Genomic DNA, 72089 nt, shown 5'->3' on the forward strand with positions numbered 1-72089 from the left:
TTTGGTAACTGTTAGTCCATTCATGGGTTCTGTGATTCTGCTGCTGTTTTGTTCCTTCAGTTTTTCCTTTGTTCTTATATTCCACATATGAGTGAAATCATTTGGTACTTGTCTTTCTCCACCTGGCTTATTTCACTGAGCATAATACCCTCTAGCTCCATCCATGTTGTTGCAAATGGTAGGATTTGTTTTCTTCTTATGGCTGAATAATATTCAGCCAAAGGTATATATGTACCACATCTTCTTTATCCATTCATCTACTGATGGACACTTGGGTTGCTTCCATTTCTTGGCTATTGTAAATAGTGCTGCAATAAACATAGGGGTGCATCTGTCTTTTTCAAACTGGAGTGCTGCATTCTTAGGGTAAATTCCTAGAAGTGGAATTCCTGAGTCAAATGGTAAGTCTATTTTGAGCATTTTGAGGAACCTCCATACTGCTTTCTACAATGGTTGAACTACTTTACATTCCCACCAGCAGTGTAGGAGGGTTCCCCTTTCTCCACAACCTCGCCAACATTTGTTGTTGCTTGTCTTTTGGATGGTGGTGATCCTTACTGCTGAGAGGTGATATCTCATTGTGGTTTTAATTTGCATTTCTCTGATGACTAGCAATGTGGAGCATCTTTTCATGTGTCTGTTGGCCATCTGAATTTCTTCTTTGGAGAACTGTCTGTTCAGCTGATCTGCCCATTTTTTAAATGGATTTTTCACTTTTTGTTTGTTCAGGTGCATGAGCTCTTTATATATTTTGGCTTAGTTATAATTTAACCAAGCATTTTGTTTTATAAATGGGAAGAAATGGTACAAATCCTGAAGATTTTTCTCTACTTACTTAATCCTCCAATGTAGAATATCGAGCAGAGGTTTGTTCTTTTTTTCAGAATACCAAATTTAGGAAGAATAAATAAGTAAAGAAAGAGTAACTATTGATATTGGAAAAAAATATTTTTATTGCCAAGAAGCTATTTTAATACTGTGTTTGACCTAAAATGTGACTTTTTAAAACTCATTTTTAGCAATATTATTAGCAATGCATCATTTTTGGTTAAAAAAATTATAAGTATTCTGAATTCATAGTGGGCATTCAATAAAACTCATACTTACAATTTCATCTAACAGTTATATTTACAATTTTAATTATGCCACACTTACTTGGATTAGTTAGGAATCTTAAATCTATTTGCTACTATTTCAAAATTATTTCTATGTTTAAGATTGTGTTACCTTGGATAAAAAGTCATCTTTCTGATTGGCCATGAAAGTCCCTTAAACTCTGAAATTCCATACTTCTCTGGAAACACAAAAATAATACATTTTAATATGTTCCCTTAGCCAAATGTCAAATTTATAAAATTGTAAAACACCATAAAATAATAATATTTAGCATAATTTGCATTTTAACTATTTTTAAATTACAGAGTATATGTCAAACATTGCTTACATCAATAAAACATCCCCATATTTATATACCAAATAGATTAGCTGAAGTGTATCGAGCTATGATATCTGCCTATTGCTGAAGAAGCATATATTTTTTTCCCCCGAATAAGCAAAGATCAAGGGATAGGCTGAGTCAGCATACTACAAATGGAAATGGGAATCATGGTTAAAAATGTCTGCTCTGTAGCCAGATTGCTTGGGCTCCAATACTGGCTCTTCTACTTCCTAGCCTTGTGATCTTTGGCAAATGTCATAACAACTCTGGTCTCCGTTATCTCCTCTTTAAATGAGGATGATAATGATGATTATGCCTGCCACCTAAGGCTGTTGTAAGGATTAAAAATTAGTATGCACATATTGTTTGAGAGCAGTACCTAGTAAGAACACAAGAAATGATGGCTACAGGATAGTTTTCATTCTGAAACACATTTAGCAATCTACTGATTGTCCGTAACGCTCATGTAAATTTGCAAAAGGCAGCAAAGATCCATGTGGTACTAGGAAATTCTTTAAATGGCGATGGGAGAATTCTAATTTCTAATCTACATCGACAAGTATTTATTGAATGCTTAGTCTCAGGTTCTGTGTGAGCCTTTAGAAATACAGTGGGTGAGATGCAGCTTCCTTCCTAAGGGAACATAGAGCCTGGTTGGTAGAGGAGACAGATCTAAACCAACCTTTCGTAATTCAGTGTTATGTGCAGAAATAACACTATGCATTAAATGTGCTAGGACACTGATAAGGGAGCAATTAACTCTAACTGGGGCAAGAAAAGTGAGAGAAGGGGTGTCCCACGAAGTATCAAGTTTGCTTGGTACACAGGTGGACCAAGAGGCCAGGCAACGGAACAGCATGAATAAAGGCAAGACTTTTAAAGTGTTTGGTGCATTTTGCAAAGAGCAATAGTCCAGCCAAACCAGAATATAAAATGTATGCTACTTTAAGAGTTCTCTAACAGGTTAGAAGCACACAGAATGGGACAAGAAGGCAGCCAGGGCACTAAGAAGTTGCCAAGTTGTCTGAGAAGGAATGAGAGGCTGAGGTCTTAATAGGAGGGAACGTTCAGTCATGTCGAATGCAGAAGATCTAGCAAGGGGGTCAAGAGACCACTGGATTAGGCACTACAGAGAGCATCGGTGCCCGTGGAGCCAGGTTGCCAGCGGCCCAATGAAGAGCGGGAGTCAGGGCAAAGGGAGGAAGGCCTAGGCCAAAAGTGGAGATGATCCTTTCAGAAAGTCCCCAGTAAAGAAACGGAAAAATAAGAAGATAAAAAGGAAGGGTTTTTTGTTTGTTTTAAATGGTGAACACAGGAGGCTCTTTGTACATAAAAGGGAGGGAAATCAGGGAGAGGAAAAAGACACAGCAAGGAAAAATAACTGATAACTGAGGAAAGATAGTCCCTGAGAAGGTAGGAAGCCTCCTGGAATCAAAATCACAGGTGGGAGAGTCCGAACTGGCGATAAATTAGGACTTCCGTTCTTCTGGGACAGGAAAGGAGGGGGGAGATTAGAAGCGTGGCCCTAGCAACCTTTGGGAGCGGAGGTCAGAAAGCCTGTACTGCTCCTTAGTTTGTACTGCAGACTCGGAAGAAGAAAACTCCCAAAGCTATCCAGCTGGCCAAGTTCACACAGAGGCCGCAGCGTCTGATGTGACCAGGAAATTCATATAAATGTATTGTGTATAATAAGTTCACAGTGACAGTAGGTAATTTGCTTATGTTACAAATCTTAATGAGAAATGAAAGTTTTGAATTCCATTCCCACTCACAGCATTTATTTACAGTAAATTTCACATGCATGTTTTTGCCCAAGAGCTTGATCTTTTTTCTTCGCATTTGTTAGGTTGTAATAAGCTCCCCCTAACTAATGTCAGTCTGTAGTATTAAATTAGGGGTATAGAGGGGTGCTGATAAAGGAATCATATTAATGATCAGTACTAGGGAAATTCAGGCTCATCTGAGTAATTTATTAAAATTCTTCATTAAATTTTTATTATATCAAATCACTGCAATGTCATTACATTACCCTATGATTTACTACAGAAAATATAGATAATTAAAAGAGCTTAAATATTGTTCCCTGGACTAAAATGCAAAATAGCTTCTATAGCAAACTATGAACTTAATTTGACCTCAAAGTATTAGGTCACTGTACCATTAATTTTTCAAACTCTTTCTTACTGAGAAGGATAAAATATTCAAGTATTTTCTACTTTTCCATATTCAGTATGAGAATACTGTAAATTCAAATGAGAAAATTGTATGAGTAATTGATAGACTGCTTTTCTGAACACAAACTTAATCTATACACTTATGCATGAAGATTATTTAGAATAGGTAGTATGATATTTAAATAATGTTTAAAAGAAAGTAAGATATTCTTCAAACAAATGACAATAAGAGTAGCCCAGCTTGGATCTGGGTATCAGAGAAAGTCTAAAAGTGAATATGTTATAAAACAAACCACAGTTTACCAAGGTTTTAAAGTATATGCTTTACAGAAAAAAAAAAAGGATATCTTCATCATATGCCCACAGGATGTATCTACCAGACTTCTTGTTTGTCTTATATCTATGTCTTTAGTGTTTACAATTCTACATTTGGTAAAAATCACCGACTTTCTTCTTCCCTCCATCTGACCACATTAACACTGATATTCAGTCCACCAAGCTGATGTTCACTCGAAGCATATTTCCTATACAGCTGTACTAAGGGATAGTAAGTTTCCCAAAGCCAAAGCTCTTTTATCCACCTACTAGTGACTTCAAATCAGGAACATCTTTTATCTGGACACCCACTACCATTTGTCCAAGTCCTTTGCCCTGTTGGACAAAACAAACAGAAAATTGGTGAATGTTAAGAGAATTCTATTACAGTTATTAATATTCATGCCACAAATTTTTAAAAAGTGACTTCTATTTAAATGATTTGGGTAAGTATTTTATTTAATATAATGACAATAAATTTCAAAAATAGATATATGATTTGGTAGATTAATTCTATGTGAAGAAAATTCTAAAAGTTTCATGGGTGTGAAAGTTGTTGAATTAGAAAATCTTTAGTGTTTACATAGGGATGTACTAGTTGCAAGGAAATGATAAAGAAGAAAAATTTTAAGAGGGAAATAAAAACACACAGAGTATAATAAGCAGATAAAGATCTAAGTATATTGAACATAGAATGGAATTGTAATAAGATTTTCTTTCTGCTAGTCATTCACCATATATCTAAAAGTGTTTTAATTTCATCACTGATGCCTAATTCTTTCCTTTATCCAATGACTGTAGCTTCAAATGATTTCCATGAGCTTCAGCTGATTGAAATGATGGATTGAAAGACAACAGACCTATAGAGAAGATTGAGGATAATTTACATAGTTCTGGTCTTGTAAGATTTGGATTGCATAAATTTATATCATGGTTTTCTATGTGTTTCATTTGAGATACTGATTAAACATGTGATGTGGGAAGAAATACAAAAGAGATATAAATAAAGGACATTTACTTTGAAAAATTTCACTTTAGACAAGGTTTCCTGAGACCATTTTTCTTAGAGCAGATGCTGAAGAATCACTTTAGGGAGCCTATTTATAAATATCCCTTTTAATGTGTCCCACATTAAAGTCTGTGGACAAAATTGAAATATTTTCAGAATCTCTCACTGTGCCTTAGGTTATCTCCATATCAATAGGTGTTTCCAAGGGGTGGAGAGAAGTAGTCCAGCTCCATATCAATGGGTAATTATAAGGGCAAGTGAGGGCATATCTGGACTGGAGAAGTTGGTGGAGCCTCTTCTTCTGCAGTGGGTAGCAAGAGACACAGGAGAGCAGCAGTGGATGACTACTTATAAGCAATAAACAGTTTCTCTCACTTTATTTCTCCCTTTGACTGATTTTGGTTTCAAAGGTTTTTTGCCCTGAATATTCCCCCAGAGTTACATCTGATGGTAGTGGGCAGGATATCTGAACCAGAAATCTGTCTACATGGGTGCAACCCTTGGGTGGGCTACCCCAGGAAATGGTGGGTAAATACCCAGAACCCTCCCTGTGGATGGTGGGGAGGCCCCAGTGGCTGCAGCAGTAGAGGGTTCAGCTTCACTCGGGAGCCCCCATCAGTGGGACTCCTAACTGGGGAGGCCCTAGTGGGGAATTAGTCTAGGGTAAAGCACCTCCTAGAGGGGTGAAGCCTTTCCCAGAATTGGGGATGGGTAGAGACACCAGAAGCTGTAGAATCAGCCTTCTGTGAGATAGAAGACTGCTTAGAGGCCCTGAGTGGCCGTGTAGCAGCTGGGATTGTGGCATGTCTTTTCCTCAAGATAGTAGAAGTGTTATCAAGGAGAGAGAGAGAGACTTCAGCAGGAGAGAGACACACTTCAGCATTGCTTGGAGGAGCTGGGCGATAACAAATGGGATGTCCTTAAGAAACAGACAGTTATTGAGAAGTCAGGTGGCGCTCCTGAAAGGTACTGTTAGCAACAGCAAGGGAGGAGATATCAGGAGAATCTTTGTTGCTGGAGGCTGTGAGAGGTGGGGAGGAAAGAGCAGTGCCTTCAGGTAGAGCTGTGCATGGTAGAGGAGATGTCAGGAGAGGATGAGAGGGTGGGGCCAAGGGCTGATCTGTTGCCAAGGCCACTGCCCAAGGGACCAGCCTCTCCTGTATTAAAAGCCTGCCCGCTTATAATTAAGGAAGTAAAAGTGCAACAACTGTGGGCTCCTCAGGGGCAGGAGCCGCTCCCTCCCTGGTTGTGGAGCACTCTCTGCTCTGCCCCTATACCCAGGAGGAGCTGGTGGACATAAGCATCCCATTTTGGCAGAAGCTGTCACGAACCTCTGCCTACATGGCCTCTGTGTCTGTGGGATATGGGGCTGGAAACACCATAATGCTGGGTTCTGAACTGGGTACACTGGCTTCCTGATGACTCACCCTTCCCTCCACGTGTGGATGCAAAGTGCCTGTCACACCTCAGGAAATCAGGCTCTTCTGAATTGGCTGACAGTGTCCATTAGGGCAGCTTGGCCTAATCAGGTTGATTTACCATACTTACCCACTATCTGGAAAACATATGCAGAGCTCCAGCAGGGCTTATGGGAGCTGGGCATGAAAAATGTTATCTATAATATGGACCCCCAGGGCCCCGATGAGAAGTTGTTCACCGTAGGAATGAGATATCTGGTGCTCCATACAGCTCCCCCATCTCTTTCTGTCCCTAATGACTATTCTTGCCCCCCACATAGGACAACCTATAAGTCAGGTTACTCATAGTTTTGCAGATCTGTGGGAGGTTGAAACAATAAGAACACAAAAGGAAGTATGGGCTATGACTGAAAGGAGAGGTGCAAAGGGCCCCGTGAAGGTCTCAAGGACCCAGATGTGGGTTGATTTGATAAACGTCAGAGTAGTGAAAGAAAAACTTGATGGGCAGCCCAATAAGATCTTGTTAGAACTGTGGCACCAATTAGAGCCAGAGCAGCAGTTCCAGCCACTGAGGCCCAGGACACAGAAGCCCCATGTCTAACCTGTGTACCTGCAAGACTACCTGGGGATCAGTACTCAGGCTCCACCTGGGCTTTCATTCACATAGGAAGACTACTGAGACTATTGAGCATCACAGTTTGAGGAGGCGGAGTCAAGGCCCCCAACTTGGGGGACGTGGTGAGGACTGGATGCCACATGTAGAATTAGCAATTCATTGTTCCCCCGCAACTCCCCAAGAATGTACAATGTATCCTGGTACTGGTGGGTACAGGAGATGCATGTTCTCTGATAATGGCAACCCTGAGTGTTTTCCTGGGCCCCCTGCTGTGATAGATGGCTATGGGGATAATGTGATTAGAGTGAAGAAAGCCCATATCCCATTATGGACAGGGCGTTTATCTCCAAAGGAGTGTACTGTGTATATTTCTCCCATTCCTCAATATATTTGGGGGTGGATATCCTGCAGGGCCTGTGGTTACAGACCACTGCAGGTGAGTTCAGACTGAGGGTACATGTGGTAAAGGTAGTTCTGTGGAGCATGCTACCTCTCCTTGTACCTCAGTGGATAATAAAATACTAAGCAGTATAATTGCATGGAGACACAAGGAAATTGGAGAAGCTCTACAGGAGTTGGAGAAGGTGGGCATCATAAAGACCACTCATAGACCTTTTAATTCTCTGGTGTGGCCAGTGAAAAAGCCAGATGGTTCCTGGCGTATGACCATGGACTACAGGGAATTGAATAAAGTCACATACCCTTTGCATGCTGCTCTACCCTCTATAGCAGCCGTTCTGGACACCCTCAGTCATGAACGAGGGATGTATCATTATGTTATGGACCTTGCTAATGTTTTCTTTTCTATTGACATAGCACAGGAAAGCCAGGAACAGTTTGCCTTCATGTGGGAAGGCCAGCAGTGGACACTGATTGTCCTTCCACAGGGATACCTCCACAGTCCCACCGTCTGTCACAGACTTGTAGCCCAGGACTTGGCCACATGGAAGAAACTGCAAATGGTATGGCTGTATTACTACATTGATGATATTATGCTCACATCTGCTTCTCTTTCAGAATTAGAAGGGGCAATTCCTAGACTGCTGCAACATCTATAGGAGAAAGGATGGGCTGTGAATAGCACCAAGGTTCAGGGACCTGGTTTGTCAGTAAAGTTCTTGGGGGTTGTATCAGGTAAAACTAAAGTTGTTCCTGAAGCAGTCATAGACAAGGTCCAGGCTTTCCCTACCCCTACCACTGTGGCACTATTACAAGAGTTTCTGAGTCTTTTGGGCTACTGGAGTGTTTATCCCACACTTGGCACAAATTCTGAAGCTCTTATACTGGTTCATATGAAAGGGCATCAGGTGGGACTGGGATGAGACATGTGCAGCTGCTTTTACTGCTTCTAAGCAAGCAGTCAAGGCCATACAGGTCTTGAGTGTAGTGGCCTCACCAAGGCCCTGTGAGCTAGACATTCATGTAACTGAAGATGGTTATGGATGGGGCCTTTGGCAGCAGCTTGAACGGACATATCAACCTATTAGATTCTGGTCATAACTATGGAAAGGAGCAGAGGTCCAGTACACCTTGATAGAGAAGCAACTGGCTGCTGTGTACCAAGCCTTGCTAGCTATGGAGCCCATCACTGGAACAGCTTTGTCCATGATAATAACCACCTATCCCATCCCAAGGTAGGTGTGAGACTGGACCCAAAGGTCATGGAGTGGCATGGCACAGATGCCTACACTGGTCAAATGGGGCGCATACTTACACTATAGTGCCCTCTCCAATAGCCCCTTAAGTGGAGAACTCCAACTCTTATTAGGGCCAGGGACTGTAACAGTGGAAAGCAGGAAGAACTTGCTTTTGAGCCATTGGTAACCGAGAATCCTTATCAGGAGGGAAAAGCCCCTATCCCTGAAGATGTTTGGAGTACAGATCGCTCTAGTCATGGGCAGGTACCGAAGTGGAGGGCTGTGGCTTTCCATCCTAAAACTGAGACAATATGGATGGAAGATGGAGAGGGGAAGAGCACCCAATGGACTGAGTTGCAGGCCGTATAACTCTTGATCACCAGGAGCCTTCCCCTATAGCTGTCTGTACTTACAGCTAGGTCATCTATAGGGGCTTGACCCTGTGACTACTGACATGGCACCATGTCAACTGGATGGTTGGTCATCAGCCCCTTTGGGGGCAAGAGTTATGGCAAGACCTATGGGCCTCTGGTCAGACTAAGACAGTTTCTGTATATCATGTGACTGGCCATTTGCCTTTGGCATCCCCAGGGAATGATGAAGCAGACACACTGGCCCAGGTGAACCGGGTAGAAGCAAACCTGCTTCTGATGCAACCCAATGGTTACATCAGCATTTGTTGTACATGGGGCAAAAGACAATGTGGGCATAGCCTGTTGGTAGGGCTTGCCATTGACCTTTGAAGAAGTCAGCAGAGCCCAAAGGTGTACCTGTGTGCTCTAACAGGGACTTACACCTAGTCCCACAGCAACATGGGACAATAGTAAAGGGGCCAATACCCCTTGTCAGGTGGCAGATTGACTATATTGGGCCTCTGCCCATATCAGAAGGATATTGGTATGCCATGACTTGTGTGGACACAGCTACTGAACTGTTGGTTGCTTTGTCTGCACAAATCACCAAAAGGGGCCTAGAGCATCTCTTTGCAGCCTATGGCCAGCCACAGGTGATTGAGAGCAATCAAAGCACCCACTGTACTGGACATGCATTACAAGAATGGATGCAGCAATTAGGAATAAAGTAGAAGTTTCATGTACCATATAACTCTAGTGGGGCAGGCATGATAGAGAGGTACAATGGTTTGTTGAAATCTGCCCTGACATAGGACACCAGTAGTGTATGGGGCTGGTCGGTTCATTTTTGGACAGTTCTCAGCATTTGAATGAGAAGCCCCAAAAAGGAGCCTTGAGCCTTGCAGACATGCTAACACACTGTGTGTGCAAACCAAAGAGGAGTTATTGAAGCCAGGATATAGTCAGCAGAGCAATATCCTGCTGCCAGCCCCTACTGCATTAATCCCTAGAGACACTGTTGAGTGGATGTGTCTCTGGACATTTCAAAACATGGACCAGTGATGGCTGGCCCTTCTGGCACCCTGGGAAAGGCCTGGAAGCTGGCTCCTGTGTATTCCTGGAGTAACAGCAGAGTGGCCACCAATGATCATGGTAGTGTACCCAAAACATCTGGAAGGTAAGAGTATCTTATGGGGAAGTTTTGTTTTATCTTTATGGCCAGTGCATGTACCTCCCGTAGCCCTATAGATTGACCCATCTGTAACTCCCACAGGGAGGGGGGTGAAAGTCTGATATTCTAGACCAGGATGAGATCCCATTTCTGCCATTGTCCTATCACAGGACAACTCTCTTAAATGCATCCTATGTGATGGACAAGACTTACCTATGCTGGTGTCTTTAAAACATGTATATTATCACCCTTAAGGTTATTTTCTTCTATAGTCTCTGTGACCTGGACCCACCCCCCTGGCTGCAGCTGCCACTAGATGATTGCTCTGAACCCTACCTGTTCAGCTACTGACTGCCTGTGGAATGGTGAGCTATGGACTTACTCTGCATAGGACTTTGAACCTTGCTGAATCCTCCAGCTTGAGGTTATCATGATTTTATTGCTGTTGCTATTGTGTGTGATTAGTCTGTTTACAATGCTCCAGTTTTCTTGCACAGGGGCCATTGCAGAAGATGGGAAACGAGTAGATTGTAAGGCGAGATTTCTGGAGGGGTAGGCTGTTGGTAAAATTGCAGTATTTCCGGAATCTCTTGCCCGGTCTTAGTGTATCTCCATATCAATAGGTGTTTCCAAGGAATGGAGAGTACTCCATCTCCATATCTATAGGTAATTACAAGGGCGATTGAGAGCATATCTGGACTGGAGAGGTTGGGTGGGGCCCCTTTTGCAGCCAGGTCATGAGAGACACAGGAGAGCAGAAGTGGATGACTGCTTGTAAGAAATAAATGAGTTTTAAACTTTATTTCTCCCTTTGATTGATTTTGGTTTCAAAGGTATTTTGCCCTGGGATTTTCCTCCAAGGTTACAAAGCCTCCAATGGAGTAGGCCTGAGGTGGAGGCAGGAATCTTCATTCTAATAAGCACCCCATGTATTCTGAGGCAGAATGCCCTCACACCTTGAGAACCACTGTTACTGAAGTGTGTTCTTTTTCCTTACAATTCTGCCAAACCTCAGGTCATTGCCCTAAGGGGATGGGGCACAGTAAGGCTGACAGTGAAGTCCTCATGATAAGGCACCCACAAATGTAGACATGAGAAATCAAGAGAAACTCCCACTAAACAAGATTTTGTAACAACACTTTCATTTAAAAACTATATACCCACCACCAGTTGTATCATTAAGAAGATCCAACCCTAGCAAAGTTCAGAATAATAGGCAAATTTGAAAGTTAAGTGATACATTGAACTGAGTTTCAGTTACTGATTTTAGTTTCTTCCTAGGATGATCTAGTCATATCTCAACCTAATCCTACCGTTATCTGGCTTCAACAAGTTCTGGACAATGATAATTAAGGTATTGTGAGTAAAACTGTAACATTTCCAGAGCATCTCACCAGGCTTTAGTACATCTGCATATCAATAGGCGTTCAGAGGTAGAAAGAAGTATGGCTTTAGTGCATTTGCATCATTTCTCAGGGGTGGAGAGAAGTTTATCTCCATATCAGTGGGTAATTACCTGGGCAAGGAGGGCTTATCTGTACCCCAGAGATGAGGGGAGGGCCGGTTTTGCTTCTGCTGGAGCAAGAAAGAGAGAAGGGACTGCACTGCAGTTTGTAAGCAATAAACGGGTTTTAAACTTTATTTCTCCCTTTGACTGATTTTGATTTTTAGAGGTATTTTGTCCCAGGATTTCCTCTCCCTGGACTAACAGGTATTAACCTTCTTTACCTCAAATAATGACTCTCCTATAAAATACCAAATACTCTTTAGCTTCAAAATTAAATCATGCATGAACTATTTTCTTAAATATTGAGGTACTAAGTTTTCTCTCTTGCTATATGATCTTCAGACCCTCTAGAGCAACACTCATTGAAATGAAGATAACTATGTTTCACTAAGAAGTTATCCAAAAAGACCTCACTCCTATTTTCTTCCTCATTCTGAACTGAAAGCTCTGTAGTATTAATGTAAACATTATGTTTTATAGGATGTCAACAACATATGGAAAAAAGACACAAAAGAGGAAACACTCAGTGTTGAGATGCTTACCTGAGGATCACCTCTCAGTGAAGCAGTGCCTCCATCACCAATGCATTTTTTTAAAGTTTAATGTATATGTTCCTGTCAAATCCTACCTATAGAGTTAAGGAAAGAAAAAATGAAGTATAACAAATTTCACCAAATATAAGGACTGCTAAAGCAAGTATCTACCTCCAAGGAAACCCCATAAATCAGCCTTATGATAGCCATAAAAAATTAAGGGAGGAGATTTAGATGTAAATATGAACATAGATACTTCACTCAACAGTGCATTGAGTGGAACACCACAGTTAAATTCACACAGGATATCTTACTCAAAAAAGGAAAGCAGTTGATAAATGGTAAGAGGAGGGCAGTTCTTAATTTTAATTTTGACGTAAATTGTAAATTTCTATAACAGTTGGAAAAATTGTACAAACAGTTCCCATATATTCTTCCTTTAGATTTTTCAAATCTTGCTTTATCCTCTTTCTCTTTCTGTGTACACACACATATACATACCACACACTCATACATATATACACATTTTTTTCCTAAACTGAGAACAAGTTGCAGATATGATACCCATTTATCCCTATATTCTTCAATGTGTTTCCTAAAAGTAAAGACATCCTCTTACATATCACAGTATAATTAAATTCAGAAATTTAACATTGCTATAATTATCTAATCTACACATTTATTTAGACTTTGCCAATTGTCCCACTAATGTCTGTTTTAGCAAAAGAAAATTCCAAATAATGCATTGCAATCAGTTGTTATGTTTAATCTATAACAATTCCTCTGTCTCTTTCTTTCATTACACTGACATTTTTGAGGCAGGCAAACCTATTATTTTGTAGCATATCCATCCATTTGTGATGGATGTTTCCTCATTATTAGATTCAAGTTATGCATTTTGGGCAGGAATACCACAAGAGTGATGTTTTCTCTTTCATATCAGTAGGCATGTGATGTTGATTTGTCCCATTACTAGTGAAAAAGAAAAAAGCAGTCTCTGACATCTGGGATCTGAGAATGCCACCAGCCAGGCCTTGGCGTTGCTAGGAGATGTGCTGGCACTCAGCGCCAGGCCTTGGTTCTTCTACTGAACATAAATTATTTCCCAGAACATCAATATTAGTCAAGACCACTCTGACCTTGTAACAAGGCGCCTCCATTATCATGTCTGAACACATACAGAACAATAAATGTTGGCATTGCACACATGGCCAAACATCGTTCTATCCTGACTAATATGTATGCCTATTTCTTCTTTACCAATTATAGCTCTAGCCTCAGCCTAGTCTTCATTTTATAGAAGATTATTTAATAAGATAACTGATAATAGAAATGCCCTTGCTTCCTGACAGCTTCTAATCCAGATCCACTTCCTTAACTCCTCCCCAAAATTACCTAACACAAACCCAAATCCCCTAAATCTTTTCTAATACCTCCTGCTGAGACACCCCACGGTTTCCTATGCTGTGTGTTCTCCTTCACTGCAACCATTAAGAAACCCAGCTTGTTCAACTACAGGTGTGCTTTTGGTGTCTTAACCTGCAGGGCACTGACACTAGTGATGGTAATTGTGATCAGTTGGTTAATGTGCGTCTTTCAGGTGTATCCTTTGTAGAGTTACTATTTTCTCTTTGTAATTGATACATATCTTACGGAGCAATGCTTGAAGGCTATGTATATATCCTGGTAATATCCAACTTTCTACCGTAGTTTTAGCCTCCACTGGTGGTTCTTGCTGGACTGGTTATTACTAAGATGGTTACTGTGATTTGTGATTTATGGTAAGAAACATATATTCGATCTTCATTCCTGTTTCTGGCACAAAAGCTAAATCTTTTGGAATTTCTTCAAGTCAGGAGAGTGATCAAGGTGTTCTGTGCTATGTTATTGAGGTGCTTTGGAATGCCCCCAGATCAGGTCCCCAGAGGAACCTACCATGTGACTGGAGGGTTGGAAGTTTCAGTCCCATCTTCTTGACCTCCAGGGCAGAGGGGCTAGAGGTCGAATCAATTGCCAGTGGTTAGTGACATAATCAATCCTACCTATGTAATAATGAAGTCTCCATAAAAATCTGGAAGGACAGGGTTCAGAGAGCCTTCTGCTTGGTGAACACGTGATGATGTGAGAGAATGGTGTGCCTGGAGAGGGCATGGAGGCTCTGCACCCCTTCCCACATACCTTGCCCTATGCATTTCTTCCATTTGGCTATTCCTAAATTGTATCATCATATAATAAATCTGTAATCTAGTGAATAAATAGATTTCCTGAGTTCTGTGAGCCTCTCTCATAAATTAAGAACTCAAAGGTGGGGTTATGGGAACTCTGATTTATAGCTAATAGGTCAGAATTGCAACTGGACTTGCAACTGGAGTCTGAACTACAAGGAAGTCATGGGAACCTGTAATCTCTAGCCAGTCTGTCAGAAGCACAGGTGATGGCCTGGGCTTGTGACTGGCATCTGAAATGGGGGTGGGGAGGCAAAGTTATGGGATTGATCCCACACCCTGTAGGACATGCTTTCTCCAGGTAAACAGTATCAGAATTGAGTTGAATTATAGTTGGCGTCCTGAAAATTGGTGGTGGTGTGAGAAACCAGCCCCAGCACACACACACACACACACACACACACACTGAAATTGAGTCCGGAAATCCAAAATATTGCCAAATGGTGATTTTTCTATTTTTACCATTCTTTCTAAAGTAAGGGGTTAGAATATTGTCATTAAAACAAAGCTTTCCATTCTCTACAACTTATTAATATTGTTTGGGACTTCATTGTATTCTTATTTTCTTCAGTGGGCTATAATCCATTAGTATATATTTTGATGGTCAATAATTATTCCCAGTTTGTCTTGAGGAAGCTCCATCAGACTGGCCCGTGTATTGTTCCACTTGTCTGTCTCTATGATTCTTTGACCACTTCTCTACTCCCTGCCACACAAGATGTTCCCAGCCCATCTTCTTTCCCATTCCAATCTAATAGTCAATCATTTCTCCATGCAGCACTTGTTTGCTCTAGAGTAGAATGGCATTTAGAAAAATAGTATTCTGGATACTGGTATGTTCATTGCTACTAGGTGTCACTGCTTCTGGGCTGTCGCAGCTGACAGAAGGAAATACCTGTATACACACACAGGCATACACACACACATTATATCTATTTCCACATCTGTCTTTATGTATTAAAAACCATGAGTTTATTCTGATACCTCTAATCTAACCCTATAGGGATCCTTCTAAAGTAGGAAAGTGTTTTAAGTACACACACACATAATGAATGGGAGGTAAAAAACCTGTCTTCAACAAGGCAGCTTTAACTGAAGGCACTGTACAGGATAGGTACGGTATGGTCCTTCTGGACGTGCATGTCTAGTGTTTTATATTAGGAATCCCTTTTCCTGAAGCTCTGACTAGAGTCTGGACATAGTTTTTTCCAGTCACCAGCCTTACAGGTACTGGTCAGTACTCTCAAGTTCCAGCAGTGCCAAGGATGCCCTTCACATCAGCAATGGGCTTCCATCAATCCAAAGTCCATTTTTGCCCGCTGTTCACTGATAATTTGTCTGCAAAAACCTATGCTGTGGTGAACGTGCACTGTAACATACAGAAACGCCCTTCCAGTTTCTCTGCTACAGTTTCAGGCTAGTGCTAGCATATTGCTCTCAATCTTAGAACTCAAAACTGTTTGCCAGGACACAAACTTGGTGGTAAAAAGCAAGAAGTCTATACTAAACATATATTGTGTTAATTGTGAGACTGGCATAGGACATTTTTTTCCTTTAAAATTTTATGCCTTTAAGCAGTATTAGTCTTTGAGCATGGGTTAAATGACACATCACAAAGTATACGCTGATCTCAGTAGGCAGTTCATGAGAGTGTTCACAGGGAAGATTTACTAATGAGTACAAAACAACATTATCGTATTCTGTCCGGTTTTCATTGCACTTAGAGCATGAGAGAAATATATATATGTACAAACACATACACATATATTAACAGTGTATGCTAATGGATTATTTTACATATATGTATGTGTACGTGCATGTGCATGTCCAGGACAGTGTGAAACAGGACTGTGACCAAGATGTTTATCTGTGAACGGAGTAGAGGCAGATATGTGGAAGTAAAATGAAAAGGGAAAGTTAGGTGAATTGCTTGTAGTGTAGATATGCTGTCAACTAATGTCTATATGTGGCATATATAGTGTTAATCATAAGACTGGTATCAGGAAGGATTTTTTTTTCCTCAAACTTTTTACCATCAATGAACCAAACTAGCCTTTGTTTTTTTCTTCCACTGTGCAATTTCAGCTAGCAATTTTACACAGTATTAAATACATTTATTAATACCTGAATGAATAAAAACTATGCTCAAGAGCAATTTCTAAATGTGTTATTTCAAGCAAAGATTAATTTTAAATAAGAGAACCTGACCTTGGTTACTATTTGCTTTGTAAGTTGACGACTGTTAATATAAATATGACCCATTTTTTCCCTTGTACATATAACCAGGTGGAATGTGGGCTTAATGAGGACATTGAAAATTATATGAGAGCTGTTATTAATCATGCTTTTTGAATTACTGAAGTTATATTCATAAAGCAAGTCTGCTCAGGAATTTCAGGTGATATGGAATTCTCCCCAGGCTTCTTTCACTCATTTCTTGACTTACTGAGCAAATATTTCTGACCTGCTTTGCAAGATATATACCAGTTTTCAATAACAATTCAGGGCAGTGTGTGACAAGAGAATACTATAAGGTCTTTTAGGAGCTCACAGAAGGATGGAATATTCGTGAAGATTGACTCATATTATTAAAGTTGAATTTCTTTAAATGCATTAGTGCAAGATAAGGGCTAAGTCCCAAAGCCACACATACTGCACCTCCCATTATACCTTAGAAACATCGATACCCAACCCTGTAAAAAGAAAGAATGCCAGAGAGAGACCCTTAGTTGCAGAAAGGGACATTGTGAGTGGGACCAACAGTTTATTCACAAAAAACAGACCACCAACTTCAGATAATAAAGAACCAAAATAATAATCTTAATATTTAAAAACCATAGAAATATTTTACCAGAGACTTGAAAAGCACAAGTTTCAGTATCCTGTTCAAAATACTATCAAACTAAGCTCAAGCTATTCACATTATTCAAATTTGGATCACTTTAAACATATCAGCGCTAGTACAAGGCAAAGCCTGAAACCCACATGTACCACACATTCCATTATGCTTTGGAGGCATCAGTGTCCTACTCTGCAAAAATAAATAATGCAAGGGAGAGTGTCACTTCGTGTGTTAGACAGAAAGACAGATGTGAGCTAGATGAAAAGAGTGTGGGGCCCACCAGGAACTCAGGGAGTTAATCAGATAAAGCCAGAGAGCCAGAAAGGACTCACAGAGTTAACACCCTTGCCAATCTGAGTTCATTTCACAGGCTCTGAATCTGGGCTGACCTTGAGACTTGCTCTAGCTAATGCAAGTGAGATAGGGGGAGAGACATGGGACAAGCATCATGATTAATTTTCCTAAAAACGTTGAGATATGAATAGCATAGTGAAAACAGGTGGGACTTATCTTAAGGCTAAGATTCCATTTTAAAAGCAGAGAGTTGGGAAGTTAAAGCCCTACGTGATCTGAGTTCAGACCGGCCTAACATATTGTTTGGTAATCAGCCGACACCTATCTTAAGGCAAGGCAAGCAGTCTAAACTGATGTGTTCCCAGTGCTTGGGGGTAGCCACTGTCTTGGAGAAGTACGGGAAGTTTATTCCACAGAATTATCTGGAGGCCTCACTGTGGATACTAATATATTGTCTCTCACCAGAGAGAGACATCATGAGACCATATGACAAGCTTACAACCCATGATGCTTTACCTTTATCCCATTCTTGAAAAATCCTTAAAAGACAGAATCCCAGCTTTTAAGCATGCCGCCTCTCTGAGGCTGCCTGCACTCCCCTTTCCTGGAGTGTGTATTTTTAAAAGACTTCTTACTGCTCAACTTACTACATTTGGTCTCTGTGCTCTTCCAGTGGTGTCTCTGTCACTTTGCCATTTCATTTTATTTCCCAGACTTAAAGCACAAGTCTTCACTCCTCCTGTCCTACTTCAGATGAGTAGGAAGGGCCTGCTGAGAGCTCTGCTCTGACTTTGCAGTTTCCCCTCACTGAGCATCCCCTTCCTCTCTGCTTTATTCAAGTAAACTTACCTTTGTCTACCTTGACTCTGGCCTGTTCCTCTGTCGGGGTGTATTAAAATAAAACTTTTGCTGTGCTTCACTGCTGTGTCTCTGCCCTTCAGTTCTTTGTTGAGGCAGGGACAAGAACTGAAGAGAACAAACTCAACCCCCGACAGCTGCAGAGGAGCCTGTGATGGGCATTCCTTTGGTGAGACAAGGTGATGTAGTGCAGGGACCAAGAGTACAGGCTGGGGAACTAGACAGCCAGTCTGGATCCTGGCTCACCTCCTGTGACTGTAAGCAAATTATTTCATTGTTGTGGGCTGTACTTTCTGTTCAGTATATCATAAGAAGATTGTGAGGAGGAATAAGTGAGTTGATAAGGGCTGAAAAACCCTGACTAGGTCAGACAGACTTCCAAAAAATAATTAATACCTGATGAATGAACTGAAATACCTCAATATATGCTGATGAGGTCCTTCTACATGTAGGACTTGTGCTTGAGTGTAAATGCTACTTCCTACAAGGATCTTTAATATGGTTGATGTGAAATTACCTGGTAAGTTTTAAAAACTGTGATTCAGTCACCATTTTATTTGCCAACCAGCTTTGTTCCTGTATGCTCACTTTTACTTATTTAATCAATTGTAAATTGGGAATATATACTTATGCTTTATTAAGTGCTGGCTTAATATGAAGAGGTATGAGATATCATCTCTGCATTAGAAGGAGCCCTAAATAATGTTAGAGGAGATAAGATACACACAAAAAATGATTTAAAAAATGTGGCATATACCAAGTGATAACTATATGGCATAGATAGAAAATATATTTGTATAGGTACTGATATACAAATGAATGATTATTATCAGGGTCATTCTTTGTTCAGTTAAGCATGATTGACTCAATTATTTTCCTTTGAATTGCCATTTCAATTTTGTATTGCTACAAGAAATGTTGGTCAACTGAAGTTCCAAAAATTCTATTTCTCTGTGTTTGTCTTGTTATCATATTATTGTTTTGTTTTTTTATTCCTAAAGAGTTTCAAATGAAGTAGAATTCTGGGTCCACATGTTAACAGTTTTTGTACCCCTCATTCCCCTTGCTTGGCACATTACATGTTGGTGTTTATATTAAACATAACATATGGGAACCAAAAGTTAATCTGCATTAGACAAATCTCTTTTCAATTTAAACACTATGTAAATTTTTCAGTTCAGTTTTCATACCTACAACTGAAGGATGATGTAGATAACTGGTAAAAGAAATAGAAGAGAGCAATAAGAGTGATGAAAGATTTATAGAATAGACTTTTTTAAAAGCTAGAGAAATTCGTGTTCTTCAGCCATAAGAAAATAATCCAACGAATGAATGTCATTCAATAGGGATTGCCAGTAGATCATTTCCACAGAAAGGATACAAGTGACTGGCCTTGAAGTGCATCCAGTATTATTTATTTAGAGATTAGAAAAAACAGAACTACAAAGTGTGCTGCTCAGACCATGGCTGGTGGATAAACAGTGTCTGGGTAGTCTGGGAGCTAGTTAGAATTGCAAATTTCCACTCTCCATCCAAGACCTATAGCATCAGAATGAGAGCAGGGGTGATGGTTCAGTATCTATTCTAACAAGCCTTCTCTTTAGGTGACTCTGATGGAAGTCAAATTTCTTAAGCATGGCTCTAAAAGATCTTTACTGTGAAAGGTGTGCTTAAAATATTCACAGAGAAGGTGGGTCTTTATTTCTCTTGAGATCGCTACTCTGAAGAGCAATCTGACGGACTGCTGACTATCTCCGGACCTGACCTAGCACTGTGCACCATTCATTGCTTGCCAAGCCCATCTGACGTCCCAGGCACCTCAGCTTGCCTGTCCACCTCACCTACTCCTGTGATATTGTCACAGTAGGTAGATAGTCAGACATGAGTAGGGAGGGGTTTGGGGACTTTGGCTGTGTTTACCTTCAGTTAGATGCTTGTTTATATTCGAAACATTCCAATTGAACTGTCCTCATGGCATGTGGGGAGTGAGGGTATTGGTAACAGACCTGCCAAAAATGACTGGTTCCAACATGGAGAAGTTGATCCTGACCTCTCTTCAAAATACATTATATGTTCATTAGCATACTAAAAACCACACCTCTTGGTGCCATGACAGTTCCGAGGCAGACAACCTAAGACCAAAAAGAGGGCATCACCCGTTTCTCAGAAATCCCTTCCCTGTTCCCAAGAAACACCACCTATCCTGATGAATATTCCGCCCCTTGCTTAAACCCCAGCTATGAGACCACCCGGTCTGAGCCCTTCCACACTGCTCACCTCTCGAGCATGCCCACGCTGCTTCCTTGAGCGTGTGCTTTTGCTTTATCAAACTACTCTCTGCCTGTGCCTGCTTGACCTGTTTGTGAACTCCTTCTTGATTAGAGTCCCGGACCCCCTCTGGTTGAGGTCTCCCCTAGCGAGCAGGGACACCTCCCCATACTGGACTGCTGGGCGACAATGTGGGGACGAGTAAGTGTTCAGCCTTGGGCGTGCTGAGTGCCCATCCTGCATGCGGCGAGAGCTCAGGGACGCACAGCTAAGTATTTCAGGAAAGGTGCAAGTACTGAAAAAATATGATAGAAGGAGAAGGAAAATAAATGGCAAGATGACAGATAGGTCAGGATAGAAAATAAGACCAAGAGGAAATTACAAACTTGAGAATATACAAAGAAAGAGAGGAGATTCTTTTTCAAGTTAGAGTTTAGTTCAATGAGAAGTAAGGGGAAAAGAAAGAAAAGGAATTTGGAGGTAATAGTCAGGGGGTCACTGAAAGGGTTACACGAGTCAGTGTGTGAAAAGTACAACAGTGCTTGGCAAATGGTGAATGATGTATAAGGGCTAGTTATGACCGTGACTGCAACCAAGGAAAAAAAGCAAAGCAAGAGGTATGAAACCACATTAGATTATCACGTTCCAGGGATAATCTATACAGACAACCCTTTCTGAAGTAAAGGGGTGAGCCAGATGCCCTCTATAGTCTTCACAATTAATAGTTATTATGTGGCTGGTATGTTATATAGCATGTACACACACACACACACACATGTACACACACACACACCACATGCTTAACCAGAAAATAACTGTGGTATTTATTGCTTTTTGGCATATCTAGGTGACTGGTTTCAAAGTCATCTTTAAGTTACATGAAGAATAATTTTAAAAATACATATAGGGTAGCCTTGCTACTAACAAATTCTTTTAAAATTTTTGTTTTAAAATGTGTAATTTGATAAAACCTTTTAAAAATAGAAAAATCCTCTGATTTGGCTGACCTAGCATACCTAAACACAATGGGGTGTCTTCTTAATTACTTCCTTTAATGTGCTGAGCTTGGTTTCAGTACTCATTAGACATCAGACTTCCAAGAGAATTTCCTGTTAGTTTTGGCTAAATTATTAATTATATGGAAAAATAGAACATAGCAATTGATAATAGATAGTCTCTGCAAAGTATTAAATGAAAGTGCAAGAAAGAAAATGTTTCTCCATAGAATCTAGCAGTAGAAGCAACAGATGATCAGACTAAACTCACAATACACTGGTGAAATTTAACTTTCTCACTGGCCGCTGTTGGTGATGATTGGCACCATATGGGTTTTCTCAAAGCAACTAGAAACATATTTACTCCTTCCTTCTTAGTGAAGTTACCAGATGGCCCCAAGGGAAGAATATGATGTTTCTCCAATTTTACTTATTCAGAAAATAAGAATCTTAAATTTAATGTATTACAGCTTTCATGAATTCATTGTGATTGAGCACACGTAGGAAATGATGTTTCACAAAGAAAACCCCAGACCCTTAGAAATCAGTTTAAGCCTTAAGTCATTCAAAGATATTCAAAGAAATTTGTGGTGTTCCCTGGTACTGATAGGAAATGTGAAGACTAAATTACACTACTATGGTAAGTTTATTAGGGAGAATGACAAACCATGCTCTTTGTTCTCAGGAACATTTCAGCACTCTGTGTGTGTGTGTGTGTGTGTGTGTGTGTGTGTGTGTGTGTGTGTGTGTGGTGAAGGAGGTTAGTGGTGGCAGCATTACTGACCAGAAGGTAAGCCATGTGGTGGCCACATGCTTCTCTGGTTAACAAAATCAGAAATTGTTTTTCTAGGTCTATAAATTTCCTAGGATCTGGTTCTTTAAGTATAGATTTCAAGGCTTTCCAAATACTGATAATATCAATATTATTTTTAAAATACTGTGTTCTGAAGTAACATTTAAATCCAACACCCCATGCTGTTCATGTTTGTTAGTCCAACTGATGGGGGACAGTTCTTAATCCGTACAACATTGGAATTGCACAGGGTAATTAATTCTTCAGTCCCTAGTGCAAATAGCTGTAATCTCACAGCATCTTACAAATAACAAGGGGGTCAAGGTAACAGGGTGGGGCTGACACAGTGGAAATCTATTAGCATGCTTAAAGATCAATAAATACATCATATCTGCTTAAACACAGTGGATGAGTTTAGGTGATGAAGACTTCAGAACACTGCATGCTTTAGTCAGTAGTATAACCACCTCCTGGGGAAACCCCTCTGTGGGCATCCATCTAAACCTGGCCTTACTTATGCACACAAGACTGAATGGCATTCAACGCTGACTGGGTAAGGAACTGTAACATTCTTAGGGAATGTACTTTATGATATTTCATTCCAATACTGAATAGTCACTGAAACAGGAACTGGAAAGCAATAGAATACAAAAGTCTTGCTCTTTCTGACAAAATATGTCCATTACGATGCAAATTAATTTCCTTAGGGACAAAGGTTTTTCTTTAAAGGCAGAAAGCTAAAACAATTTAGAAATATGAAACCTGTAGGTTGTCCTAAAATATTTTTATTTACGTAATGATTCATAAATGACATTACAGGTATATAAAAAAAGTATTTGGTTCTGAAATGATGGATGGGTGGAAGGATGTTGACTTCAAGAGTTATTTCTTTATTCAGCATACCCTCATGAACTGCTGCTGGTAGACTGTTGGACAGCAAGCTGAAAAATACTAGTCTAAGTGAATGCACATATTAGCAGAGTGACAGTGGTGACATGGAAATTAGACACAGGCCTACCTTGGAGGTATTATACATTAAGTTCCTGACCATGGAAGTAAAGCAAATATTGTAATAAAGTGAGTTAAGGGAATATTTTTGGTTTTTCACAGTGCATGTTTACATTGTACTGTAATGTACTGAGTATGCAACAGCACTATGTCTTAAATAATATACATACATACCTAAATTAAAAAAAGCTTTATTGCTAAAAAATGCTGGCCATCATCTGAGCTTTTGGCAAGTTGTAATCTTTTTGCTTTTGCTGGTGGAGGGTTCTTGTCTCCATGTTGATGGCTGCTGACTGATCAGGGCAGTAGTTGCTGAAGTTTGGGGTGGCTGTGGCAATTTCTTAAAATAAGACAATGAAGTTTACTGCATCAATTGACTCTTCCTTACAGGAATGACATCTCTGTAACATTTGATAGCATTTTACCTACAGGAGAACTCCTTTCAAAATAGGAGGCAGTCCTCTCAAACCCTGCAGTTGCTTTATCAAGTAAATTTATGCAGTGTTCTGAATCCTTTTTTCTCATTTCAAAAATTTTCACAGCATCTTCACCAGGAGAAGAGTCCATCTTAAGGAACCCCTTGCTTTGCTCTTTCACAAGAAGCAGCTCCTCATCTGTTTTGTCATGAGATGGCAACAATTCAGTCACATCCTCAGGCTTCACTCTTAGCTCTAGTCTTTGCTATTTCCACCACATCTGCAGTGACTTTCTCCACTGAGGTCCTGAGCCCCTCAAGGTCATCCATGAGGGCTGGAATCAACCTCTTCCAAACGCCTGTTCATGTTGATATTTTGGTCTCTTCTCATGAATCATGAATGTTTTGAATGGCATCTAGAAAGGTGAATCTTTTCTGCAAGGTTTTCAGTTGATTTTGTCCAGATACATCAGAGGAACCCTATCTATGACAGCTACAGACTTATGAATTGTATTTCTGAAGTAATAAAACTTGAAAGTTAAAATTATCCCTTTATCCAGGTGCTGCAGAACAGTTGCTGTGTTAGGAAGCATGAAAACATTATTCATCTTGTCCATCTCCATCAGAGCTCTTGGTGACCAGGTGCACTGTCAATGAATGGTCATATTTTAAAAGAATCTTTTTTTCTGAACAGTAGGTCTCAACAGTGGTCTTAAAATATTCAGTACCTTATGTTGTAAACAGATGCGCTGCAATCCAGGCTTTGTTGTCCCATTTATAGAGCACAGGCAGAGTAGATACAGCATAATTCTGAATGGCCTTATGGTTCTTCGAATGGTAAACAAGCACTGGCTTCAACTTAAAAGTCACCAGCTGCCTTAGACCCTAACAAGAAAGTCAGCCGGTCCTTTGAGGCTTTGAAGCCAGGCATGTCTTCTCCTCTCTGACTATGAAAGCCCTAGATGGCATCTTCTTCCAATAGAAGGCTGGATCATCTACACTGAAATCTACTGTTCTGTGTAGTCACCTTCATTATCTTTGCTAGATTTACTGGGTTACTTGATGCAGTTTTCTCCATCACTTGTGCTTCACCTTGTACTTTTATTTTACAGAGATGGCTTTTTTCCTTAAACCTCATGAACCAACCTCTGTTAGTTTCCAACTTTTCTTCTGCAGCTTCTTCACATCCCTCAGTCTTCATAGAATTGAAGAGAGTTAGGATCTTCCTCTGGATTAGGCTTGGATTTAAGGGAATGTTGTGGCTGGTTTGGTCTTCTATCCAGACCCTTCAAACTATTTCCAGATCAGCAATAAGGCTGTTTTGCTTTCTTACCATTCATGTGCTCACTGGAGCAGCACTTCTCATTTTCTTCAAGAATTTTTTCTTTGCCTTCACAACTTGGCTCTTTGGGCACGAGAGGCCCAGTTTTGGGCTTATCCTGGCTTTAGACGTGCCTCCTCACTGCGCTTCCAGCTTTCGGTTTGAAATGAAAGATGTGCACCTCATCCTTTCATTTGAACACCTGGAGGCCATTGTAGGGTTGTTAATTGGCTTAATGTCAATATTGTTGTGCCTCAGAAAACAGAGAAAGCCAAAGAGAGGGAGAGAGAAGGGGGATCAGCTGGTCAGCGGAGCCGTTGGAACCCACACAACATTTATCAATTAAGTTTGCCATCTTACGTGGGTAGTTTGTGGTGCTCCAAAACAATTAAAACAGTGACACCAAAGATCACTGATCACAGATCATCATAACAAATACAGCATAATAATACTAAAAAAGTTTGCAGTATTGTGAGAGGTACCAAACTCTGACACAGAGTCATGATGTGAATATGTATTACTGGAAAGTTTGCACCAATATAATTGTTTGTTGCAGGGTTGCCATAAACCTTCAATTTGTAAAAGACTCAATATCTGTAAGTGCAATAAAGGGAAGAAGTACAAAATGAGGTATGCCTGTAAAAGACAAGATTTAAAACCTTTGAGGGAGAAATTATCAGACATGATGATTCATTGGATTTAGTGACAATGGAAAGATCAGAGAAGACTGAGGTTTGCAACATGGGTAACTAGAAAAATGATAGTATCACTGACAGTGAGTGGAAAGAAAATAGAAGATGCTTGCTTTGAAAGGAGAGAAAATGGATTCACTCAAAAGATATTAGTGTCATACCTATAATAAGCCAAGCACTGTGCTAGGCAGTGGAGGACAGACATGAGAGACACAATCTATATTTTCCTAAAGGAACTTCAAGTCTTCACTCACTTATCAGTTTATTTATTATCCAATTAACATTTTTAAAACTCTAGACACTAAGGCGAATATTAAATAAGAAACCATCCTCGTCTTTGAGGAGTTCTCAGGCTGGCAGTAGAGATACTCACCTATAAAAATGATCATCAAATTTAAAGTACTGTAAAGGACATATGCCAAAATCTTTTAGATGTTATATTGTTAAATTTAGGGAGTGGCAGTGGACCATGCAAGTGTAATTCTCTGTCAGGTAGCTGGCTTGAAGTTCAGGAGAGGGATTGTGACTAGCTATATTTGTAGACTTCAGGGTCAGTCACTTAGTTGAGAACAGGGAGTGAAGGGTGGCTGACACCTGCATTCAGTGTAAGGGAAAAGGGTAAGGATAAGGAGCCCCATAGATGGAACAGCCAGGATCCTAGACATATTCAGATAGGGAAATAATAAGACGCAGTGCAAGACAATGAAGAAGCTCGCATGTGGCTGGCCCCCACCTTCTTGGGAACACCAAGAGGCAAATTGAAGGGAAGAAGATTAAGGGTTTATCAAAGATCCAATTTTGCAGAGAAATCCAAGGAATCTGAGGAGTAAGTAGCCTGGCAACTGGTCCCTGAGGTAACCTTCAGGAGAGCAGAATAAGTGTGTGTGTGGGGGTGGACTGGGTTACGAGGGTTCCAGGATCTGGAAGATGGTGAAGGAACAGAGCCTCTGACTGCATAAAATGGTCCACAGATGCCAGGCTCTACACTGAAGAAATGAAATATAATATTAATTTCAGGGGGGTAAGTAGTGGGTTTAAAAGTTTTTATTTTGGCTTTTATTTGACAGTTGGGATAGGAAAACTCAAGCACTTTTCTAATGGGAAAAGGGAGCATTAAAGATGCAAGGGGCAGAGTTGCGGAAAGGACGGGATGGGAACGAGGCCTCTGGTGGAGCTGTTGTTATCCTTGCAAAGAAGATGAAAGGTTTCTTTCTCAGAAAGGACAGGAAGGACAACAGGGAACATAGAGAACGGTAAGGGAAACAGGGAGGGAATTGGACTAAATTTTTTTTAATGATATGAAGAGTCTGAGGAAATCAGAATATGAAATTATGGCAGCAACTAAGTGATTTTGAGAAGAACGTTAAGAAATTGGGATAGTTACTAGTGGGAATGCACCTGGGAGTCAACTGGAGCTCACTATAAGCACTGTTCAATCATGGATGTGCTGTAGGAATTTTGTGCAGGGTAATTCTTGGCTTTCCAGAACTCTCCTGTGCCTTGTAGGAAATTTGGCATCACTGGCTCCTGTCCACTCAATGCCAGTATTGCACTGTGATAACCAAAACCACCCCAGTTAATTTCCAAATGCCCTGGGTTGAGAATCACTTAGCTGACATTGGATGGCCTGATGTTACAGCAGAAACAAATTATTATTTTTTTGTACTAGTATATGGCCTTCCCCAGTAACACTTAGGAACCTGAAATCAGAGTTTAGTAGTTTTAAAAGATTGGACAGGAGTAAAAGAAATGTTCCTAGATTTTTTCCAGCTTTGACTGAGAATCTATATTCTCATATATATATCATACCCAACCGACCTCCATAGATCTTGTTCCAGTATAAGCAATTGCTAAGCACACAAAGCATTTTAGAGCTGAATACAGTTCCACAGAGATTAATTATTGCTGATTCAGAGATATTTATATAGGCAATGTGTGTCTAAACCCTGATCCAAAGCCTAGTTTTATGAGCCTGGCCCTTGGCCCGGGAAGTGGGGGTGGAGAGGGACCAGAGTTACAGGAGGCAAAAAGGAAATCAGAGAACCTAGCCTCTAAGGGAGGCCTTGTGGTCTCTGGGTATAGCACGGCTATCCCACACAAATATGGCTCAGGTCTTAGGAGTCTGAAAATACAACTGCTGATCTGCTCCAACAAACACAGTCCTAGAAATACTGACAGTGGCACAGCTATCTGTGGAAGCCTTGTATCTGCCCAGATAGAAAAAAGGCAAGTTAAATATAGCTTACCAAAATAATTTATGGGACCTGATACTTAGGACATGTTATCTCAGAGCTAGACCCCAGCTTCCATTTATCTGGCTGCCCTATGTTCCTTCATTCTCTGTATGCTTTGCTAACTTATGTGACCAGGACCTCAGCCTTCCCCGAGCCTTTCCTGCGTGGCTAAACCAAAGGCCTTCCACCTGCCAATTGCTTTGCCCTACTTTGACCCCAGTCTACTGGGCCATGGCCCTCAGTTAAGCCTTGCTCCAGTGATTCTTCAGGTGCAACTTCAGCCCATTTCAAACACTCCTCCCACTCAAAACACTGATGGTGATCTGCCTGGTTTGGGTCCCTGCCTGTTTTCCCAAAACTTTCATAAACCTTCTAATTGCAATGCCCTGCCTTCTAATTTTGTGTATCAAAGTGTAGCAGCACTTTTCAGCCCCAACAGCCATTAGTATGACATTTCCAAACATCTAAAATAGGCCAAGGCATTTCAGAAGACCCATCCAGAGTGTGAAGACCCTCCCTGCTTTTAGTCAGGCATACAACACAAATGAACCAAAATAAAGAACACTTAAAATGTGTTTAAGTAGGGCCATGTTCCAAAATCAAAGACTACAGAAAAGATTATTTATATATTAGTAGCATTTATTATACCACCCTTAGCTTTGAAGGTTCTGATTGTTGATTTTGGATGTACATAAATTCATCTAATTATGTATTTCAATCTTAAGCCTTCAACTGTTTAAGATATATGAATTCCTAAAACACAGCTCTCAGAAAATGAGTAGAACTTTAATAATAATGAAATAGTAAACTGATTGACAGAAAAATTGTGTAGCTTATTTTTCACTGAAAATGTCAATCATCTTAAATTATAATATTATCATGTCAAACAATACATACATAACTTAGAGTTATACACTACCTCATATTTTGAGTGTATTTCTTATACTCTTTAAAACTCTTTAATTTTAGGAAAATTAGTCTGTTTACATTTCACTGACAGTGAGCAACGAAAAAGACACATTTCATTATTCAATTGTCTGACATATGATTTAATTATAATAAGATTCTGATACTGAGGCAACATTGAAAGGGCCAATATACTATTTCCATCAAAGTTTTCCCTAACCCATGCCACATAGCAATCTCCCATCTCCTTGGTTTAGTGTTTGGACCATCCAATTTAGCATATATCCAAAGGTCTCATAAAGACCTCTAGAGGTTCCAAATCTTGTCAATTTAACAAGTGCATAGAGTGTCAATTTTGTAAGACCACCAATTCATTCTCAAGGACAACAGTCATGTCTTCTGCTTTTTTGTATTTTCCATAATATGGGCAAAAGACAAAAGTTCTAGAATCAGTATAAAAGCTATTGATCTCCTAATTCAAAATCCATACCCTCAACTATTTATAAGCCACAAACATAAATGTGGTAATTCACTTGCGTTGAACTACACCTTATTCCTGAATTCTCTTCTGATTGTCCTTTTGCAGAATATGTTGGAAGTAATCTTTTATGACTTGAGCATTCAGAAATTTTTTGTAGTATGAGTAGTAGAGAGGGTGCTGTGCTAGATGACTATTGCTATAAAAAAATCACATTAATAGGCACATATGCTAAAGATCAATCAAGAAGACTAGCTAATTTGAAAGTGTCTTAATCTGATTCTGTGAGGATATTGTATATTGGAGGAGGATGGGAGAAAGGGGGATGTGGGGCATATAGTGGACAAACTGTTGCCATCAAAGTGAATCCCTTGGTGGTGAATGCCATTCTCCCCGTTTTGACAATGTTCAGAGTTTCTCTTATTTAGGGTTGCCAGATTTAAGTATGTCTAATTTAGGATGTGCATACTGCATGTGGCATACTTATACTAAAAATTATTCAGTTTATTTGAAATTCAAATTTAACAAGGCATTCTGTATTTTATCTGGCAACTCTAATTATCTCAATTCTAATTCTAAGAAAATTTATTTTCATTCAATTTTTGCAACTAAGTATATGCCATTATAGCTGCAATTGGCAAAGAGAGGATAGAAGATCAATGCAAAAATCAAATCAAGTAAGTTAGGATAGTAACTTCAAAAGACTATGTATTTCTTTCAACACCCATTCATGATAAAATCTCTTAACAAAATGGGTATAGAGGGCAAGTACCTCAACATAATAAAGGCCATATATGACAAACCCACAGCCAACATCATTCTTAACAGTGAAAGGCTGAAAGATTTTCCTCTAAGATCAGGAACAAGACAAGGATGCCTATTCTCCCCACTTTTATTCAACATAGTACTGGAGTCCTAGCCATGGCAATCAGACAACACAAAGAAATGAAAGGCATCCATATTGGCAAGGAAGAAGTCAAGCTGTCCCTGTTTGCAGATGACATGATATTGTACATTAAAAAAGACCCTAAAGAATCCACTCCAAAACTACTAGATCTAATATCTGAATTCAGCAAAGTTGCAGGATACAAAGTTAATACAAAGAAATCTGTGGCATTCCTATACACTGATGATGAACTAGCAGAAAGAGAAATCAGGAAAACAATTCCATTCACAATTGCATCAAGAAGAATAAAATACCTAGGAATAAACCTAACAAAGGAAGTAAAAGACCTATACCCTAAAAACTACAAGACATTCTTAAGAGAAATTAAAGAGGACACTAATAAATGGAAATTCATCCCATGCTCTTGGGTAGGAAGAACTATTATTGTCAAAATGGCCATCCTGCCTAAAGCAATCTACAGAATCAATGCAATCCCTATCAAAATAACAACAGCATTCTTCAACAAACTGGAACAAATGGTTCTAAATTTCATATGGAACCACAAAAGACCCTGAATAGCCAAAGCAATCCTGAGAAGGAAGAATAAAGCAGGAGAGATCTTGCTTCCCAACATCAAGCTCTACTACAAAGCCACAGTAATCAAGACAATTTGGTACTGGCACAAGAACAGATCCATAGACCAGTGGAACAGAATAGAGAGTCCAGATATTAGCCCAAGCATATCTGGTCAATTAATATATGATACAGGAGCCATGGATATACAAGGGGAAATGACAGCTTCTTCAGCAGCTGGTGTAGGCAAAACTGTAACATGTAAGAGAATGAAACTAGATTACTATCTAACTCCATACACAAAAGCAAACTCAAAATGTGAGTCATGAAACCATAATCCTCTTTGAAGAAAACATAGGCAAAACTCTCTTGAATGTAAACATGAGCAACTTTTTCATAAACATATCTCCCCGGGAAAGGGAAACAAAAGCAAAAATGAAAAAGTGGGACTACATTGAACTAAAAGCTTCTGTACAGCAAATGACACCATCAGCAGAACAAAAAGGGATCCGACAGTATGGGAAAATATATTTGTAAATGCCATATATTTCAAAGGGTTAACATCTGAAATATATAAAGAACTCACATGCCTCAGCACCCAAAAAGCAAATAACCCAATTAAAAAATGAGCAGAGGATCTGAAGAGACACTTCTCCAAATAAGAAATTCAGATGGCCAACAGAAAAGATGCTCCATATCACTAATTATCAGGGAAATGCAAATTAAAACTCAATAAGATATCACCTCACACCACTTAGGAGGACCAACATCCGAAAGACAAGGAACAACAAATGTTGGCGAGGTTGTGGAGAAAGGAGAACCCTCCTACACTGCTGGTGGGAATGTAAATTAGTTTAACCATTGTGGAAAGGAGTATGGAGGTTCCTCAAAAAACTCAAAATAGAAATACTATTTGACCCAGGAATTCCACTCCTAGGAATTTACCCTAAGAATGCAGCAGCTCAATTTCAAGAAGACATATGCACCCCTATGTTTATCGCAGCACTATTTAGAATAGCCAAGAAACGGAAGCAACCTAAGTGTCCATCAGTAGATGAATGGATAAAGAAGATGTGGTACATATACACAATGGAATATTATTCAGCCATAAGAAGAAAAGAAATTCTATCATTTGCAACAACATGGATGGAGCTAGAGGGTATTATGCTCAGTGAAATAAGCCATGTGGAGAAGGACAAGTACCAAATGATTTCACTCATCTGTGGTGTATAAGAACAAAGCAAAAACTGAAGGGACAAAACAGCAGCAGAATCACAGAACCCAAGAATGGACTGACAGTTACCAAAGGGAAAGGGACTGGGGAGAGTGGGCAGGAAGGGAGAGATAAAGGGAATAAGGGGCATTATGATCAGCATACATAACGTAGCAGACAGACAGGGAAGGCAGTATAGCACAGAGAAGACAAGTAGTGATTCTATAGCATCTTACTACACTGATAGACAGCGACTGTAATGGGGTATGTGGTGGGGACTTAATAATGGGGTGAATCTAGTAACCATAATGTTGCTCATGTGATTGTATATGAATGATACCAAAAAAAAAAGACTATGTATTTCTGAGGTTAAAGACCTTAACTTATCATTCTCACTGCTCTATTCCTACCCACTACTAATGTTCTAAGGAATGGTAGGGGTTAAATATATTTTGTGTACAAAATAGAAGATATAAATGTCTCAAATTTTTTTTGAGAAGGCAAACTCTTCTTTTTTGTCACCAGGAAAGAAAAGTCTGGCTAATCAATTCCTTTTAGTTACCTCAGCTCAAACAGCTCAAATAAATACAGTATGTAATGGTAAAGCTGGAGAACACAGACTGGCTGTGGCTATAATCCAGAGATCCTGCCAAGTCTAGAAAAAGTGTCAATGAAGTCATTGTTCATAAGATTTCGGAGACAGTCACCTTTAATAAGAATTTGTACACTTGCATTACAAACTCATTAGGCAATACAGATTTAGGTACACTCTAATATATCTAAATCTAATGTAACATTCATAAAAATATAATATTTTTGCTAAAGGACTATGGTTTTATATTCCACTTTAAGGCATTTATGAGAAAATAGTCTGATTATTCTTGGGATTTCAGGTAAAAGCTTAGTCTTTTTGGCTAAAAAGGAGAAAGAACTGGGATAGTCATTCTAAGGAGAAATGGAAAAGCCCTGGCAATTTCTGGAGAGGAAAAGAAGGAGAAAGGAGTTTTAGGAGGTGAAGAGATATTCTTTAAGAATATAGACATAAAGGAAATACATATGAATAAGGAAAAATAGGAATAATGGTGATAATAGTGAGGCATAGTACTACTTAAACAATGTTAGGGAGAAGATTAAAAGGGAGCTCATAGGATGAGCCCATAGAAAAAGTAAATAATACTATGAATTTTATGGAATTTAAAGTATGTTTTAAATTATTTATGTTTTTGAAAAATTGAATTATTATATTGAGAACCACAGTTTATTTCAAGTATACATTTTCATTCATTTGTTACATCAGTGAATGAGAAAATGGCTATATAGCATTGGACAACCTAATGTAACTTAACTAATACAGTAAACAAAAATTTCATTTAACTGTTTAAATTCAAAGGAAAAATTATTAAATGACCGAAATCAACTTTAGAGATGTAAAAATGGTTTTTATAAGCAAAAACACATCCTAATGTTTGCAGAGTTGCCTTTGACCCTGCTTGTAGAGGCCAGATCTTCAGCATATGTCAGTGAACCACTTGGTAGATCTACCAATGGAAGAAAATTGAAGAGATATACAAAAATTAAAAGATGGTCATATGGAAAGTGATTGTTCTCACATGGAAGTTACATAGAACAGATCAGTTGTTCAAAATTAGAATTTTTTCTCAGCTCTCTAGGTTTCTTCAGACTTCTAAGAACATGTAGCATTTGTGAGGCATAAATGTATGCTTTGCTTGAAAAACATCAAAATATTATGTAAAACCAATAATGAAATGAGAGTAGGTGACACTATTAGTTGAGATTATTAAAAAAAATTCATCTTAGTAAATTTGAAGATCTCACTGGCTTCATTCAATGATTCATGAATTGGGCAACATCCCATGTAGCAAGTAGAACTGACCTCCCGAGGAGCTGTACAAAACGGAAGGGTTTATAGACAGAAACAAGATGGAAGAAGGAAGTTAGAAGAGTGGGTGTTTTCAGGCAAGGTTATCTTCCTTCAGAGGAAGTCAGGGAGTCTTATGATGCAGATTACATCACTTGTGCTGATCAGGAAATTTCTCACCGATAGGCTTAAAATTCCACTCCAGGGAGAGGCTGAAACTGCAACTGGGTTAGGTATTAAGCCTCGTGGGGTTTGGCAAAAGTGATTCCATTTTGGGCTTGCTGTGTCTTTTTAACAAGATATTTACACTATTCTAAATGAGTGTGTCTGTATAATTGCTAGGAAGTTAAAGATCAGCAACCTCAATTAACAAATGAGAAGCAGAACACTCCCTATTTTTTCCTCTTTATGATGATTTTGTGGAAATAATAACTCTATGTTTAGGTTCTAAATCCACATCTCATCTTAACACAAAACCAGAACATGATAGACACTCACTAAGGTTGAACAACATTTAATATAATGCAGGAAACCATGAAATAAACACAGTTCTATCAAGATGAAAGTAAAGAACATGCAAAAATCAGTAAGATCTCCTTAAAATGAATTGTAAGAAAACCATTCCAAAGAAGTAGAAAAAAATCCTCAATTGCGAATTAGCTTTAAAGCATATTTTGTAAGCATACAAAAATTAAAATTAGGCCAAGAAGCACATGGACAGTTAGAACGTAAACCCTTTGAATATACAGGCAGTCCTCACGTTTGCACAGTTCCAACATACATGAATTTCAGTTACCCAGATTTAGTTAATATCAGTACCCCAACAACACAGTTCCAATTTCAGTTACCATGACATATCAACTAGATATAATTGTCTAATTGTTATTCATTTCACAGTCATAGCAAAGTGTGTGGGTGTGTGGACTACTTGTGTCCTGGTGATAAACCTGTATCACATTTTACAAAAATACGTCCTTGAAAGGGAGGATTGGCCAAGAAGTGTTGCAAAGATATGATAAGTGATAGCAGGGAAAGTAAAATTCGAATCAGTTGTAAGTAGAATTATAGAAGACAGAGCTGACAGTAGGAATGTGGACACCATGGGCTTTTACAAGGCTCTAGGTACACAGTCAGAGGCAATCGGCGAAGGCAAACTCGTCAATATAAAGGAGGAGAGTGACGGCGGCTAAAAGGATGAAGATGTCTGGAGGAAATGATGCCAACTGAAAGAAGAACTTTACCTCAAAGGAATTCTTGGAGATACTTCACATTGAAAGTGCAGAGAATAAAATGATGGAAGCTGTTCCAAACTTAAAAAGGAATATGACAAGTTAGAGCAGACTTGTGGATTTCCTTCGGCTGAATCTCTAAAAGGATGAGGGCTTTTCAGGGCTCTCTTTCCAATTCAAATGTTCCATTCACACCTACTTTCCATGATGATGACTGCCTTTTGTGTATCCTTCCTACTTTTCACTAGAGTGTTAGATCCCTATCCTAGCTAGTTGAAGATCATTTTTATGAAAGTTTATCTCTCTGAATCCAAGACTAAAATCTAGCTGTACACTTGTGCAGGTCTGCAACAATAACCTTTCCATTAGCTTGAATATTCCATCAAGAGAGAGGAGATGCCAAGTGGAACTGAAGGCTCGTCATGTTCTCCATGGATCCTTCCAGTATCTCTCATGTACTAAACCCCAGCTCTGCCCTGTACACTACACCAAGGTCTTACCAAGTCTTAACCTCAGATAAACCACATTAATAATCTTGCCATATCACCTTACAGATTCCACAACACATGGAAAGAAAGAGTAGTAATGAACAATGGAGAGAATAACTGCTTTGGAATAAAATACCAAATAGAGACAAGGAACATACCTTTTATGTCATCTTCTATCTTGGGTAAATTTGGTGAAGCCAGTGTATCAAGTGCAAAGGTAAGGTCTTCATGGAAAGTTTCAACATGTCCTCCACTAATATGGACCTCAACCAACCTGAAAAAAGATAGTAAGCCAGGAAGTGGGGAAAAAAGATTTCATGATTAAGGTCTATATTTATAATTTAGTTTAATGAGAATACTAGTTGGTCAGCTCTTTACGCCTACCTTAGAAGTTCTGTTTCTGAAGCTTTTATGGAACTACGTGGAACATACTGCTGTGTCATTCCTCTTAGGGCAAAAAAATGTGTTCACATGCTTTAAATTTCTCTTTTCTTTCTCTGGACAAGTATTCCTCTCTCAGAAATTCCTGCCTCTCCATGCTGTGGTTGAGGAGACAGTGGTAATGAGCTCTGTCTGGCAGTCTGAGGCAAACTAAATTGAAGAAACAGTAACAGGTATGGCCCTGCAGCTGACATTGGAATCAAAGACTCTTTGTTTTCTTTGGACTGACGACCGAGGGTTGCCTCATGAGTAGTCTCCCTGGAAAAGCATTTCCAGCGTCGTCACTCTGTCTCTGAGAATTGAATCAGATCTGAGGCATACCTTTTCCTCAAGTGCCCAGGGCGTCACAATGGAGCTTTCTGTGTCAAAAGCAATGTCAGCCTCATCTTTTCATCAGGGTGTGGTGAACCTGGCTCACACATCAAGGTGCAGTCAGCCCAAACTGTGACAGGGAATCTAGAATAGCATGTCTTTTAAATTGATTTATATGATTGCATTTGTTTATATGATTATATGAGGGTGGAGCCATGTCTTTTTCTTTGTGTGTTAATGCCTAGCACAGTCAGTGCCTACAGTCAAAGCATACAAGCTCACAGTGAAGGTTGTACTAAACTTAGGAGTGTATTTGATGTTTTCCAGAGCTGACCTTACAATTACTCTTGACCCTCTTCAAGGCCAATGCAAGTGAGAACTGGAACCAAGTTGTATAAAGTTGGCAAGCAATAAATAAATATTAAATGTAAAGAAATAGTTGGAATGGTATTATGTATATATTCCAGGATTATATTTATCTCCATGCTCCGTCTAAACAAATGGCATCCTATCCTGTCCAGCCTGCTTAAAACTGCAGTTTAGCTTTTCTTGCTTAAGGTTACCAAGGCAAAAGAAACTGACCAAAAGGTGCCACTGTTATTTTAATATACAGAGGGCTCACGGTTTGTTCATGCTTCTCACCATTGCAAGTGCTGGGCAAAACTGAGATCTCTGGCAATAATAGGTTTCACTGATTTTATAAGGTGATTTGGCAGAAATGGACACAGCCATACTGAATGCTATTACTAAGTGCCTACCTACAGTATCTCATTCCAGATACGCTCCTCCCAAATGTTAAGAAATATGCTGAAGCAGAGGCATTTGAATATTTACTGATAAACTTAACTTTCTAATAATTCCAGATGGAGACCTTCACTAGCTATGAATTAGCTCATCAATCATTTCCCTATTGTTTATGACTCCACAGTGGCCTATAAGATCAGTGGTCTTGCCTTTTTATTAACGGGTGAAGAAGAGGCTTTTTAAAAATCAAATGATAAAAGTGAATTATAAATCCCTTTTATAAATTAGTTTTATTCTTATGCCATACATTGACAGTCCTAGAAACTCCTTATCAGTTTATTATGACCCAAATTTCCAGTAATTATATAAATAATGTGCAGATTGACTGGTCACTACCCACTCCTTTCCCATCATGGAACATTTCCATTATTTTCTATGATCATAAGACTAGATCATTTTCAAGTTTCAGTGATATTACAAATAACTGAGAATTTGGCAGCCATATTGCCAAAAATCAATCAGAAATCTTTCAAAAATAGGGAAGAAATAAATCCATTTTTTAAGACTTTATTTAGGGAAGTTTTAGGTTCCATTAAAACTGAGCAAGAAGTACAAGGAGTTTCCATATACCCTTTACCCCCACACAAGTACAGTCTTACCCACTATCAACAACCTGCACCGGAGTATACATTTGTGAAAATCAGTGAACCTATGTTGACACATTATCATCACCAAAGTTCATAGTTCACATTAGGCTTCACTCTCAGTGGTGTGCATTCTATGGGTTTGGAAAAATGTATAATGAAATGTATCTGCCATTACAGTATCATACAGGATAGATTCAATGCCCTAAAAATCCTCTGTGCTTCACCTATTCATCCCTCTCCCCTTCCCCAAGGCCTGGCAACCACTGTTCTTTTTCCTGTCTACAGAGCTTTGCCTTTTCCAGGTTGTCACATACAATGACCTATAGTATGTGGTTCTTTCAGATTGTCTTCTCTCACTTAGTAATATGCATTTAAGGTTCCCCAGTCTTTTCATGGCTTGATAGCTCATTTCTCTATAGTGTTGAGCAGTAATTCCACTGTCCAATGTACCAGGTTATCAAGTCACCTATGAAGGAGCTACTTCTTGGTTCTTCCTGATTCTGGCAATTATAAAGAGTTGCCATGTACATTTGTTGGCAGGATATTGTGTAGACATACATCTTCAACTCATTTGGGTAAATACCAAATAACACAACTGTTGGACCCATGATAAGAGTGTGTTTACTTTGTAAGAAACTGCCAAACTGTCTTCCAGAAAAGTAGCTGTACCAGTTTTCATTCTTAAATCTTGAATGAGAGTTCCTGTTGCTCCATACTGTTGTCAGCACTCAGTCTGTGTTGTCAGTGTTCTAGATTTTGACCATTCTAATAGATATGTAGTCGTATCTTATTATTTTAATTTGCATTTCCTTGTTGACATACGATGTGGAACATCTTTTCATATGCTTATTTGCCATTTGTTTATCTTCCTTAGTGAGGTGTCTGTTAAGGTTCTTATGGCCATATTTTAATCTTTTTCTTATTGTTGAGTTTTAATAGTGCTTTGTATATTGTGGATAACAGTTCTTTATCAGATGTGACTTTTGCAAATATTTTCTCTCAGTCTGTGGCTATCTTCTCATTCTCCATAGTGTCTTTAACAGAGCAGAAAATCTGTAATGGAAAAAAGCATTAACAGGTATAAAAACATAATTTATGCATAATGAAAAAAGGTTAAATACAGAAGTTTGAAACTTCTGTAAATTTAGTAACATAACTTCAAAATATATAAAGAAAAACTGAAATAATAGCAATGAGAAATTGAAAAGTCCACCATCATATTATGATATCATGATATAATCTCTTAACAAATAATAGCTCAAACAGACAAAAAAAATAAAATATGGAATTCTGCACCCACTAATTAGAGAACACACATTGTTTTCTAGCATACAAGAAGCATCTAGAAAACTAACCACAGACCAAGTTATAAAGCAAATCTCAACAAATTTCCAAAACATCAGTATCTATTGTATCATTCTTTTACCATAGTATAACTAGGTTAGAAACCAATAACAAAATGATAAATAGAAAAAAACACATTTGGAAATTTTAAAATATACATCTAAAAAACTCATGAGTAAAAGGCAAGCAAAATAGAATTTAGAAAATAATAATGAAAACGTAAAATTCCGAAACATGTACAATGCAGGTATTTTGGCACTTAGCCTTAATTCCCTACATAAGAAAACAAAGAAGATGAAAATGAATGGGCTAAGCACTCAACATAAGAAGTTAGAAGATCAGCAAAATGGGCATGGTGAAAATAAAAATATTAAGGGCAAGAGTAGAAATTAATGAAATAAAAACTAAATGTACAATAGAGTGAATAAAACCCCAAGTATTGGACTTTATAAATAACAAAAATGACAAAAAAAAACTTTAGCAAGGTTTGATCATAACAAAAAGGTAGAAAAGACAAACAAAATCATAATGAAAAGGGGGCACTACTTTGGATGCAAAAGAGATAAAAAATGTGAGTCTGTTATGGTGTACTTATGATAGTAAATTTAAAAAATAGAATAACAAATTCCTAGAAAACTAGCAATCAAAAAAGCCCCCTAACCATTAAAGAAATTAAAGCACTAAATTTTTTCCCACACAGAAAGCACCAGGTACAAATAATTTTAGGTTAGTTCTATAAGAAGATAATTTCAATCTCCTTTCATAAAGTAGAAGAAAGAGCACCCCACAATTAATTTTGGTGAGCTAAAATAACTTGATAGCAAAACCAAGGAAAAATTTAGATAAAAAATAATTTAAAGAAAATATTCACAAACTAAATCAAGCAATGTATAGCATGGTCAAGTTTTATTTATTCCAGGAATATAAGGCTGATTTATTGTTATCAAATTATTACTCTAATCCTACCTTAATAGACCATGAATAAAGAAAACACACACTTACATCAATATGTAAGAAAATCATGGAGAAAATTATAAAGCTTTATTGGAAATACATTAATGAAATTCAGACTGCACTAAGGACTTAAATAAGAACTGCACAGTTTAAAAACTTTTAGAGGGAAATATAGGAGAATAAATGACTTCAAAATAGGTAAGAATTTCTTTAAAATGATGTCTAGAGCAAATAAAAAGGAAAATACTTTGTAAAATGAACTACACTAAAATGAATGAATGTTCATCAATAAATCCCTTAAATCCATAACCTAGGAAGAAATTATATGTGACATATATAACTAGCAAATGATTAGTTTCCTGAATATATAGACCTCAAAAGAGAACTGAAAGAACTCAAAATTATTAAGAAAAAGACAGACAACTCAACAGAAAAAAATGGATATTTCTCAGAAAGGCAACAGGACAGGTAACAAACATGGGAAATGCAAATTAAAGCTACATGAAATACTTTGTACTAATCACACCAGCAATAATTAAAAACTTGGATAATACAAAGTATTGGAGAGCCTCTCAAACACTCACACTGCAGGGATGTGTGTGAATTAGTACTATGCAAAACGAGTTGGTATTATCCAGTAAATAGAGTTACAGATGCACATATCCAATGACTCAAACATTGTATCTCCCAGTGAAAACCTAGAGAAACTTTTGCACAAGGGTACCAAATGTGCAAGGATGTTCAAGGCAGCCTTGTGTTTTCCTAAAGCAGGAAAAGGTTTGTAAATCATAGCATATCCAGAAAATAGAGTATTCTATAGTGATGCAAAATGAATGATTTATCACTATATGCCCCAATACTGATACATCTCAGAAGATAATTAAGAAGATAATTTTTAGTGAAGAAAAATAAGTTACAGCAGAAAACAGCTTGATTCTATCTATATAAAATTCAAAATTATGTGACACCAAGCAATAGATTGTTTAGAGATGTATATATAAGTATCAAAAACATACAGACAAGCAAGGTAACAATAAACATACAAAGTTCAAGTACAGTATTAGCAACCTGAGAGGAACGACTTTAACTTACTCTTGTTTCTACCTGCCCCTCCCACCACCTACCATATAGATAGAGCTTAGCAGGGAACTCACAGCCTCACAAATCAGACACTGAGAAAACATTAGATAAACCAGTTTGTGTTGAAATTCACTGCCTTTTCTTCTACTTTACTCCCTGGATTCACAAAATAATTTTTTTCCAAAGAATACAGTGGTAGTAGAAGTAAAACATAAGCTTCTTTACTATCAATTCTCCAATTTCTCTTCTCTTCCTTTGTGTAAAACTATTTGGTCTATAAACCTTCTAATTATTTTAGAAGCCAAACCTGTATACTAAAGGAAAGCCACCATGAAGAGCCAATAGCAACTTTTCAAAAGCTGCCTCTCTGAGCCTTTCAGATAAAAAAGAAATCGTTTGGTTTTTCAAACTGCCTGATTGAGATGCTGCATCTGACAAATCTACTCTTTATTTGGATTAAGCTGTCTGTGATCCCATTCATGATTAGCATATGCTTTTTGCAGTGGGCTTCATTTCAGTAGATATGTTTCTAAATAAAACCTGAATCACATTTGCAAAAACCTATTTTATATGTACCAGAGTTCTTAAATCAAATTGTGAAATGTAGACTTCCAATTATGAGTCCCTTGTACAGTTAAAATTTACCCCATGAATTCCCTTCTGTATAAATCCATCCTTAACTCAGGATGACACTTAGAGTCACACTTTTCATGAAAAGTAGTAGCTCTAGAAGGTGAAGAAGCTGGTTTTGCAGAGTTTTGTAGGATTAGTACTTCATTCAAAGATTCTTTGGGCCTTAATTCTAAGAAAATGAATAAAATATAAGCCAAGCAAAACAGGATCCCACTTTGAATGATAATGCTTTCTACTATTCTTCAGCTCTTGCCTGTAAGATAGTGTCTGGCAGGTAACAACAAAAAAATTATTCTAACAGGTAGTAGTGAACCCAAATTAAACTGGTTTGCCATAAAGCTTAGTAATGCCAGAGAAAAAACAGCCATGTATTTATCAAGATTGTGTATTTTCATTTCTTTTTTTGCCATTCTTAGTTGGCATGTGTATCAGTTCTCTGAAAGATGCAAATCAGTTTTTCATGTAATTGAGTATTATGGTTAACATTAATGTAGCCATTTATTTTACAAGTCTATAGACCCATTTCAAAAAAGGCCTGAGGCTGTTTACTTATTAAACATAGTTCAAAAGCACACTATTATGTTTAAATACTAAATAAAATAAACTCTAGAAAAAGAAAGGAGTTGTTTTCATGGACCAGTCATGTCCTGCCCCTTCTGAATGGATCTACTACCTCCCCCTACCCTCTAAAATGGGGGCTGTTTGTTCTTGACCTTTCCACTTAACCACAGGGGCTGGCTGGGCCTGTCCAACAGAATCAGCAAGATGGTCACACAGGTAAACGTGCAGCCTTTCGAGCCAAACTGCCTGGGTCAGAATCATATCGAAGTGCCTTGGGCAAGTTATTAAATGTCTCAGAGCCTCAGTTTCTCCATTTGTAAAATGGGGGATAATAATAGTACTTACCTCACAGGTGAGATTTAAATGAGTTTAGCATATGTATAGTACGTAGAACAGAACCTGACACAAGTGTTAAATAACTACTAGCAGTTGCCCATTCCATAATCCTCCAGACCCCTGTGGAAATCCTCTTCCTCTGAAATACACGCCTGTCAAGTTTACTATCCTACGTCCTTCTTGCTCTCTTCACTCCCTGATGTGATCAAAGATTTTGGAATATGGCTTAATGATTTTTCCCTCCACCCCAGATCTGCCATTATTCTGCTGTCCTCAAAGTTCATGCGGATGACCCTTCACTCGGTACCTCGGCTTCTTCAACTCCATGACCTTCAACTCCACACAGATACCAACAACTCGCCCCTCCTCTCTAATTATTCCCTGGAGCTTTTCCACCCTATAAAATCTTAAACCACATTGTTCAAGTTTCTCACCACAAGCTCCTGCTAGCTTAATTGCTCCAATTCTACCGGCTTTTTCAGCAGAATCGTGACTGAGGTCCTAGCCCGTTCACTCCACCACGTACCAGACTTTTTTCTGGTTCTGCGTCCATCTCCATTGGAGTTCTTGGTTGAGCACTTGAACCTGTCTCTTTCAATACCTTTACATACTTCTCACTGCTCCTGCTGTTTTCTCCTTCTGCCGTACTCACCCACATGGGGATCCATCCAGTCCTCTTCCGTTCCAAAACCACACTAAGTAAATCACTCTCCCATGTGCCCTGGAGCCACTAACTCAAGGTCTCCACGCTCCGCCGAACCCTCAGCACACAGTCTGGCAGCTTCTTCCAAGCCCCTCTCAAGCCCTGCATGTCTCTGCAAGCCCCCTGCCCCACTGCACTGTCATCTCTCATATCCAGTCACCAAGTTCTATGGAAACCACTTCCTAAGCATCTCTTGAATCTCAAAGCCCCTCTTCATTTCTTCTCTCCTTTTTTATCATCTGTACCCAAATATTCTCCTCTCTGCTTCCGAAGTGGTATTCCTAAAATTCAAGTACCATCATGTTCTCTACATACTTAATATCCTTCAGTAACTCCCTACGGCTTTCTGGTGTAGGTCTCGGAGCACAACTGGACCCCAAGGCCCTTTGCGACCAGGCTCCTGTTCCCCTCTCTAGACTGCTTTTCCTGTTCTTCCAACTGTGCCACATCCTCGCAATTACTCGTACTTCCTTGATCCTCTCAGACCCCCTGTATCTCGTACGTCACCTCCATGGCAGGGAATGCCCTCTTCTTTTTCTACCTGTGCAACTCCTGCTGGTGTCTCAGAGTTCAGGTCAAGCGTCACTTCCTGTCAGCTCTGGCTCGGAGACTCCCCAGCCCCTGCCTCTTCCTGAGCAGGCTGAGTGTCTCTCTTTGTTCCTCTAAGTGCCTATTTCTATTCAAGTCCTTGCCGTGCTCCCCAGCAACTAGCACCCAGTGAATGGTTAGTGAATTAATGAACAAGTGAAGACATCCCGTTCCCATAGTATAACAATAAAACTGTGATGCATTTCATTTTATATGCTCTTTTGAAATAGGGATTTTAAAAACTTGTGTTGTTAGTTTTGATAGTGTCAGCCTCATAGAGTGACCGACACTCCAGTGAACTGGTTGGCAGCCCAAGCACTCAGGTAACTGGCTGACCAAAGCCAAGGACTTGATTTTTTCATAGTTAGCACTCACGGAGCCACCCCGCGAGCCCACCAGCATAGGAGGCCCCAAGATTGTCTTCTAGCTCCCTCCCTGGCAGCAACATGGTGTCAGCAATTTTAGGTATCACGCCCCTTTATATCAACACTTAGGAGTCAGAGAAAGGTCTGTTTCTTTCTTGTGTTTCCTTGTTAAACAGGCAACAAAAATCCTTTTCTAGAATACTCTTCCCAGCACCACCATCAGAATAGTTCCTTCCAATCCAACTGGCCAAAGCCAGATCATATTCTAAACCCCTAAATTGGATATAAGCATGGGAAGTGGGGTTAGATCAGTCAGGATTTACCTGAGACACCTGAATGAATAGGACACTAAAAATTAAGGTTCTATTTAAGGACAAGCAGGGAAATGGCTTCTGGGTAGGCAAATAGCTGTCTTTGCTAAAATGAGTGTCATCATTGAATAAACGTCAGGTTTGGAGTCAGGCACATCATTGTTTGATCCCCATCTTTTTGATTCCCATTTCCTAGCTGTGTGACCTTGGGCCACTCCTCTATCCTCCCTGAGATACTTTTGCCTCATCTATAAAATGGGGATTCCACAACCTAACCTTTAGCATTACTGTGAATATTAAATAACATATATAATGTTGCTATCCTTTGGACACCTACAATGTGATAAGTACTATGCCCAAGACAACAGTAGTGAAAAAGATAGATATGATCCCTCCCTTCATGTAATTTATCATCAACAACTTCTAGCTTTTGAAATATCCTAATTTTGCTGAGAAATTACTTTGACAATCAATTTTTAAAGAAATTCAATGTTTTCAGAAGTACTGATGGCTTCTGAAGTTTTCTATTTAATTGAATGTGTAAAGATTCAGAAACATGTTTTCCTTTTGGTTTATGCTGTTTAATTAAAATGATCAGAGACAACTATACTTTTATCTGCATATTGTCACTCTGAATGCAATGCTGATTCTCACACTAAAGATGGTTGGTAAAGGGCAATATTTTTTAAAGTGAGCAACTGAGACAATATCCAATACAATCTTGTAGCCCTGAGAAAAAATCCAAATGTAATAATAACATGCAGTCTACCCATCTGAGTAGACTTGGTCTAGACTAAAGACTGGTTTAAATCATGGGGAGGGTTAATCTTCACTTAATAGAATAGTCAGGAAATAGGGTGATCCAATCCCCAACCATGCACTTTAACAGTTTTCTCTCTTTGGTCAAATAAATACTATAGTTAAAGAGGCTTGTCAAGACCAACCTCTCTGTGGATAAAGTGAGGGCTCCTACGGCCAGGATTCTCACTTGGCCCTGGTCGGCTAGCTCACTACACATGTGTGGGCAATATGTTGTTGTTGATTCTATATAAAGAGCTCCACCCAGTGCTGTGGGTGATATGGTGGCAGGGCTGCAAGGTTGCAGGAGAGCAGAGGCGGGAGTGGTGGCAGCGCTGAAGACAAGAGACTGAGATGGCTGCGGAGGCAGAGAGGCCCAGAGGCAGAGACCGGCTTGCTGCATGCAGACTCGCTCTGAGTGGACAGGATTCTAGTGATGGACCTGCCACAGTGGGAATAAAGTGGGGTATAAACCCTTTCACCCCAAGAGTGTTCCATTGTCATTTTTCAGTCTCACTGAATCCACAGTGAACTTGCCGGGGGCTGAAACCCATTGGCAAGACACTCTCCAAAAGACACCCAAATCATACATGCTTTAAAAGTATAATTAAGATACATTGTAGCAGATTAAGGTGTCTCTCTTACTTTAACCCTTTTTTTCGAGTTACAGGAAGGAAAATGGTTTTAGAAGAGGAGATATAAAGATATAATACAAAAGAAAGGATAATAAACATTAGGTTTAGGAATTTGAGTGCACAGGAAAGAGAGAAGTGGGGTTTGCACAGACCTCTGCTCCCTTGTCGTGCCTGCCTCATGTCTGCCTGGTTTCCCTATTGACCATATACTCTGATCTAATTCCTATTTGCATTTCCCTTCAATCCTCCCAAGGAACACTGACATTTCTGCATCAGACAGTTTCTGTACATACACAAAAACCAAGTATTAGTGGGTCATTAAAAGTAGAAGTTCTTGTTTGTAGTACTACCTATGGGTTTTTTCACCAGGGCATTTGTTGATCCAGTTTCTCTTAAGTCCAAGTATGTACCTAAAAAGAAGCCTGGGTGGAGCTAGGGCATAGTTTCTAGATGTGGACAGAGATAAATGGCCTTTTGGAAGGAAATCTACTTAACTAAATGTGGGCAGACAACGATGTATAAGAAAACCCCACAAAAGTTTTAAGCAGAAACATAGACACAGAGAGGGCATTGAATACTTGTGGACTGAATTAGCCTAGAGGTGAAACCAGAGACAAAGTATGTTATTACATTTTATGATATGTAAGATTAACTTTATGGCGCCAAATATCTTGGGATCATTAGACATTTTTCAACTTTTTTACAGTGAAATATAATACTTCCAGAGAAAAGTTCATGGAACAAACATGTACAGCTTTATGATTTATCACAAAATAACATCACAGAATTATCACCAATATCAAGAAATAGGTTGCTGCCTGCTCCTGAGAAGATTCCCTCCTGCCTCTGTCAATCACTACTGCTCTTAACAAAGGTAGTCATGCTCCTGACTTTTATGAAATCATTTCCCTGCTTTTCTTTAGAGTTCTTACATCTAAGCATGAATCCCCAAACACTACTTTATTTTTGCCCACTTTTTGAACTTTATATAAATGTAGCTACAATACCCAGTCTTTTGTTCCTGATTTATTTCATTTAATATTATGTTTAGGAAATTCATGCATGCTATTGAATGTGCTGCAATTTGTTCAGTCAGTGCTATAAATCTTCATTACTGAATAGCCTTCCACCGAAATAATATATTATAAACTATTTGTCCATACTATTATTACATGTTTTAAAAAGCCAAAGGAGTTTTAATCTTTTATTCTAACTATATAGATTCTCATTACGGTGAAGATATGCACTGTCTTTTTAAGTTATTAATTCATTGAGGGGAGAGAAACACAAACATTTCTTAAATTCCCTTGACTTCAGAAAAGGGTAACTGTAGAGGCTTGGGACTGACTGGGCTGGCAATCAAGGAGCATGGAAGGAGAACCAGGACGTGACTTTCCCCATTTTCTTTCCATCAGAGAAACACTTGAGGCCATGCTCCAAACCAATAGCTCTGTCTTCTGCCACTGAAGGAGGAGTAAGGAAATCATGGCTGCGGGGCCCAAGTGAGCGTGCTTGGTATGAAAGCGAAAAAGAGCGTGAGCCATGTGGACATGCACAAAAGGGAGCCCGTTCTAGCTGTTACTGTTAATTCTTGATGTTGGTTTTAATATATTTGCTGTGTTTTGGTCATGAAACCAAAATTATTCTATTAACCACAGACTCTATTTCATCACAGTAAGGTTGCTGCTTTGCATTGGACTGGGTCACTGCTGAGCAAATACTCAGCCCTGTCCTTTCTCCCTTGGAATGAACTATGTTTTCCTGTCTTTGGGCGTGGCCATGTAACATGTTTCGGCCACCGGCAAATCAACAGGTGTGATACAAAAGGCGCCTCTATATGAGCCTGAAGGGTGGGCTTATGCTCATGTGCTCCAGTGCTCTGCCAGGAGAAGAGAAAGTCTGGTTGGCCTCTGCCCCAGGGCACCAGAATGAAAAATGGCGAGCAGCATGGAACCAGGCTAAAGCCCAGCAAACCCACAACCTGAAACAGAGCCGCCCACCCCTGCTGAGCATACGTCAGCCCAGCAAAAGCTGACCACTGGTGCCAGAGTGCGGGCTTGTCACTGTGAGCCACTGCGTGCAGAGTGCTGTATAACACTGCAGCAGCAAAAACCATTTTATAGCTACGGTCAGAGGTGTAAAGATCAGGTGGTTAGCCCTCCCTCATGGTAATGGACTTGACCCCATTTACCTCACTCTGCATTTGCTCTATGAGACCAGGGATGCGGATTTCAAATTATTTTTCAGAAAGGTGGGAGATTTACTTTGGCAGGAGGTATACAAAGAGGTAAGTCATAGGTAAATTCTGTTTTTTAACAGCTAAGTATTGTGGTCAACAAAGCTATAACCCAGGAAAAGTGCAACTTTACAAGTAAAAACCACATATATGTGGAGAAATGGTAAATTGCATATCGTGTTAGTGAGAGTAAATTGATCTAAACACTTTGGGGAACTCGGGAACAACTAGGAGTTACTTTGGGGGATGAGTATATTTTAAGGAAAGTTGAAGATGCCCATTTCTTAAGACCAGTAATTTGGTGCTGGATATGCACCAATGGGACTCAACAGGGCAGGTGCCACGCCTGAGGGGGCATTTTTGGTTGTAGCAGTGATGGGGGTTTAGGCCATGTAATGGGTAGAGGCCAGGGGTCCTATACGTTCCACAATCTCTTTCTGAAAGCATTGTCCTGGGTCCTCCACGACTTTAAAAGGTCTCATCAAACACTCATATCAATGACAAACCTATTGGTAATTATATGAGAGTATAACAACTCTATCAAAGAAATAAATACCAATGCCAAAACAAAATACATTTGTAAGGTTTTAATGTATGTGAATTTTTCAGGAATGCATATACTAGAAAAGGGAAGATTATACTTTGCCGTGTTCAGAACCTTACCAAGAATTGTTTACATCACCAATAATGACACCACTTTTGATGTTTGAGTTTCCAGTATCCCATATGTCTATGAGTCTGCATTTGTAAGGGACTTCATTTTGTCTCATAATGTATACACTTTAGTGTGTTTGTGGCATTTGACATACTGAAATACCTCTTATTTTATTAAAGTTAATGTCCTTATATTTCTATGTTATATCTCAGTAAATGTATTACATTTTTTAATGTATTTAGATGAGTACACTATTTGTGAATTTCACTACAAGACAATAAATGGGGTGATAAAAAACACATTTGTTATAAGAAGATTACACAGGGTCTGACAGTGTTGAGAATTACTGCCCTAAATAAATTCTCTTACGCAATCAGGGAAATAAAGAAACAGTGTAGAGCTGTGCTCTCTAACACAGTAATTGCTCACCACATTAATTAAAACTGAATAAAACTAAAAACTAAGTCCCTCAGTCACACTGGCCACATTCAAAGTGCTCAGTAGCCATATGTGGCTGGTGGTTACAGTATTGCAGACTCCAGATATAAAACATATCCATCAATGCAGAAATTTCTATTGGATAGAATTGGTCTAGAATGTGAAGGCAACTGTATTTATATTATCAAAAACCTGGAACAACCTCTATGCCCATTACATAGGGCATAATGGAAATGGGTAAGTAAGGGAAATGCAATATGCAGAGGTGACAATACATGGTTACACACATCAACACAGATGGATCTCACAAATAACACTTACAAAAGCAAAACACCTGTATTTTAACACTTTTTAAACATAATCATACTATGTGTGGTTTAGGAATCCACATGTAGCAAAAGTATTTTAAAAATGCATGGGAATAATAAACACCAAATTCAGGATAGCAGTTGCTTCTGGAGGAGAGGTAATTGAAGAAGGATAAAATACAAGCTGAACTGCACCGACAATGTTTTATTTCCTTGGGTATTAGGTAGGCATACAAGAGTTCATTATTATTTATATGTTTTTGATATAAACAATATGCATTTTTATATTGTTTTTGTCTGCATTAAATATTGCAAATTTTTAATGGATGTTGTCAATTTTTGTATACATTAAGTATTTCAAATTTTAAATAAGGACTTTTTGAGCTTTATGAGCTTCTAAGATCATAGGGCCATGTTTTGCTCATTTCTCTAGGCCTAGTGCTAAGCAAAGTGCCTGGCACAGAGTAGATGCTCAGTTAATGTTTGTTGAACAGTCAATTAAACATAAAAAACAAAAGTTCACATGCATGTGTGTGCTGGGGGAAGGGGTGCCTGGAAAAGTATCAATAACTGGGTAAGTAGAATAGATAGTAGATCAGATAGGGCCAAGTGTCATCAAGAAAAAATAAAACAGGGAAGAGAAATAGGAAGTATTAGATTTTAGAAAATATTAAACAGGGTGTTCAGGTGATTCTCTTGGAGGAAATGACCTTTGAGCTAAGACCTGAAGTGAGGGAGAGAGCTGGTAGCGTTTGAGTCGGAGGAGAGGGAGGAGATAGCGCAAAGACGTCCAGGTGGCTGGAAAGGAGACCCATGTGGCTGGAGCAGAGCCGGGCCTGGAGAGGGCTGGGAGAGGAGACCCGAGGTGGGGCAGAGCCTTCAAGAGCATTTCAAGGATTTGGGCTTTTCTCTAGGTGAGATTAAGGACTTAGAACAAAGGACAGCCATCACCTGGCTTACATGTTTAAAGGATCACTCTGTTTTGAGAATAGGTGATAGTGGGGGTGGGGGTGGGGGTAGAAACAGGGAGACAAGTTGGAGATGACCTCAATGATTGAGGCCGGAGGGGATGGTGGCTGGAACCAGGGTGGTGACAAAGTCATCAGACTTTTGCAGTGATCTGAAGCCACAAGCACAGAGCTACTGCTGACGGACTGTGTGTGAAACATGAAAAAAAGGGGGCAGTCAGGGGGGACAAGAAAGTTCTGGTTGAAGTTGCCATTTACTGGGAAGAGGAACAGCTGGTTGGATGGGGGTGACGTGGGTTTCAGTTTGGGACATGCTAAGCTTGAGATATTTACCAGGCACCCAAGTGGAGTTGTTAAGTAAACAGAATCTAGAGTTTGAGGGCCAAGGGAGACATAGAAGCTAGAAAAATAAATTTGAGAGCCATTAGCATACAGATGGTATTTAACGGTTAAAAACAGGATGAGATTATGGTGGGAGTAAGTTCGTCTAGAAAAGAAGACAGTGTTTTGAGACACTGCAGGATTTAGAAGCCAGGGAGGAAGAGGAAGTTCCCGCAAGGAGACGGGGGGATGTTAGACAATGAGTAGAAGTCATGGAAAAGCGGTGCCTTGGAAGCCAAGTTAAGAAAACACTTCAAGGAGGAGAATAACTAGCGGTGTCAAATTATGCTCAGGGTCCAAGTAAGATGATGATAAAAGACCTTTGTATTAAACAAAAGAAAGGCTATGGGAGCCTCCGCAAGGCAGCTCTGGAGGAGCGGTGGCGGGGCTGAAACCCAGGTTGTAGAGGGTTCAGGAGAGAGTGGAGAGAAAAGAATAAACAGGACAGACACTCTTACAAGGCTCTTTTTCTGCAGTATCTGGCTTTCAGACAGAAGGAGAATCCATGCATTCCTGATTAAACTGACACAAACATACTGGAGTCCAGCCATCTAAACATATCCTATCTTATCTCATCTCAAAAGAATAGAAACAAAGCAGCTGGAAAATTCCCCTAAAGTATAAGAGTTTGCTTCACCTTCTCAAACCGACAGGACTACCGGGGGAAACAGCTAGGAATCCTCGTAGAAGGACTGGCCCAAATGGGGTGGCCTCCTTCCTCTAATTTTGTTATGTGAAGCCAAGTAAGTCTCCTTTATTTTCAACAAATCAAATTTCCCTCGATGTAAATTAATGGCTGGGAAAACGATTAGCTCGGCCTTAAGAGCCATTTATCTCATGAGAACTTTAACCCCACGGACCAATTTACCCCTCTGATTCATCCAGGATCGGCACAGGTGACTCTCAGATAAGACCAGCTTACTGTGCAAGAACCGCAGAGGGCCCCCGTGGGTCTCAGGAGAGCCAATGAGGGAGAGGGGCCAGGAGCACCGGCCTCTGACCCCAGACCTGTCCGCAAAGCTCTGCCAAAGGGAACGATCTGTGATGACTGACTTTCGCATTTCATAAGTAAACCCATACTTTTGGATGACCCCCAGCCACCCTCATCAGACCGAGCTAAACGAAAAATAAATAAGTCAAACTGTTTCCTTCTTACAAAAAGGGTTTGCTAAATTACAACATAGCCCCAGTGTGGTCCATTATAACAAAGAATTTATTTTCTAATATAGGGTGCTATTAGTTCTTCAGGAAATACAGGTTAAAACAGATTTTGTAACTAAGAATCAGTAAATGGAGCAACAATTTGACAATTAAAAATTCTTATGGAATAGAGTCAAGTCATTACAACTGAGAAAGCTGAGAGAAGAAAGCAAATGATTTTTATCACCTTTCTTGAATCAAATTGTATTCATTTAGTACATTATTCTAACTTAAATATTCAATTTGTGGAATTGACTCTTGACAAGCCAACAGAAACTTTAAAATTTATTGCAGAAATCCTTTTTTGTTTGTGTTTTTTTGATGGGAACATCTTTCCCTTGCTTCAAAAACCAAAATGTAATCTGAAAACTTTAACCTTCTCCTTAAAAGAACTTTTGAACTTGAACTCTAGAGTAGGAAAAAAGGAATTAACTTTTCTTTCTTTCTGTCTATACACACCTTTTAGTGGATTTATAATTTGATCAAAAACAGGAAGTAGAAAAGGCATATAATAACTCAAAGATGCTGAATAAAAAAATAATGCCTTGTAAAAATATAGCAAAGAGAGTATTATAAGAAAACAAATCAGGGATTGGCATATAACAATATCCTGTCTGTACATTAAGTACATGTTTGTTATCTGGATATTTAGCTGTTTGCCACATTTGTAAAAGGTAAGAAAGGAATCAAGAAACTATACTGTGGGAAGCAACCATAAAGTCAAGTTACTCTGAAGAAATCAGTAAACTTTCATTTATAACATAAAATTGTTTTAGTCAAGCATGTAATATTTAAGTGTATTTCACATTATATAAAATGTCCACCAAAATTCACTAATTATGTGGATTTTACTTTAGACTGTATACTCATAGTATTCTAGTAAAATAAATCATAAGGCCTTAGAAACCGACTTGCCTAGTTTTCTGACTTTACACATGAGAGAACTGAAAAGCCTGGAGAGTTAGGTGATTTGCTGAAGGCACAGACACGCAGTGGTAAGACCAGAGCTCCCGTCTCTTCAATCTCAACACAATGTTTTTCCACCACCCCCACCTGATAAAGTAAAAAGTGGTACACAGAGCAGACACTAACTAAAATCCACACAGATGAGTCTACGATTCACCCTTCCATGGCAGAGACTAAGGAGGCAGCCTAATTTCAGCTGGAGTTTTCTCTGTGACAGTCACCTGCGAAAGTAGGGAATAAGCAAAGGAAATAAGCATTCACAGAGCAGGAAGAATATAAACAAAGGCGTATATACATGCTTACCCCTGTGGTGTGGAAGGCCGTGGCATGCTAGAGGAACTAAAAGCGGTACTGGAGTGTGGCAACAAGGAAAGAGGCTCCCACAGGCTCTCTGGGGAAACAGACAGGAGCTGGCCCAAGTGGGAGCGTGTAGTTCTGTCCCGGGTGTTACCCTTAATGCAAAGGAATTCACGGAAGGATGCTAAGCGAGCAGCCAGGTGCCCCCTATTTTGACTTTTTAAAAATCACTCTTTAAAAGAAATGTTTTTTCTTCCTGAAGGTATAAACTACATGATCATCAAGTTCAATACAAGGGGACACATTAAAAATCCTCCTTCTCACTCCTGTCCTATAAATACCCACCCAGTTAGTTCTCTGTTCCAGACCAAACACCCTTTCTCCCCAATCTCCTCTTCCTACTCTCTTTCTTTCTCTCTTAGAAAAATCATAATATACACATCGTTCTGCATTTTGCTTCATTCCCTTAACCATCTTGGGCCACTTTTCATACAAGCTTATTCAGAGCTAACAAAAAGCTACACAGTATTCTACTACACAGATAACCACTCTATTTTAAATCAGTTCTCCATTGATGGATATTTAGAATAATATGTATATATAGAGAGAGCGAGAGAGGGAGATATATATATATATATATATATATATATATATATATATATATATATATATATATATTCTTCTAAATGTCCATCAATGGAGAACTGATTTAAAAAATATATATATATGCGCCAATGAATATGCATATGCATATATCATTTTGCCTTTCTGTATAATACTTGAAGGATAATTCCCAGAAATAAGCAGGTAAATCATCATAAAGTTCTATGTAATTTTAACTTTGATAGATATTGCCTGTGTTCCCCAAAGTGAATGAATTCATTTACACTTCCACCAGTAGGTATGAGTGCCTATTATCCCATATCCTTGCCACCACAATGTGTTAGCAAAATTTGTGAAATTTTCCCATCTGATAGGTGGAAAATGGCATCTTGTTGTAGTCTGCATTCCTCTGAGAATGAGAACAGAACGTTTACATTAGCAGTTGGCTCTATTGTACATGGAAGATGGACAGGGCAAGAGTGAAATCAAGGACACCAGTGAGGAGCTCTTGCAGTAAAACACATGAGAACTGGCAGGAGTAAGGCAGTGGACAGGGCGAAAGGGGACAGATGCATAACACACGGTACGGATAAGAGACAGGACTTGGCCATCACCGCATGCAGAGGAGAGAGAGGGAAGTGTCAGGCGACCCTTAGGCTTCTGAATGATGTGTGGGAGGGATTTGGGAAGTGCTAGGGGAGGCTGGGGAAGCCCAAGAAGTCATTTTAGGGTGAACATAGGTTATGATTAAGCTGCTTGTGCGACATGCACATGGAGATGCCAGGGAGGCCTCTGGATATATACAGCGTGATGCTCAGAAGGCAAGTCCGGGCTGCAGAAGTCCACACTTGGGCCAGGCTTTCCCTCGCTAAGGTGGGGGAAGGGTTTTAGATTATGCACGCTGAATCTCAGTGTGACACTACTCAAGTGAAACATAAAATCTATAACAATGTGAGTTCCTTAAGAAAACCTGATTCCAGTACTTCCATAAATACAGGTGGGGCTAAGAATGAAGAGGATGCATCTTCTGGGAAAAGGAATACACAGTTTGAAAAGCTCTTACTACAAATACACTTTACGGCCATTTCTAAGTTTTTCAATCTTTCTTTTAAAAAAATATATTTTTAAACAAAGGGGCTTGCAGGACTACACTTGGAAAATGTAGATTATAAAGAAAAAAAAATAATAGCATTACTCAGGGATAATTATTGTTAATGTTAACATTTTGGTGCTCCCTTTCCGACATATATGGATCTGTACCATGGAGTTCTATGTCTTTAATTTAAATATTATAATGGGAATATTTATATACCAGTATTCCTTAAAATATTATTTTATTTTATATTTTTTGAGATTTTAAAAATATTATTTTATAATATTTTATATATAATATATTTTTTAACTAAACATATATTTTATACAGTTACATAATAGTCCCCTGTATAGAAGGACCTTTAATTATTTAACCACTATCACTATGTATTATAATTTTAAAAATCCTTTTCTGGCTTGTTCAAAAACGATGTTCCTTTCATGTTCCTTTCTTTGTTTTGTAGTGAGGGTCCACATTTTAAATGCTCATTGGTGCTACTATTGATGCTTTTGTCTCATTTTATTCAGATTTTTTGAAATCAGTGATTAACACTGCTCAAAAACCTTGCTTTCCCTTACAGAAACACGCTTTCCAGGGGTCATTATATCTTCTGTTCACTGCTTTCATTAACCACTTATTCTACCTTTCAACTCTTATTCTTGTGAAGATTAGCACCAACATACCAAAAATCATATTGCTATTTAACAGTTTATGGAGCAATGAATTCTATTAACCTAAGCTTACCTTAATTCTCTTATTAATACACCTCTTGCTAATATTTCCAACTCAGAATAAATTAGCCTATCCAAAATACATCAATCTATTTAGGACAGCATTTTTTTTTCTCAAAAATTCTTCGTTTAATTTATATTTCAGTCACAGATATTAATAATTTAAATTAGGAGATAGTGTTTAATTACAACTTTTCCTAAATTGGGATAGAGTTAATATAAATATTACATTGATTTCAGATGTGCAACATAGTTATTTGACAATTATATACATTACTAAATGCTCACTAGGTAAGTGTAATTAAGCTCTGTCACTATACTAAGGTATGACATTATTGGCAGTATTCCCTATGCTGTACTTTCATTCCTCTAATTTATTTTATAATTTGAAATTTGTGCCTCTTTATTCCCTTTACCTATTACATCCATCCTCCCACCTACCTCTTTTATGACAACTAAGATTCCATGGTCTGTGGCTATGAGTCTGTTTTTATTTTTTAGATTCTACATATAAGTCAAATCATATGGTATTTGTCTTTCTTGGTCTGAGTTACTTGACTTAGCAAAATACCCTGTAAGTCCATCCACATTGTACCAAATGGTAAAATTTAATTCTTTTTCATGTTTGAGTAATATTCCATTGTTTATAGGTACCACATCTTTATCCATTCACCATTGATAGATGCTTAGGTTGCTTCCATATCTTGGTTATTATAAATAATGCTGCAGTAAACATAGAGGGGCATGTATCTTTTCAAATTAGTGATTTTGTTTTCTTCAGATAAATTCCCAGTAGAATTGTGGGATTGTATAGTATTCCTATTTTTAGTGTTTTGAGAAACCTTGATTCTACTCTCCATTGTGGCTGCATCTACTTATATTATCACCAATAGTGTAGGAGAGTTCCCTTTTCTCCACATCTTCACCAACACTTGTTATTTCTTGTCTTGTTAATATTCACCATTCTGGTTAGTGTGAGGTGATATCTCATTGTGATTTTGATTTGCATTTCCCTGATGATTAGTAATGCTGAGCATCTTTTCATGTGTGTGTTGGCCATATGTATGACTTCTTTGGGAAAAAAAATGTCTGCTGCCCATTTTTTAACCAGATTATTTGTTTTATGGTGTTGAGTTGTATGAGTTTTTCATATATTTTGGATATTAGCCCCCTATCAGATATATGGTTTGCAAATATAGTCCCCCATATGGTAGATAGATTACCATTTAGTTTTGTTGATGGTTTCCTTTGCCATGCAGAAGCTTTTTAGTTTGATACAGTTCCACGCTTTATTTCACTTTTGTTTCTTCTGCCTGGGAAGACATATACAGAAAAAAAAGTACTAATGTAATGCTAATGCTCAAAAGTTTACTGCCTATGCTTTCATCTAGTTGTTTTATGGTTTCAGATCTTATATTTAGGTCTTTAATTCATTTAGAGTTAATTTTTGTGTATGATGTTAAGAGAGTGATCCAGTTTCATTGCTTTTCATGTAGCTGTCCAGTTTTCCCAACACCATTTATTGAAGAGACTGTCTTTTCTCCATTGTATATTCTTGAAACCCCTTTGTCACAGATTGATTGATTATATAATTGTGGGTTTATTTCTAGGCTCCCTACTCTGTTCCATTGATTCTATATGTCTGTTTTTGTTGCCAGTACCATACTGTGTTGATTACTTTAGATTTATATTATAGTTTAAAATCCAGAAGCATGGTACCTTCTGCTTTGTTCTTTCTCAAGATTGCTTTGACTATTCAGGGTTTCTGTGGGTCCATACAAATTTTAGGATTATTTTTCCTCTGTAAAAAATATCATTGGTATTTTGGTAGAGATTGCACTGAATCTGCAGATTGCTCTGGATAGAATGGCCATTTTAACAATTTTAATTCTTCCTGTGCATTAATATGGAATCATTTTCATTTATTTGTGTCTTCTTTAATTTATTTTACCAATATCTTAGAGTTTTCAGACTACAGGTCTTTCACCTTCTTGAATTTATTCCTAGGTGTTTTATTCTTTTTGATGCAATTATAAATGGGATTGTTTTCTTGATTTCTTTTTCATTTCACTCACTATTTGTACATAGAAATGCAACAGATCTCTGTATATTGATTTTGTATCCTGAAACTTTACTGAATTCATTTATTAGTTCTAATAGTTTTTTGATAGAGTCTTTAGGGTTTTCTATGTATAATATCATGTCCTCTGCAAATAGTGGCCATTTTACTTCTGCCTTACCAATTTGTTTGCATTTTGTTTCTTTTTCTTGTCTGAAAGCTGTGGTTAGCACTTCTAGCACTATGTTGAATAAAAGTGGTGATGTGGGCATTCTTGTCTTGTTCCTGCTCTTAGAGGAAAAGCTTTCAGTTTTTTGCCTTTAATTATAATCTTAGCTATAGGTTTGTCATATATGGCCTTTACTTTTATGATATGTTCCCTCTACACTGACTCTGTTAAGTGTTTTTATTATGAATGGATATTGAATTTTGTCAAATGTTTTCCAGCATCTATTGAGAAAATTCATATGATTTGTATCCTTCCTTCTGTTAATTGATTTGCAGATATTGCACCATCCTTGCATCTTTGGAATAAATCCTGCTTGGTCACTGTGAATGATCTTTTTAACATATTTTTTAATTTGGTTTACTAATATTTTATTTAGGATTTTTACATCTATGTTCATCAGAGATATTGGTCTGTAATTTTATTTTTTTGTAGTGACTCTGTCTGGTTTTGGTATCAGGGTGATGCTAGCCTCACAGAACGAATTTACAAGCTTTCCTTGCTCTTGAATTTTAGGCAATAATTTGAGTAGGACAGGTACTAATTCTCCTTTAAATATTTGGTTAAATTCTCCTATGGAGTCAATCTTGTCCTGGCATTTGGTTATTGGGAGCTTTTTGATTATCAGTTCAATTACATTACTAGTAAGTGGTCTGATCAGACTTACTATTTCTTCCTTGTTCAGGCTTAGAAGATTGTATGTTTCTAGGAATTTATCCATTTCTTTGAAATTGTCCAAGTTGTTAGTGTATAATTTTTCATAGTAATTGCTTATAATTCCTTTTATTTCTATGGTAGCAGCTGTAACTTCTCATCTTTCATTTCTGATTATATTTATTTGAAAGCTTTTTTTTTTAAATTTTATTTTGGTATCATTAATCTACAATTACATGAAGGACATTATGTTTACGAGGCTCCCCCTTCACCAAGTCCTCACCATATCCCCATTCACAGTCACTGTCCATCAACATAGTAAGATGCTGTAAAATCACCACTTGTCTTCTGTGTTGCACAGCCCTCCCTGTGCCCCCCCACACTATACATGCTAATCATAATGCCCCCTTTCTTTTTTTTCCACCCTTATCCCTCCCTTCCCACCCGTCCTCCCCAGTCCCTTTCCCTTTGGTAACTATTAGTCCATTCGTGGGTTCTGCGCTTCTGCTGCTGTTTTGTTCCTTCAGTTTTCTTTTGTTCTTATACTCCACATAAGAGTGAAATCATTTGGTACTTGTCTTTCCTGTCTGTCTTATTTCACTGAGCATAATACCCTCTAGCTCCATCCATGTTGTTGCGAATGGTAGGATTTGTTTTTTCCTTATGGCTGTGTAATATTCCATTGTGTATATGTACCACATCTTCTTTATCCATTCATCTACTGATGGACATTTAGGTTGCTTCCATATCTTGGCTATTGTAAATAGTACAGCAATAAACATAGGGGTGCATCTGTCTTTTTCAAACTGGAGTGCTGCATTCTTGGGGTAAATTCCTAGAAGTGGAATTCCTGGGTCAAATGGTATTTTTATTTTGAGCATTTTGAGGAACCTCCATACTCCTTTCCACAATGGTTGAACTAATTTACATTCCCACCAGCAGTGTAGGAGGGTTCCCCTTTCTTCTCGCCAACATTTGTTGTTGTTTGTCTTTGGGATGGTGGCGATCCTTACTGGTGTGAGATGATATCTCACTGTGGTTTTAATTTGCATTTCTCTGATGACAAGTGATGTGGAGCATCGTTTCATGTGTCTGTTGGCCATCTGAATTTCTTCTTTAAAGAACTGTCTATTCAGTTCCTCTGCCCATTTTTTAATGGATTATTTGCTTTTTGTTTGTTGAGGTGTGTGAGCTCTTTATATATTTTGGATGTCAACCCTTTATCGGATCTGTCATTTATGAATATATTCTCCCATACTGTAGGACACCTTCTTGTTCTATTGATGGTGTCCTTTGCTGTACAGAAGCTTTTCAGCTTGATATACTCCCATTTGTTCATTTTTGCATTTGTTTCCCTTGCCCGGGGAGATATGTTCAAGAAGAGGTCACTCATGTTTATGTCTAAGAGATTTTTGCCTATGTTTTTTTCTAAGAGGTTTATGGTTTCATGACTTACATTCAAGTCTTTGATCCATTTCGAATTTACTTTTGTGTATGGGGTTAGACAGTGTTCCAGTTTCATTCTCTTACATGTAGCTGTCCAGTTTTGCCAGCACCATCTGTTGAAGAGACTGTCATTTCCCCATTGTATATCCATGGCCCCTTTATCAAATATTAGTTGACCATATATGTTGTTACCATATATGTTTGGGTTAATGTTTGGAGTCTCTATTCTGTTCCATCGGTCTGTGGCTCTGTTCTTGTGCCAGTACCAAATCGTCTTGATTACTGTGGCTTTGTAGTAGAGCTTGAAGTTAGGGAGTGAGATCCCCCCCACTTTATTCTTCCTTCTCAGGATTGCTTTAGCTATTCGGGGTCTTTGGTGTTTCCATCCTCTTTTTTTCTTAATGAGTCAAGCTAAAGGTTTAGCAATTTTGTTTATCTTTTCAAAGAACCAGCTCTTAGTTTCATTTATCTATTGTGTTGTTTTTAGTTTCTATCTCACTTATTTCTGCTCTAATTTCTACTATTTCCTTCCTTCTACTAACTGTGGGCTTTGCCTATTCTTTTTCAAATTCATTTAGGTGTAGTGTTAGATTGTTTATTTGAAATGTTTCTTGCTTCTTGAGGAAGTTCTATATAGTGCTATAAACTTCTCTCTTAAGACTGATTTTCCTGTATCCATAAGTTTTTGAACCATTGCCTTTCTATTTTCATTATTCTCCAAGTATTTTTTTATTTCCTCTTTGATTTCTTTGATAACCCCTTGGTTGTTTAGTAGCATGCTTCAACTTGTCTGTATTTTTTCCCATTTTTTTCTGGTAACTAATATCTAGTTTTATACCATCATGATCAGAAAAAATGCTTGATATGATACCAGTCTCCTTCAATTATTGAGACTTGCTTTGTGGTCTAATGTGGGTTAGTCTGGAGAATATTCCATGTGCACTTGAAAAGAATGTGTATTGCACTGTTTTGCTGTGTAATGTTCTATATGGATCTGTTAAGTCAATTTGGTCTAACATGTCATTCAAAGTCTCGGTTTTCCTGTTTATTTTCAGTCTGAATGAGCTATCCATTGACGTAAGTAGGGTGTTAGAGTCCACTGTTAGTACTGCATTGCTGTCAATTTCTTCTTATATCTGTTAGTATTTTTTTATATAGGACAAGTTTATTTGCTGATTTTTCCATCCCCCTTCTAATACTGTTGGACAGAAATATAAAAAAATATGACCTCATTTATATCAGGCTATGACTGAAGCACTGGTTATGGGACCAAAGGACTGGAAAGAACTTAAAGGTCCATAATAGGGGACTGTCACATCCATAGGATGGAACATAATGTGGCTGCTAAAAGAAACAGGGAATTATGAGGAATGCAGTATAATCTGTTTGATTAAAAGAGCAAGGTTTAAAATAATATGACTTGCATGCGGTATGAAAAATGGAAGCATTATAAGTAATGCTACTGTTTGTGTCTACAAAAGGAGCTGTATATAAATGCTCATCCATGTAGAGAACATAGGATTTACAAGAAAGTGTTGACCTTCTGGAGGGAACTGGAGACTGGGAGTTGGAATGGAAATCTGACTTAATTCTTATTTGATTTTCTGTTGTATTGTTTGAATTTTGCACCATGTCCATGCTCTATCTTCTTAAAAAGTAAAAAACAAACATAGAAATAAAATTATTCATCTCTACCTATGCCAACCATGCCTTCTTTCTCTTCTTTCACTCACTGGCCTGCTGTAGATTGGCATAGCCTTTTCCCTGACCCTCAGATCTGCATTCACACTCTGACTACAAGGCCCTACTCAGCCTATACTTTTCTGAATTAATTCCTTAGTAATTGATGCTAATGCCTTTTAGAAATCTTACAACACTCATGGGAAAGCTTCTGCTTGAACTCTTCACTGCTGATAATCTTAATTTGTTCTGTCCAGTAACAAACTACATCATTCTGACTTGTTTATCAATCGTGCTTCCTATTCTTTGGGCTCTGTTATCCCAACTTTTCCTTGCCTGTGCAAAATTGCCCAGAAGACTGATCATATAATGTTCAGGATAAACTATAGCTTGGATGAAATTTTTAAAAATAAAGTCAAGACCATTTTAAGGAGTAGAGGCTTGATTATAGATGTGCCCTTCGGAATACTATGAGACCAGAGTACAGGAATCATCTGTCCATAATGTCCTTTGATCCCTGAGGATTCACCTTACTCTAACATGTTCAGTTGTAGAAAAGGTAGTGGCAAAAATAAACTTTAGTGATGAATTTTCTGCATACTACTACTACTGACATCTCATTACATAACGTTAATTTGGAGCGGTATCTGTTCTATTATCAAACTACAGGAATATAAGCCCTAGGTTTGTGCACAAAGTAGTAATTTACATTCAGAGTATTAATCTCCAAACATGAATTATGTTGAGTTCAACTACGTTTTTAATTATTCTATTTCCTCTAAATCCAAAGATAAAACTTTCTGGAGGGGTGCTATTTCCCTCCAACTAAAAGGGGATAATGTAGCAAACTGTTAAACCAAGGACCTTTCTTAAAGTGTTTTCCAACACACTTACGAGATCAGTCATAATATTTATATATACTCAGGGACTTTGAAATCTCAAGCTGTTTTAATCAGCTGTCATTTTGGTGTCAAACTCAGGTCATTTTAATGTGAAACAAAGGTCAGGAGAGGGTTTGTGTCATTCTTTTCCTATTAGTGAAATACTGTATAGTTATCGAACTCTGCTTTAACCTCCAACAGGAAATCTCTATTGTGTACTCCTGTTATTTAGGTCCCATGGGATTTTATGATTGTTCACAAATAAAATACATAGAAATGAAGAAAAGTAAAAGTGTCAAATTAACATTTAAGGTATTATTAACAAACCAAATTAGAGACAACCCAGTGTGGTCTATATAAGTTCAGCACTGCTCGAGAAACATTTATATCCAAGACTGATGTCCAATATATACACAATGTCAATTCAATTCTTTCTTGCTTCTAAAATAAGATGGCATAGTTGTTTTTCATTGATCAGTCTAGAAACTACACTGTAAAGATCACTCCAAGTTTTTCCTATATTGTTGGCCTTTAAAAATATATATTATTTACTTCTAAAGCTTATTTCTCTCAGTTTATTGTTTAACCTGAAAATATTTTATCTTTTGACTAATATTTGTTTTTGGCCTTTTTCTAGACTTTTGACTCTCAGCTTAAATTTTTTTGTTAATAAATTTTATAGAATTATTTTACCATAAGAGTTAGCCATCATATTAAAAAGTAAGGGCTTAGAATTACACATTCAAATCAGCTCAAATGAAGAAAATATCTGAAAGTATCAATTTGGTTCTCTTTAAGTGATATTTAGCCCTACTGAATACTTTCCACCAGCTCATATGTTTGCTGTGAATGGCACCTAGTTCACTCATCCATTCATTGAACATAAATATATTGAGCATCTACTAGGAGCCAAGCACTACTCTTGGTGTCAGAGACTTGGTAGTGAATGGTAACAATAACTTGTCCTCTGAGAGTTTAGATTTTTGAAGGGAGAGACAGGCAATAAAGACAAAGCAAATAAAGAATTACAGAGAATGTAAGTTTTATGATAAAAAGAAGAGGGGTAACAGGCTAGTGGTGATAAAGACAGGCCTTTCTGTGGAGGTCCCATCTGAGCTGATACCTGCCTCATGAGCAGATATCAGGATACAGCTTTCCAGGGAAGATGTTGGGATAGAGCAGCATGAACAAGAGGACTGGGCTTGACATGTTCAAGGAGCAGAAAGAAGGTGGTGGATGAGGGCTAGGAGGTGGGACGTAAGGTCAGTGAGATAGGCAGGGTTCCACAGGTGAGGGTCTGTGGCCAAGGAAGGAGTTTATACTCTGCTGTAATAGCAGTAGGAAACCACCATGGGAAGATCATCTGGCTGCTATGTAGAGATGAGATGCAGGGTGTTGCAAAGATACTGACTGTAGCAAATCGGAAGACTTTCAAAACAATCCAGGCAAGAGAGGACCGTGATTTAGATTGAGTTTTTGCACAGGATATGAAAAAAACTGGCCAGCCTCAGAGGTAACACTGACAGGACTCTTCTGAAAACTTAAATAGAGTGACTTAACATTTCTTATATTTTAGCACTTAGTAAAGAAACTAGTAATAACTACCAGAAAGCACCACATTGCTTTTCCTTAAATGTAAATATTATTTCTCTAAAAGTACATTACTCATTGATACAATTTAATCATAGACCATTAGAATTGGGTGAGAGCACAGAGTAACAGAATCTAATTCTCTGGTTTTGCTCTAGCTTGAGTGGGATGGAATCAGGGAAAGCATGTAATGTTGGGACTATCAAATGTAGCCATTGATCTCTCCTGCCATAATTACAATAAATACTAATATGCCAAAATAGCAAATCATTTTGTTAGGTTCACAAAAAAATTCAGAATATATGAGATTTCACTTATTTTTTTTTCCCTTGAGATACAATTATGTGAGAAGCCTAGACTCCTAAAATAGGAATTGGCTGACCCTAACTCTACCTTTCCCTTCAATCGTGAGTTTTTAGAGGTGTCTCTAACTTAAAATATGATTACCTTTTCAGGCTACTAATTTTAAATTATTCAAACATCTAAGACTTTTCTTAATGAGACCCAGAAAAGGTCCTGTATAATAGCTTCAATCATTGGAAAAATACTTGGTGTGAATAAATAAACCTTACATGTGGAAATGCTATAGTTGCAACTAAGGTTTAAAGTTCCTGAATATTTTATTTTAAAAAGACTTTATATTCTTCATCTCCTAAAGACACTAAAAAAAAATCTGTGTGGAACAAAAAATTATTTATTCAACAAATATTTGAGTTTCTGTAGGGGTCAGGCATTATTCTAGTCATTGAAGATACAGCAGCAATCAAGGGAAACAAAGTTCTTGCCTGCTTGGAACTTATATCCTAACTTCAGGAGAGGAACAACAAAAAGTAATTAATTTGTAACATGTTAGGTAGTGATGGTGCTATGGGGAAAAATAAAGCACAGAAAAGGTGATGAGGAGTATGGTGGAAGGGACTGCTATTTTATATATAAAGAGAAAAATCCATTCACAAAAAGGACATTCCATCCAGGGAGAGGGAACAGCATCTATAAAGTCCATGAGGTAGAAACTTGCTCAGTGTATGAGAAGAATAGCAAGAAACAGTTGGAGTGGAATGGTGTGTTCTGGGACTTAAGTCACGGAGACAGGCAGGGGCCAAATCACAGATGCCTCACAAGCCACTGAGAAGACTCTGGCTTTTACTTTAGTAGGGGAGCCTTTGGAGAGTTCCCAGGAGAGGAGCAGTATGATCTGATTAAAGTATATTTTAAAAGGACCATTCTTGTTGCTGTTTTGATCATTGGAGAGCGAGACAGAGAGAGAGTGTGTGTGTGTGTGCGCATCCATGCTGGAGGCAGCGGTAGGCAGGGGAGAAAGCTGTGAGGCTGTTAGGGACTACTGCAAAAATCCAGACAATAGAAGAAAATAACTTGGATCAGGGTGGACAATGTGGAACTGATGAGAGGTAGTTAGACCCTATGTCTGCTGAAAAGTGCAGTCAATGCCTCTGCCATTACAGCACATGTGGCTTGTGAAAGAGAGGAGTTGGGGGTGATTCCATGGTTTGCGATCTGAACAACTAGAAAAATGGAGTTATCCTAAGAGGCACAGGTTTTAGGAGTGGGTGTAATTCAGGATCTTAGTTTTGGCATTGTAGATTTGAGGTTATAATTACACATGCAAGAGGAAATGTTGAGTAGGCAACTGAACATAGGAGCTTAATGGCTAAAAAGGGAGCTTGTGGTCGGCATAAATTTCTAATAGTGTTTAAATCTGTAAGAGTAGAGATCATTTAGGGTATGGGCTCTTAAATTTTTGTGACATGGAACATTCATTAGCACACTAATAATGAGATCTAATAGTGAGCATAATAATTATGGTAACTTTAACAAGTCATGTGCACAGCTTTTTAAGAAATTTGTAACAACTGTAACAAGATGAAAATATTGATAATATTTTATCAGAGATAATGTGACAGATACAGTTCATATTACAGTGGTTTGTTTAATTCACACTCGCAGGAAATTTCAAGTTCCATTTAGAGTTTAGTGAAAATAGAGAAATGTTTCTCTTGCGAGGTTACAGAAACCATGTCTGTGGACTCCAGGTTGATAGTCCCTGAGCCAAGGGTGAATGTGGCTAGAGAAGAGGGGTGGGTCACAGGAGTGCCTCCCAACATTAAGAGGCAGGGAGAAAAGGAAAGCTTTCAAAGAGAAAGGAGAGAAGAAGATCAAGTAGAAGGACTGAGTGATCAGCTGTTAACAAGTGTTGCTGGCGGGTTGAGGAAGGCGAAGGCTGAGAACTCACGAGCTTGAGAAGAGCGGTTTCTGCACAGTGGTTGAAACAAAGGCCTGATGACAGTGAACTCAAGAGCAAATGGGAGAACAGGAAGTGAAGTTCCACAATGTATTAAAGGAGTGTTGCCATAACACGAATTTGTTGAATATGAGGTAGTAAATAAAAGAAGGGTCAAGGGAGACGTAAGTTGTTGTTTTTAGAATCGGAGGTATTATAACATGTTGATAGGCTGTGGGAAAGATCCAGGAGAAGGGGAAATTGATCATGCAAGAGAAAAGGGACAATTCCTGGCCTAGTGTCCTTGAATAGGTGACAGGGGATGGACTGTATTGTCCATATGGAAGGGCTGACCTCAGGCAGAGCCTGGACAGGTCAGGCTGGACTTAGAAAGGAAGGAAAGGATTTAGTTACACAGGTTTTGATCCAGGTAAGTTTGTAAGTACGATGGTGGGAGAATGTGGAAATTCTCTTCTGTTGCTTCCATTGTCTCAGTGAAATTATCAAAACACCCAGCTGAGAATGAGTGGAGTGGGGTATGGAGAGAAGGTAGGAAATAGTGATCTAGCTCTGCAGATTGAATGGACTAGAGAAATGGACTCAGGCCTGCGAGGCCCACATGTGATTTAGCGGTCGTGAATTAAAATAAGGCGTGTCAGTGCAGTCATGTTTTTGTTCAGCCAGGACTGGCTGCTCAGTTGCAGGTGCAGGTGGCAGACAATTTGGTTCCAAACAGAGTTAATTAACAGTACATTCATCACAAAAGGCCCTGAGCAAAAGATGAGACATACCTGTTTCAATGTAGTTTTATGTATACAGTTTTTCTAGTTATAAATAATTCAAACACTGCAACCCTGGGGGTACCCTGGGAACGCTGAAGTCAGGGCTAGTAGCTGCGGCCTATGTCTGTGGTGGGGTGAGCATCTTGGGCTCCTGTAGGTGATCTGCCAGGGGTGGGTGTGACCAGGGAAGTTAGGGTACTAGCGGGGAGCCTCGTGGGCCCACATGCCTGTGACCCTCCAGGTCCACACACCAGAATCAACGTTGTCAACTGGGAACAAACACAATACCATATGCCTCTGTGTGACAGTTAAAATGCCCATAAAACAACTCAAGTCGCAATCACCCTAGTTTTATTTATTACCAGATTAAATCAGCATGAAAATTAAAAGGAGACAATATAAATCAAGGAACTTGTTCCTGTTTAAATATCCCCAAACCTATTCCTGTATTTGGCAAAAGCCTGAATGTACACGTTCCAGTTCTTTGTCAATTCTTGCATTTACATGTTGTGTAAGAATTCTAGTTCCTTGGTAAGGAGTTATGTTTATATTATATTTAGGAAAACTCAGTGCTTCCTACTGCATCCTTCATCCAGGGGATATTAGTCATTAGTATTTTCAATTCTACATAAAGTAAGTTGAATTTCTATATGAATTACCTTCTTCTTGGTCACTGAGTTAGATTTTATTAATTAACAGTTCTAATATACCTATAAAGTAGCTACTCTATCCACCTGGGCAAATATTAAGTCACATTTACCATCTGAACAAAGAAAGTAAGAGTTTATAATATATACTCAAATATAGGCTTTCATTGGTGTGTTGACAAAATAACGCAGAGACTTTATACCTGTAACACACACACTCATCCATAGTCAAAAGTAGAGGATGGAGAAGTTGGCCATTACATTGGGAAGTAGGAGGGCACTGCTAATGTATATTGCAAAGATAAAAGCCAATACAAAAGTAAGCTTTAGATATATACACACATATAAGATGCTATGTATTGTGCACATCTAAAATGAAAATCTACAAAGACTGGAAATGCCCTGACCAATGGCAACCAAATTTCAACATTAAGCCTACTGCTACAGGGCACTTCAAAAATCTGTTAAATTAATTTTAAAAATGTAGTTTTCAAATATTCTCCTTTACACTACCTGTGTTCAAAGACACTTTGGAAACAAGTGTTTCCAAACAAATACATACTGAAGATTAGATGATGACATTAACATTAATTATTTAAGGTGCAAAATACGATGTTGTTGTGGTTACATAGAACAACATCAACTAAGAGATGAATGTGATGTATTTAGGGCTAACGTGCCTTACTGACTACAACTTAAAGTTTCAAGTAATTCAGGAGAAAAAAGTGTGTGTGTTTGTGTAGAGAGGGAGAGAGAAAGCAGACAGATAATGCAGGAAATGTTAATTAGTGAATGTCAGTGAATGACAGGAGTTCATTCCACTACTCTTTCCATTTTTCTATAGATCTTTTCAAAAAAAGCTGTGGAAAAAATTGTACAGAAATAAATATATTATCAATCTCCTATAACATCAGTATATAAATCTATAACAGATGTACCTAAAACAAGTAGATAATGATTTACATGGAATAAATGAAAAATTTTAAAAAGAAAAATACAAATTTCATATAAACAGAATTAAAAATGGAGATGATTAAATAGGATAATCATTTTTGTGCATGAAAAGTGTACTCACTGTCTACTGTACAGCATTCTCACTGTCCCATTGTTACTCCTCAAGTCACATTCCTCGAGTCACGTGCTCTGTGAATCCATGGTCTCTAATCTCAGCTGAACGTCTGTGTTGCTCAGAAATCACTGTAGTTCATGGACACCCAGTTCCTCCAATTCTCCAAAGACAGCATTTCCTACTTTTACCACTCTGAACTGTTTCATTATTTTCCTAGCAGACGATCTCAGTCCCAACTTCAGAGAATACAGAAATATCCGATGGGAAGTCCTTCACCTGCGTTTTACCAAATCTACGAAATCTGCAGCTGCTCTGTGGTAGACGCTGCCATTTGGCTGATCTAAGTGCCATTCCCAAGTCCTGTCTCCTTGACTTCTTCCACCATGAGGGTGAGAATGCTTTCCTTCCCTTTAAAAAGAATGCTCCCTTTTAAATAGGCTTGGCCAGGCCACCAGTGCTGACCAATGAGATGTAAGCAGAGGTCTCCTGGCATCCTCGGGAAACTCTTTCCTGATTAAAGGACCAAGTGTAGCCAACACCATCCCTTCCCCCTTTGTCCTGCCTTGACCACAGCCTGAGAGGAAAAGGCCAAGACAAATGCAGTGATGTCAGCCCCTTAGTGCTGATATCACTGACTTCAGAAGCCATTGTTTCTGCCCCCAAGTGCTTACCTTAAATTTGTCGTGTGAGAAAAATAAAATTCTGCTTGAGTGAGGCACTTTCAGTACCTGGGTTTCTGTTATTTGCAATGGGAAGCATTCCTGACACTGAACCCATGCCTCCCCCCATTTTACAGTTAAAAAGAGAGGCTTCCTGCACTACCGCCCGCAGATGCCATCTTCTTCCCCCTTCTCCGAGGTCTCCCTCTACTGAATGCAACCTCTCCCCTTCAGGATCTTCAGCCATTCTGTCTCCACCAATTATTTCACATCATTAGTGTTAAACCCACTCAAGTCTCTCACATATTAAATAAAAATTAAACTGTCCCTCAACCTCCCATCTTCCTGTAGCTTCTACCTTATCTTTACCCTCCTTTTCACTAATGTTATTAAAAAAGCCGTCTACTTGTTTCTTATTCATTCCTCAACTTGCTGCATCTGGATTCAGCCGCAGCCACTTGACTGAAGGATTTTTTTTTTGTAAGGTCACCAGCAACATCCTTATTGCAAAATCCAATGGGAATTTTTTGGGTTTTATCTTTTTTGACCTCTTTGTAGCATTTGACACCATGACTATTCAATCCTTTTTGGAACTGTTTCCCTGAATTGTTAAGAGCATTCTGCCCTAGTTTTTCCTCCCTCTTCTAGCAGATCCTTCTAAGCCTATTTTAAAGGATCCCCCTTTGCAAATCCTTTGCATGTTGCTGTGAAATTAATCCTATATACTGATGTCTCCTCAATCCTTATCTCCTCAGCAGCTCTCTACTGAATATCTTGAAATGTTTATGAATACTTCTTAGTATCTGTGCGTATCAAGTTGGAAATGTCCTACGGACTGCCCCAAACCTGTTTTTTTCCCCCATGTTCTCTTTCTACATAAGGGGTCCCACCATCCACCAAGTGGCCCAACCTAGCTTCTAGGATGATCCTTAATTGTCCCTCTCTCTCCCCTGTTTCTCAAATCTAGTTAATCAGTAAGCTCCACAAATTCAGCGTCAAGCTCCGTGGTCTGCGTATTCCTTTCAGTCTTGCTGATTTCATTCTCAGTCAGGCCTCTGGGGCCATCACTTTCCTAACACCTCTCCTCCAGCTGACACCAACTCCATGCTGCACCTAAAAGAAACTTTCGGTTTCTCCAAAACTGCCAACCTCTCTTCCACCTCTGGGCTTTCATGCATGCTGTTTCCTCTGACTAGAATACTTTTTGCAAGCCTAAAACTCACCAATGAGATGTTTGTGTTACCAATGCCCTAATAACCTTAGGCTGGATTGAGCACTCCTGCAGTATGTTTCCATAACATCCATACCCACACTAAGATTGTTTTTGTTTTCTTTTGCTCCATGAGGATACATTTGTTCTCCAACAAACTGTCTTTCCAAATAGATTTCTCAATTAGATTATAATGCCAGGATTTTTGTTTTATTTGCACTAAGACAACAATTCTCTTTATGGCATTGACATTCATCAAAGATTGTGCATTGAATCTCTGAAATATTAAGGATTCCCATTTAGTTTAAGAGCCATTTACCCTACAAAGAAAAAGGGACATAAATGCTAGAATAAGTAGTTATTTATGATAGTGATTAAAAATTGTTATATCCCTCTTATTGAAATGGGTATATCCTACTTTTAAAAACAAGGAGCAATCCTCTATCATCTTGAAAGTATGTAAATTGGTTATTGCATATTGCAATAGAAATCCCAAGAAAGAAATACACAGAGTATGTATAAATCACTAACTACATCCATATGGATCGCCCACATGGAGGAAAAGGCTGCAAATGCATTCAAGAGCTTTGACATGACATGTAAGTATAATCCAATTGAATAAAATCTAATTAATTCAATCTAATTGAATCATCAGTGAAGCAGAGGCCGAAAAGGGTAAAACAATTTAAAAATAGGACCCTTATGTAATGGTGTTATAAGTAAATTCAGAAATAACAATGTGACATTATTAAAATATCCGGATTATTACCAGGATTTACCACAATTAGTTTTCTCTAATAAATACACATGTGCTTCAGATTATAAAACCAAGAAGTTCACTTACATGATGA

The 72089-nt window shown here is 38.5% G+C and overlaps 1 long non-coding RNA gene across 1 annotated transcript; it reads right to left on the reverse strand.

Annotated features, from left to right (window-relative positions):
• Positions 1 to 3981: 3981 nt before the first annotated feature.
• Positions 3982 to 36549, reverse strand: LOC140848240 (uncharacterized). Its single transcript, XR_012128808.1, has 4 exons — positions 36153 to 36549; positions 35927 to 36042; positions 12181 to 12266; positions 3982 to 4263 (listed from the first exon to the last, which is right to left on the reverse strand). It is a non-coding gene; the product is annotated as an uncharacterized lncRNA (long non-coding RNA).
• Between the last annotated feature and the right edge of the window lie 35540 nt (positions 36550 to 72089).

This window comes from Manis javanica, chromosome 3 (genome assembly GCF_040802235.1).
Source record: "Manis javanica isolate MJ-LG chromosome 3, MJ_LKY, whole genome shotgun sequence".
In the NCBI taxonomy this organism is placed as follows: Eukaryota; Metazoa; Chordata; class Mammalia; order Pholidota; family Manidae; genus Manis; species Manis javanica.